The sequence below is a fragment of the Cydia strobilella genome, chromosome 2, assembly GCF_947568885.1.
Source record: "Cydia strobilella chromosome 2, ilCydStro3.1, whole genome shotgun sequence".
Classification (NCBI taxonomy): Eukaryota; Metazoa; Arthropoda; class Insecta; order Lepidoptera; family Tortricidae; genus Cydia; species Cydia strobilella.
Window position 1 is genome coordinate 5,055,366 of NC_086042.1, and position 72,089 is coordinate 5,127,454.

Consider the following 72,089-nt stretch of genomic DNA (forward strand, 5'->3'; position numbering starts at 1 on the left):
TTCATTTTCATCAATTTATCGCTTTATTCGTTCCCATCCATTTTGTGGGGTGTATGATGTATTATTTGACAACTCGGACGTACGAGTTTACATCATTTTCGGCCGCAGCCAGTAGTCATTTGACATTTTAGCGATTTCTTCCCATCATTTTATGGGGTTTATGGCTTTACTAGGACTTTACAACTCGGCCGTACGAGTAACCTACACCATACATCCGGCATCAGCCTAAACCAACTTGTTGGTATTTTCATTATTTGGGTTTATGGCTTTACTAGGACTTTACAACTCGGCCGTACGAGTAACCTACACCATACATCCGGCATCAGCCTAAACCAACATGTTGGTATTTTCGTTATTTACGACATGAATATACATTCATTTACTGCAATCGTTTGTCTATCACAAGACAAGATTGAATTGAATTGTACTTATTTAGTTAAAATTTCGATACCATTTATTGCCGCTGCAATTGTTGGTAAACATGGCGCCTTATTTATTTCTGCACGCTTATTTGTCACATTTCGTGTTTACTTACAGTTTTCTGATTTACCTCGTCGCCACTTGTGGTGTTTAGATTTACATCCGTTAATCTAACCACTCTTGGATTAATTATATTATAAATAAAACAATTTGTTATTGTTCCACACAGTGCGCTCGAAACACCGCTCCGCCATGACAGTCTGACTAGTGTTGCCAACGCATCTGATTGATTTATTTATTTATGAACACCACAGGATGTAAATCTAAACACCACAAGTGGCGACGAGGTAAATCAGAAAACTGTAAGTAAACACGAAATGTGACAAATAAGCGTGCAGAAATAAATAAGGCGCCATGTTTACCAACAATTGCAGCGGCAATAAATGGTATCGAAATTTTAACTAAATAAGTACAATTCAATTCAATCTTGTCTTGTGATAGACAAACGATTGCAGTAAATGAATGTATATTCATGTCGTAAATAACGAAAATACCAACAAGTTGGTTTAGGCTGATGCCGGATGTATGGTGTAGGTTACTCGTACGGCCGAGTTGTAAAGTCCTAGTAAAGCCATAAACCCAAATAACGAAAATACCAACAAGTTGGTTTAGGCTGATGCCGGATGTATGGTGTAGGTTACTCGTACGGCCGAGTTGTAAAGTCCTAGTAAAGCCATAAACCCCATAAAATGATGGGAAGAAATCGCTAAAATGTCAAATGACTACTGGCTGCGGCCGAAAATGATGTAAACTCGTACGTCCGAGTTGTCAAATAATACATCATACACCCCACAAAATGGATGGGAACGAATAAAGCGATAAATTGATGAAAATGAATTTTATTGTACTTGTTAGTTATTCATAAAATATATGTACCATGAGTACTTATCTAATAAAAAATTATGAAAACTGGAATATGACCTGCATGTACAGGGTAATTTAAAGGAAAAAGTGAATGCTTGGTGGTATTTCCACATATAAAGACATAATAAACAAATAAATTATCCCCTAGTTGCTCAGAATTACAAAAGGACTAGTATTTTGTATCTTCATTTTAACAGATCAGATCACAATTTACTATTGTGCTTTTTTCTAATGCCTTAATGGGTGTAACCCGGAGGCGTCTGTGGATTCAAATGGAGTCTAATCTAAATGTTTTATTACAAGGTAAATTGGCAAGATGACATTATGTTGAATCAATAATACACTGTCTAGTGAAGTAGATAAATGAGCAATTTATCACAATGATTTGGATTATCTAATAATGTATGGAAATACAAGAACTCCACAAGGTTATTTTGTTTTCAAATTTCAAAATGAAAAGAAGAGATTGTGTGTTTGATTCCTTATTGTATGCTGCATAATAATAAAATAAAAATAGCTTTTGTTTCAGACAATTACATGGTTTCACTTGTTATCTTTGTATATTACATCTTAATTATTTATTATAATAGGGTTGTCTGTATGCCTTTTGTTGGCAAAGGCCTCCCCCAACTCTTTCCATTTCTCTCTTTCTAGTGCTATGCTGCATAATAGTACATTGCATTTTAAATTTTAAAATGAGATTTATAAGAATTAATATTGTAATCAGTAATATACATACAAGACGTCTGAAACAAAATAAGCTCTCAAAAGTTCATGACTTGTCCATTCAATAAACCCAAATTTTAGCAGTATCTGTTCAAATGATTCCCTGCATTTTATTGAAAAGTAGATGTATATAGTTATTTGTTATACAAACTGTAAATATTTAAATAGCAATTTTCTTGTATCCTGTACATCAAGATGGCTTTTACTGGAATTGGATCTCGCATATAAGTAGTTCCTGTATTGAGAAATTTTGTCAGACCGTGACCAACATTTCTGACTTATGGATTGTTTTAAGTTTTACCAGGACGAGTCTCATACAAACATTTGATTCTCAAGATATACCGGAACAAGTGATATCATTGAAATCAACATTTGTCATCTAGCCTATTCAATTAAATTTTGTCGTATGGTAGACAAGTTATGAGCAACAACAAATGTCAACAAGTTGACTTAGATTATATATCTTATATTAACTTTATTAGTCTTATCAAATTCTACAATGTAGGCACTAAAGAAGTCATTTAAGACACCTGTTATAAAATGATTCTCATTACAGGAGCTTATCCCTGGAAGGGGAAGCCATTTAGTGTTAACAATGTTAACATATACATGTTAGAAAAAATAAAATAAAAGAAAAACTGAAAGAGAGGTCTGACAGACAAGGCCTTAGTAGAGAATACAACAATGTCCCGGAGTAGATTTACTCTAGGAATGTGTACGAACAATTTGTATGAGTTTTCAGGTTTCTTGGGCATCACCAGATTTTACAAAACTACAGAGCAAAATAAATATACTGGGTGTTAATGCAAATGTTAAGTTATATTGATATGTCACAATATGTCCTAATTAACACATTGAGACCAGCAACTTCAGTAAAATTGTTGTTTGCAACGTCTGTGGGTGTTGTTCAACATTGTCAGAGAAAATATCAGTGACCAGGAATGGAGACTGACTTAGCTGCGTGAGGTATAATGATGTCAGCACCTGTGGTATGTTACGAGCCATATATATTTCTAAATGTCAGTGGAATAGGGTAAGTGCAAGTAAAAAGAAAATCTTAATGGAGTTTTGATTTAACCTTACTAGTGATCATGTCGAAATTGTCAACTCTTGAGTGGCAGTGATTTAGACCACCTCATCGAAATTGAAATTAAATTCGACGGGCACATATTGGTATCCATATCTTAAAACCTTCCATTCTTAAACCATATCTTAATCTTGTGCATTGTGCGGCCTGCATTTGTTAGGCAAGCTGGCAATGTCTCTTACTGTGTATTAACCTTTTGGACGCCAATGACCGATATATCGGCACCGCAGGTACAATGCGCAAAGACGGATCATTCATCACAGACCACAGCGCAACAGAGAGCTACGTGCATGTGCATCAAGTTCAATTTCAGTTTGACACTTCGGTGACGTGACGTCCTAGTGACAGCTTTTGTGTTTGACATGGCGTCAAAAGGTTAAATAATAAATACATTAGGTCCAATGATATACAATCACCTTATAGGAGGGATTAGAATAATGTACTTATTAGTGTCAATGTTACCTATGATGTTTCTTAAACAAATTTATGGTAGATTGCTTCCTTAAAAATTTTCAGCAAGAATTTTCAGGAACAAGGTATCCTATGACATTAAAACTCAATATTTCATGAAATGTGTACATTATAAATAGCAATGGAGTATTAAGTTTTTAAGGCAGAGGGTATATATTTTCCACCTGATTTGAACTTTATTTCAAGTTATAGGGTTCATTTTTGCGTTAAATTGTTGACGTTTATGCTTTATTAATGGCCTGAAATGTATACCTGTAAAAGAACAAATAAATACCTAAATACTACTGTATACTGCTTATACTAGTCCATACCACAAGTCCATTATGTATTAACGCAAGAAAGACAACATCAAATTATTACATGTCAATCAACTTGGTTAACGGCTCACAACACAGACAACTGTTTGAATTGTTTATATACCACATATACCTTCCCAAATGGGTATAAAACACACCCATAGCGTAATGACAGATGAATCGTCTGGATTTCTCTTACAGGAAGTTCACAACCAACCAATGCGGCTGAAAACTGACTACATGCTAAACAGTCCATTTGGGGTGCAAATTCCTGGCGATGGTCGGTGGAGTTTTTCTGGTGGTTACAAATATTGCACTGAATCCTCCACCAAGCAAATAACGCAAGTTAGCCACGACGTTTTGTTGACATAATTTGGTTTCTGTTGTTTTGAAATACATATGTATTATGTATTTTATGTAAGTATTTAGATACCAATAGTACCAACACAGAATAAAAATAGTAAAATGTGAAGCGAATTTCAAATACCTTGATTGTTTATGACAATTAAGTGCAGAAGTTGTTAATGAGTTTTACATAGCTGCATTAACCTCTGAGATTTCTTAAGCGTAGGTATTTAGTTTCCAATCTTTTCACCTACAATAGTGGAAGATAATAGTGGTACCTGATCAATAAAATATCATACCAGTTTCATATTAATATTACATCTGTCTATGTAATGTTAATGCCTGAGTAATAGATGACATACACGACTGGTTGAAAGTTTAGATCACATTCACATCTTCATCAGCAAACATGGGATTTGGACCAGTAATTAAGCAATCAATTTCTTATTAAAATTATAAGCTAATCATTGATGTTACATATCTGTAAGTGAAGTCACTGTTCATATGGTAACATCACTAACAGAAATCTATATAATATTTGACTATGCTGATTTATTTAAAGTTTTGACTTTTGAGTAAGTATCTATACCTACTGTTATAAGGATAAGATTTGAGTACAATTATATAAAATTTACACAGATTATACTAGTTCCAACCGGAATAATGAGTGACAGAAGTCTGTAGTTTACGGTTTATGTTTCGGATTTAGCACCTTTTAAAGAAATGTTGTAACGATTACAGCGCCACCTGCGTGGCGTATGTATCCTTATATTTACTTACTTGTAGACAAAATGTGCACATTGGCTCATATAGGTAGTTTCAACTACAAAAAATATTGTAAGTATGAAAGGTTATTAAACATTTATATACTTCATGTATTTATCTATAGAGGGTTAATAGATTTATCTATAGTTGGTCAAACCAAATTGGCAATAAATAGGAACAATACTCTCTTTTGTGTGCTGGTGCTAGTGTAAGGCAAGGATAGTATGATTCTCTGTCTATGTTTAAAATGTGACAGTCCTTGACAAACTTTAACAGATTTTATTATGTATGATATAATTGCAAGTATACACTGAAATGAATAGATGCAGATTGTAACAAAAGTACTTACAATTTCATTTAAAAGAAAGGAGAGGTAATAGATTATAAATGTCATAGGTATCTCTACAAAAGAGGATACACTGCGAACAAGATATTTATGGAACAATCATTGTTATACTGGATGTACAGGTCATAGATGTATCAGTATTGCTACAGTGAATGTTACATGTCATTGATGTATCAGTATGTGGTCTACTTTAACTACCTACATTAAGGACTAATCTAGACTCAAGTAAGAATATATGTTGTGCTACTAACCAGTGGTAGATATTTCTAGTCTAACATCACTCATTGTTGTTAACATATTAAGCATCCAAAGCTGGCTAGGTAATATATAGTCGTGATCATATTGTAAACATAATTATTGTACACTAAAGGGTATTTACAAGAAATAAGGTTTCTAAGACTATGTGGAAAGCTGTAATATTATTGGTAACTGGAGTTCGACTTCTTGATATTATCATTAGGTGTTGTCATTCATAGGTGAACACCGAGTTAATAAAAAGTGTGTGGTGATTTATTAGTTTTGTCATTGTTTCTAAATGCATTATTTTAATTGTTACCACTCATTTGGTTAAAGCTAAGATGCTGATTAGAAATGTGTTGTAGTGCGAGTTTACTTTTTGTTATTTAGTAAATGGTTCATTTTATGAATTGTTCTACAATTTCAAATTTGTTAAAAGGGAAGAGATGTGGTGTTCATAAATAAATAAATCAAGCAGATGCGTTGGCAACACTAGTCAGACTGTCATGGCGGAGCGGTGTTTCGAGCGCACTGTGTGGAACAATAACAAATTGTTTTATTTATAATATAATTAATCCAAGAGTGTTTAGATTAACGGATGTAAATCTAAACACCACATTATCGAATAATTATTAATCATTTACATTGGTTTTCATACAGGAACTTATTAAAATAATATAACGCCAGGATGACGAGGTTAAACAAAAATTCCTTATATTTAATATGGCTTACATACTATTAGATGTTCAGGATATCTCAAACGATCTTTTAGTTTTATTTTTAAAATATCTGCCAAGTGACACATGGTTTGCCGCGGTTTTAGACTAATGACATTGACAGGAGATTAAGTTTAGACAGAGAGAAAAACGCAAGCTGTTGGATAAGAGATTTGTATTGTTTAAATTATTGAAAACTCAAAAATAAATAATCTATTGTAAACTAATTTGGAGTTTTAGTGAGTGTCTTTTAACACCATAACCTTGCTGCATACATAAAAGTTATTAAGTGACTTGTACAAAAATAATTACCAAAATAGTATTGTGCACTCCGTTTATTTATCATTAAAATGCTTAGGCATTAAAAAGACTTATTAAATAAATTTTATTTTCTCGCCATGATAAAACGAATACAATAAATAATAACGGTGAACATTTCTAACGCTAACATTTAATATTTTGTCAAATTTGTATAAAATAAAAACAATTAAAAATTAGTCAACAATAAATTAAGTCACTACATGGACTTTTTACTATGTAAAGCTATTTTCCATGCTACATAATCATTTATTTTCATAACGTAGCAATTAAATGAAACTGAAAAATAAATAATCTGCATACACGAAATAAAATGTTGACAAAAGTATTATTTAAATCACCATCAGCGTTTGACGCCGCAAACATGAGATAACTATAGCTGAGAAGCTCTTTACGGTAGTTTTATTACAAAATAGTCTTTGTGCCACTAAACATAACGTGCTAATCAGAATGCATTCATATTCCACAATAATGTTGCCACATGGAATAAAATTTATTCTTTGGGGAAAATTATGTTGCAAAAGTGCAAAAACAAAGGAAAAAATGTAATACGAAAATTGTTTTGTTTTTTTTTAGGTTGTATTGTTATAGTACTATAGTTGGTCAAGCAAATCTTGTCAGTAGTAAAAGGCGGCAAAGGCGCGAAATTCAAATTTTCTATGGGACGATACCCTTCGCGCCTACATTTTTGTCGCCTTTTTCTACTGACAAGATTTGCTTGACCATCTATATTAGCACTGTGAAAAATGCTTCATGTTACGAGGGGGCAACATTTTAATGTCTAGTTAACTATACATGGTCAAGTGGTTTGAAAGCGCTGAAATTGTACAGTTCAAAACAATTTTTTTATTTTTTCATAGTGAAAAAAAATGATTTATAGTTTGTCAAAGTACCGTGTCATTTCAATCAAACATAGACAGAGACAATCATACTATCTTTGTCTTACACTAGTACTAGCACCCAAAAGAAGAGGATGAGTATAGTTTTTTTTGTTCTTATTTACTTACTGACAATTTGGTTTGACCAACTATATGAATGAAAATTTAAAAAATATACAGGAAAAATATAATCACTTTTTTTAATTATCAAAAAACTTTTCCGAATTGAATTTATAGTTGGTCAAACCAATTTGTCAGTCAGTAACAACCAGGAAAACTACACTCATCCCTTTCTTTTGGGCGATAGTACTAGTGTAAGACAAAGATAGTATGATTTTCTCTGTCTATGTTTGAAATGAGACAGTCCTTTGACAAACTATATAAATGGCGCTGTCTGTACATAATTATGCTTAGCCATCTACATCCGTGTGCTTAGCATACTTCTGGTCAAAAAAGTATTTTTCCCCTCACTAGCTCGGAAATCCGACTTTTATCCTTTAAAGCAAGCGGGGAAAAACGCATTTTATCCACTAGTGGGGAAAGTAATTTGACCTTGGATGGAGCGTGTTTAAGTAGCTTTTGACAGATAACAAACCGTAAAACGCTCATAATAATGGTTCGTTCGATGTTAATTATCATTAAATAAATGGTTTGAGAATTTAATAAAAATACCAAATTTAGATTTGTTTAATAAGTTTAAGGCATAAACCTTAAATTCCATAAGAAACATTTGTTTTGTTAAATGATGTTGAATGTAATTCTGAACGCACAAGTTGAGTCGATGCAATTTCAAAACGCGTCGTCAGAAATGTCAACATTGTCAACAAAAAATTTCTCACCGTCTCCGACACGTAAAAATACACAACTTCCAGAGTTTTCTGTTATAATATCGTATTATCGTTAAAAAATTAGTGATTCCAGTGATGAAGATGATCTAACGCCTGTGGATGTTGCACTTTCCTCGCTATAGTGAGGGGAAAAGTTTTGTGTTACACACGGGTGCAAATGTATTTTACTTCTCGTGTGTTGAAACACTCGCTACGCTAAGGATACTATTTTAGAACCACTCGCTTCGCTCGTGGTTCAACTATAGAATCCTTACGCTTACTCGTGTTTCAATTCCACACTCGCGGGTAAAATACAATTTTGCACCCTTGTATAACAAATAACTATTGTGTTTATAGTTCACATGAGATCATGGAGACTATATAAAGGAGCCAAATCTCTATGTATGAAAAGTGTCCATCAAAAAACAGTAATTAGGCGGCGCCACCATACACCGAAATACTACCAAAAACAACCTACGTAATTTGGTCGGGTTATTTGTTTTTATTTTATTATTTTTTTAAATGTTAAACTGAGTTGGAAGATTCCTTCCGTTACTACTGCTATGACGCCGGGGGGTCCCGGAGGGACACCCCGGGGAAAAAGGGGGTTGCCTGTGGCCAGAGGGGACACAGGTCTTGGTCTTGGAGAAAGTTAATTATGTCGGTAAGGGTTATTTGTTGCCTTATATGGTTCATGTTATACTCATGTCCCAGAGCCTAACTAGCGCCACCGGAGAGATTAGGAACTATTATTTAAAGCTGAAAGCGGTCACTTTTGCAACAATTCTGCCATAAGAGATTGGCATCCTTTCTATACCATCCATACATGAGATAATGGGGTTGCCAACTGTCAAAGGTTTGCAGAGATGGCGCCATCATAGCTTGCCCCTTTTTCTATGAGATTTGGCCATGAAGTTATACCCTAAACAGGAGCGAGCTGTCACTTTTTTTACCATACTAAATTGAACCTTATCACCGAGCCAGAAAGGTGTTCGTACCAGACTAGAGAAAACGGTCCACATGAGATAGCAAAAGTGGGTCGCGGTGTCCCACTCGCACATGTTGCCAATGTTAAAAAAATACCATTTTGGTAGTATTTATATCAATAACTACTAAAATTAAATACCTTCTTATATTATTTAAGTGCTATATTCAGAGTGCGGTTCTGATATCTTTTACGTAATTTGTAAATAGTTATACTGTCAATATTATTAACTGATTTAACCAAGCATATGCACAACAAAAATACATTAATTTTAATATGGTAGACATTGTAGTAACTTTGAATATTAATTGGTATCCCCAACTTGATAAAGAAATTTCAAAATACATGAATGGCGGCGCTCAAGATTTATTTGCGAAATAAAGTATAAAATGGGTAAAAGATATTGTGTGAAAGGTTCCAGAAGTGAAAGTTTTGTTGATTGTGGTATATCTTTTCACAGGTAAGCCTCAACTATTAAAGTTTACGATAAAAATACAAGAAAACATTGTCAAACTCATTAGGGTGACTATGATGTCGGCACGATGTGAATCGGCCTTACAGAGTTCTTATTACCTACGTACTTACTTAATGTAAAAATAAGTTTACCTAAATAAGTATATATTTATTTCGGCATGTTTAATTATTTGGTTGATAGATAGATTTATTTGTGCACGTAATGAGAGCTATATAATTACCAAAATTTAAATCCAAAATCCTTAAATATTACAGACACATTTATACATAATATTCTATATAAGTTGAACACAGTTTTCCGTCAGTACACGAAGGCAGCAAATAAAAAAAAATGGTGCAATTAACTACGATGACGCTTAAAAAATAGCTGAAGTGTGCAAAAGAGAAGCCATTACGTACCATGAGTGCGAAAGAGGCAGACTACAAATGAAAAAAAGTGACCATTTTTAGGGTTCCGTACCCAAAGGGTAAAAACGGGACCCTATCACTAAGACTCCGCTGTCCGTCTGTCAGTCTGTCTGTCATCAGTAACAGCATTTATAACGACTAAATTAAGTAAGGTTTTGAGAAGCGTTTTACAGAGGAGAAAAAAACTATATCCATTCTCTCTGACTTCCTATGCATGAATTAAAAAAGATCTTGGCCAAACTATACATTCCAACTTATCCTAATATCCCACATACATATGACTTATGGTCACCCTAATTAGAAAGAGATGCAACCGCCCACTTTGACTTCTCATGTGGACAAACTTTTTGGCCCGTGTACTCCATCCGGTTTATTAAAATCTAAATCCGTGGATTTGGCTTAAAGGGCTGGCATCCAGGGCATTAAAAAAACAAAAATTTGACACAATTCTAGGGATTGGCAGGGCAAGCTATGCTGGCGCCATCTGCTAATTATTTCGACCGGCCAACCCCATTGAAAGTTTGTACGGAACCCTCGGTGCAAGAATTAAATGAACTCTCACTTGACCGGTTTTTTAGGGTTCCGTAGTCAACTAGGAACCCTTAAATAGTTTCGCCATGTCCGTCTGTCTGTCTGTTCAACCCGGCTTTGCTTCGTAAAGTGTTCGTAAATGTTAGTGCTAGAAAGCTGTAATTTGGCATTTTAGGGTACCTCCCCTACACCATAGAAAAATATAAGTAAAGAAACTCCATACCATACATGCACATGCTCCATACATTAGTTTTCTTACCAAAACCAAAATCAATAAAACGCGTTATTTCTTAGTCGATATTTAGCGTCATAGCGTCAAGCCAAGTAGCGAAATTTATCACTGCTAGTTGACAAAAGATGTCGCGACGAACGAAAACTAATGCTCAACAATGGGGTTGGCCGGTCGAAATGTTAGCAGATGGCGCCAGCATAGCTTGCCCTGTCAATTTTTTGTTTTTTTTAATGCCCTGGATGCCAGCCCTTTAAGCCAAATCTCATAGAAAAAGGGGCAAGCTATGATATGATGGCGCCATCTCTGCAAATCTTTGACAGTTGCCAACCCCATTTTCAGCTGATAGGATTAAAATAAACTCTAATTTCAACTCCTTTTTGCTTGTAATATTAGTTGTAAATTGTTTTAGCAGTACAGTCGAAGGCAAAAATCGATCCAGACAAATGGCTCAAAAATATGTGAACACGACGTTTATCTATTATTGTCTATTTAAGGTGTAGGAGCGTACACATTTTTTCACACCACCAACTCGAAAAAGGGGTTTTTCTTCCCTGCTTGGAGGAATCAAAGTGGCACTTTTCTTCCCTGCTAGGAGGGATCAAAGTAACACTTTTCTGTTCTAGGACAGTAATTTAAATTTTATTTGCACATAATTTTTTTAGCTTAAGAAATATTTTTAAACATTATAATTACCTCATAGGTGATGTGAAAAGCAGTATGTGTCACATGGTATCAAAATTATTTCCATCTTGGGCGTAACACACTTGAATTCCTCACTACGCTCAGGATTCTACTTTAGAATCCTTCGCTTCGTTTAGGATTCAATGTACGCCCTCGCCGTAAATATGTCATTTTGCTCCCTTGTAACACAATCTACTATTTCACATCACCTATTCGGAAACTGGATTTTTCTTCCCTGCTAGGAGGGATCAGTGGCACTTTTCTGTTCAAGGACATTTTGTTGCCAGTATGAAATATTGACACAAAGGCATGTGAAAATAGTATGCATATAATCGATTACGTGCGTACAACTTAAATAATATTTTGTTGTAATTGTAAACAATAATAGTTATTTGTTATACAAGGGTGCAAAGTTGTATTTTACCCGCGAGTGTAGAATTGAAACACGAGCAAGCGAAAGGATTCTATAGGTGAACCACGAGTGAAGCGAGTGGTTCTAAAATAGAATCCTGAGCGTAGCGAGTGTTTCAACACACAAAAACTAAAATACATTTGCGCCTGTGTATAACACAACACTTTTCACCTCACTATAGCGAGGAAAATGCAACATCCACAGGCGTTAGATCATCTTCATCACTGGAATCACTCATTTCTTTACGATATTATAACAGAAAACTGGAAGTTGTGTATTTTTACGGGAGTCGGTGAGAAAAGTTTTTTAGTAAAAAATTTGTTGACAATGTTGACATTTGATCAAGTCATCATTAAGTTAATTGTAAGAACATTGTATTGCTGTTTTTTATGGAATGACATGTTCACCTCGGTGACAAGCTCTTCTTCTTCTTCTTTTAAAATTATGGCTTCAGCCCAGTGGGACTATTTCGCCAGTATCAAGGTATTGAGAGGTTTACAAACGACAAAAATTGTACGGTTGTACAAGACAGTGTACGGTGATTTGTTAGCTCTTGTAAATCGATAGCTAGACTTTACAAGAAGCACGTGGACTACCGGCCGTTGACTCCAAGATGGTGGTTAAACGCGCTTCAAAATTAATTCTCCATTCACTGCATACTACCACATTAGTTTACTGTATAATAAGCTATCGATATTACACTTTAAACAATATTAATAAGCAAAAAACAAAGTAATTAATCACGATGCTAACTATCAAGATGGCGCTCGAACCGGAAGTCTGACAAGCTCTTAAATAAAGAGAAAAAAAAAGTTGACATTTCTGACTTATGAAATGTCAACGATGCGTTTTGAAATTGCATCGACTCAACTTGTGCGTTCAGAATTATATTTAACATCATTATAAAAAACAATCGTTTCTTATGGAATTTTAAGGTTTATGACTTAAAATCATTAAATAAAGCTAAATTTGGTATTTTTCATTAGATTCTCAAACCATTTATTTAATGATAATTAATATCGAACGAATCATTGTCATAAACGATTTACGTTTTGTTATCTGTCAAGCTACTTAAACACGCTCCATCCAAGGTCAAATTACTTTCCCCACTAGTGGATAAAACGCGTTTTTCCCCTCTTGTATTGAAGGATAAAAGACAACTTTCCGAGCTAGTGAGGGGAAAATGTAATTAGCGTATTTTAAATTAATTAATAGCATATTTAAATTAAGTAAATTAATTAATTAGCGTAATCTTTACAAAGAAACGTAAAAAAACATTAGTTTAATAATTTAATTTTAATTTTGACATTTTAGGTCTCCTTAAACGCAGCCATACTTGTCTATGCAATTTAAAAAGCTTATATTTAAAAAAAATTGTACAAATATTTCACAAAGTATAATTATGCGGTTCTGTATTGTGTATAAAGTAAATACTTAGTTTAAATCAATAACTTTATAATAATAAATATAAGTGACTAGCTGTTGCCCGCGACTTCGTACGCGTGGATTTATGTTGGTGGTTGTATATTTTACATGAGCATAGAACATTATGCAGCAAAAGATATCAGTAGGGACGGTTAATCATTTGTTAATAATTATATACAACGCATGAAATTTGTCTTTCACAAAGTAAAAAAATTTCCTACCCCTAACTGAAAAAATTGTTCTCGATATAATCCCTCTCAACAATTAGATTTTCAAGTCCACTATTTAAAAAAATGTTCACTCCCGCTGCAAACTTTATTAATACAAACTTTTCAAACACGGTGCAATCAGTTTTCGTCTATTTTAATATAATGCCCTTTTACCAAGTTTCATGTTCCTAGATAAAACGAAAAGTTGTACTACATATAAATTGACATCCCCTTTTTAACACCCTTAGGGGTAGAATTATAAAGAACGTTGTAATAACTTTTTTGTAATATCATACAATGCCTTTCTAAGAAGTTTCAATAAGCATTTGTAATGGATTCAAACTTTCAACCCCTTTTTAACCCTTTTAGGGGATGAATATTTTAAAACGCTTAAAATACTTTTCTTGGATTCTAATAATATGCCTTTATACAAAGACTGAAGTCCTGTACTCAAAAAAAGGTTTGATCTCCATACAAACTTTCAACCTCTTTTTTACCACCTTGGGGGATGAATTTTCAAAAATGCTGAAATAAGTTTTCTTGCCTTTTAATTAAATACCTTTCTACGAAGTTTCAAATTCCTAGCTTAAAATAAAATTTGAACCCTATACAAACTTTCAAACCCTTTTCAACCCCTTTAAGGGGAGAATTTTTAAAATCGCTGAAATTACTTTGCTTCTATGTTAATAATATACCTTTATAGAAAGATTCCAGTCCCGCACTCAATAAAATGTTTGATCTCCATACACACTTTCAACTTTCAACACACCACCTTAGGGGATGAATTTTCAAAAGCGCTGAAATTAGTTATTTTGCGTGCGAGTAAGTGCCATACATACTTACACTACGCCTGGCAAGTTTAAAGACCCGACCAAATGTTCTGGCTTGTTTTTGTTATGACTATTTAGATACTTAAAAATGCCTGAAAAAAAACAAAATGCCTGTAAAAATTACAGATTGCCTCAAGAACCTTTTTTGGGCCCAAAAAATCTTTAAAAATGTAAGGGTTGATTTAGCCCCGCTACCCTGCAGCCAGACCTGCAGCCTGCAGTGCTAGGGTATGATAGGAGAAGTATCAGACAAATTTTCAGCTTGCCTTAAGGACCTTCTTCAAAATGTCTACATTACATACAAATGTTACAAATGTGTTAGCCTCGCGGTAGTTGCGGATTAGTTATTCTGTGGTCGCGGTATTAGTAAACCGGGGTATATGCAGGTTAGTTAGATTAGATTAGACTAAGTATCAATCATATTCTGTGAATCGGATCCTTTTTTTCCTAGAACAGTTTTTCATTCCTTTGTTTTTAATATGGTCACCGCCTTCGTTGATTGGTCTAGTGCCCGGGAAGAAATATACCTGGCCTAGCTCATGGCTCAGAACACGTCAATACTATCCATAGTACCGACGACGCCGAACGCATGCGCCGTCGCTTCGAAGTACCTATGTGTATTTTCATCTCTGTCGCTCAAATAAATATTGCGAAAATGATAAGATGGACCGAAAGTTGAAATTTCAAAATTTGCGATAGGTCGCCCGGACGGCCGGGCTGACCAGTGTATAGTTGATCTGCAATTGCCATTAGCTGTTGCAAATATCAGGCTCAAGGTTTACTGTTTTATTCTCTAAAGTACAAAAAAAAATATCAAATCATAAAAACCGGTCATTGTCGTGCAGCCGGTGATATGATCTTGGCGTTTTATCTCCTTAGACTAGAAGTTTAGGAAAAATTGAGACCTAAACTCAACATTTATTGGAAAGGTGTCATCATTATTACCAGCCAACTCTAACCTGCGGTGTCAGCATGGTTGCATTTTTATCACCTGTCACTATGCCTGTCACTTTCGCACTTCATACTTGTTAGAACGTGACAGGTGACAGCCGATAAAAATGCTACCGTGCTCAGCCCACAGGCCCCGTAGACAACATGCCAATCGCTAACGCTACGTAGCGAACGAAACGCAACTGTCACTGTCACACTAATATGGAAGAGTGAAAGAGAGACACAAAGCGATTCGATGGCGAAGCGATAGCGATTGTCACCTTGGCTAGGCCGGCTGTAGGCCGAACCAGGGACCGGCCCGCTATCCCTTATCGGGGTTTTATAAGGGTATTGCATAAGGCTTAACTCACCATACCCTTTGCCAGACAAAACCCTTTGTTTTGCTTTTAAAAACCCTTATATAAAGCTACCACATTTGAGTAATCGGTAGCCCAAATACCCTTACAAAACCCTTATCATCCGCTCACCACCACCTTGCATATTGCTTATAAGGGTTAGCCTTATAAAGGGCTTCCCTTTTAGCATATAAGCGTGCTAATTTAAGTCGTCTACCTTGTTCATAAAGCACACATTACTTCGAATCCGAGCGATCGTCGGCGGCGACGGCGGCGTTCTTTGACTAGCACGTATTTTCTTTCCTTTTCATACACTATCGTAGATATATACTAATCCTGTCTCTTTCACGCAAAGGGAAACCTTTATAAAAAGCGCTTAAAGATAAGGGTAACCCTTATTAAGAGCTAGCCTTATTTTTGGTTAGCTTTTCGGTAAGGGTTAGTCAAAGGTAAGGGTATGAATGGGCTTGCAGTTCAAAAGGGAAAGTCTTTCAATGTGTTAGCCGTGTTTAAGTGTCGCCCATTGAAAGGGTTTTATCGCGGAAAGGGTTGTCCGGTCCCTGGGCCGAACACATGATGGCGCGACAGTATCTCGCCGCGAGATAGACTACCCGTCATATCATATCATATTTATTCACAATATTTATAAAATTACATGTCATTTTTATATTAATAGATTGTATAATTATTCTAAAATAAATAATAATATTTAGGTACATTCTTCTTCTTTTTTCTATCTTCATAAACTCTATCACTTCCAATATTTTGTCCTCCTACCACCTTTACGCTGACGACCTTCAAATCTACTCTCAGGGCTCTGTTACCGATCTATCACAGACTATCTGCGCCATGAACACTGACTTGGAGAGTATTTTAAATTGGAGTAAACGTTACGGTCTCAAGGTTAACCCTACTAAAACTCAGGTTATAGTCATAGGTAGCTCAAAGCTCACTGCCCGGATTGATTTAGGTTCTCTACCTGCCATTGTGTTTGACGGTATTCAGATTCCCTACTCTCTCCAGGTAAAGAATCTCGGTGTCATGATGGACCAGAGTCTCTCTTGGGTACCTCAGGTGAATGAGGTTAGCAGGAAAATGTTTGCTGCAACTGCATCACTCCGCAGACTCCGTAATTTCTTGCCTTACGCCACTAAGATTGCGCTAGCTCAATCCCTCTTATTGCCCATATTAGATTATGCCGACATTTGCTATCTGGACCTTACGGAGGACCAGCTGAATAAGCTCGAGCGCCTCCAGAATCTCGGTATAAGGTTTATATTTGGTCTGCGCAAATTTGACCATGTGTCACAGTTCCGTTCTCAGCTCAAGTGGCTTCCTATTCGTCTTCGCCGTGACTCTCATGTTCTCGCCCTTCTCTATGGCATTCTCTTTAACCCCGCTACACCACCTTATCTCAAAGAGCGTTTCAAGTATCTCTCTTCTATCAGATGTTCTCAGACTCATATTCTTGCTTCTCCCTCATCTACTTCTAAATTTTATAATAGCTCTTTTACCTTCCGGGCTGTTCGGCTGTGGAATGCTTTACCAGTAGAATTAAGATTAGCTAAATCTCTCCCCATATTCAAAAATCAGCTAAAACTATACTTTCTATCTCTGCCTTAAGTTGCCATTTTATATATTGTATATATGCTTGTATAAATATATATTATATATATATATATATATATATATATATATATATATATATATTGTATTGTATATTTATTTGTGTGTTAGGTTTCGTTTTAATACTTATATGTATAAGTAGTAATTGTAGTATGTGTGTTTGTGTTTAATAGTCTCCATATTTAAGCTCTTTGCACTACCTGTTGACTTTTGTATGAGTTCTACATTTCCTGCTACCCAAAGGTTGTCTGGAAGAGATCGCTTTTTAGCGATAAGACCGCCTGTTGTTACCTGGTTCTATTTTTTCTTTAAATATTTCTTTGTAGTTTTACATGTATGTAAAATGTATAATTTTGGTGCAATAAAGAATATTTACTTACTTACTTACTTACATTCGTAAAAAAAACTATAACAATAATAATAGTATTAGACGGTCGGTGAAGGAGCGCTTTTTCAGTCGGCTCACAAAAGTCCTTAACAGTCTTTTGTCAGGAGGCAATAAAGTGCGCGCCTTCAACGCCTGGGTAATGCCCATACTCATATACTCCTTTGGCATACTAAGGTGGACTCAGACCGAGCTGGACGCCCTGGATCGGAGGGTCCGTCTACTACTCACCACACACCGTATGCTACACCCACGCTCGTCAGTTATGAGATTGTACATCTCACGGAAGTGTGGAGGTCGAGGCTTCCTTAACGCCAAAGATCTCCACAACCGCGAGGTGTGCAATCTCAGGAATTATTTCCTTAACAACGAGTGTGGGATGCATCGTGATGTGGTGGCAGTGGACAGGCACTTCACGCCGCTCTCCTTGGCAAACGAGAACTGGCACAAACCTGTGGTACAAAGTGCTGCGGGCCGCAAGGCGGTATGGGAGAGTAAGGTGCTACACGGGCGGTTCTACAAGGCCCTCACGGGACCCGATGTAGACCTGCTCGCGTCGGTGAACTGGTTACGATTCGGGGACCTCTTCGGAGAAACCGAGGGTTTTGCCTGTGCAATTGCGGACGAAGTTATGATGACGAACAACTATCGGAAATATATCCTGAAGGACGGTACGGTCGACATTTGTCGGGCATGCCGCCGTCCCGGAGAGTCACTCAGGCATATCATTTCCGGTTGTTCTCATCTTGCTAACGGCGAGTACTTGCACAGACATAATCTCGTAGCCAGGATTATTCACCAGCAGCTTGCTCTTCTATACGGCCTTGTGGACTGCGAAGTACCGTACTACAAGTATTTACCTGTGCCAGTTCTCGAGAATGGTCGTGCCACGCTCTATTGGGATCGATCTATCATCACTGACAGGACTATTGTAGCCAATAAGCCTGACATTGTGATAATAGATCGATCGCAGCGCCGGGCCGTGCTCGTCGACATCACCATCCCCCATGATGAGAATCTCGTGAAAGCCGAGAAGGACAAGTCCAGTAAGTACCTAGACTTGGCTCACGAGATAACCGCCATGTGGGATGTTGATTCGACGATCATTGTCCCGATAGTCGTTTCAGCGAACGGTCTCATAGCGAAGAGTCTCGACCAACACCTTGAGAGACTCTCGCTAGGTGGTTGGATCAAGGGTCAGATGCAGAAGGCGGTTATCTTGGACACGGCGCGGATAGTCCGCCGGTTCCTCTCTCTGCGGCCCTGACCACCGGCAGCTTGGGCCTTGCCCCGCTGCCGGCGGTACCCTAGGTTAGGTTTTTTATAATGTGTTTATATATTTTTTGTAATGTTTTATAAGTGTTTTTGTATTTTACTTTTATATCCATATTATAAAAACCTAGCCTAAGATGAAAGATAAATAAAGAGAATAATAATAATAAGCCCGCAGGGCTGCTTTTGGCGAGCTGTTGGGGAGTAACGACCCCACGGACCCGAGTGCTCCCGAGAGTCGGTCAGGGTCTCCGTCTCCGGCGTGTCTTCGTCGGTCGGACTGGACCCCAAGGGGACCCGCAGGACTCTCAGCTCTGGCTTGCCTTCATTGGCTGTCCAGAGAGGAGTCGCTAGAGCTATATGCTCCAGGGGTGGAAGTGAAAGATGCATAAGACGCGAGTTAGCACAGTGGCTGGTAACAGCCACTGGGTAAAAAGCGGCGCACACCTCTCGACACCCCTGAGCCGCTCACACCGGTGTTGCTCCTGGTCGTCTTCACGACGGCAGTTTCAGGGGCCCATCTAGTCAGCGGCAAGTCACCACCTGCCTCGATAACGTGTACAACATTGTTATGGCAGGTGTCCGGACCTCTCAGCAATAGCCCAATCTTTTGACCAGCCAAACTTCAACACCATAACCGGCACTCTTTTCCACTGTGTTTATAATAGCCCCTACGCCTGTTGGAACCGATTTACGGGTATCTATTTGTACCCGTGAATGAGTTCTAGCAGGTGTATTACATAACAGCAAACTTCTCCAAAGGGCCTCTACGTGTTGGATCTGTATCCCCACGCACGCCTATCAAATGACCGGGATGTATATACCCGTGAGTTTATATGAGATACAAATAATAATAATAAATATTATAATACATTCTTACACAGATTGACTAAGTCCCACGGTAAGCCCAAGGAGGCTTGTGTTATAGGTACTCAGACAACGATATATATAATATATAAATACTTAAATACATAGAAAACACCCATGACTCAGGAACAAATATCTGTGCTCATCACACAAATACATGCCCTTACCGGGATTCGAACCCAGGACCATGGCTTCACAGGCAGGGTCACTACCCACTAGGCCAGACCGGTCGACATGTAGTATACAATTACAATTATGTAATAATACAATTGATACTAAAGCTCAACATTCAAAAATTCGTCATAGCTGTAGAATGTGTGTTCGAGAAGCCAAGCCTTCAGTCTAGCTTTAGAGATTGCAGCGACGGTGACGAGGTGACTGTCTCCGGCAACCTATTATATACAGTAGGACCCATTATGTGGGTCAGCTTATTGGACCTTTTACCGGGAGAAGTTGGTTAGGGTTCCGTAGCGTGCAGGCTGAGTCGGCGCGTTTTTTATATTGAGTCAGGTTAGGTTACACGTAAATAGCGACTTGTTGAAATACTATTGACGGCAGAGTCAATATACCCAGTTCTTTAAAATACGCTTTCGCGGAGGTATCCTGGCTTACCTGCGCCACACACCACACGGCTCTTTTTTGTAGACGGAAAACTCGCAGCTAGTCGGCGGCGCGCCCCCATATCTCCGCGCCATACTGCAGCACCGAATGTATTCTCGCAAAATAGCAGCTTCGTACGACATGCCGTGGTACCCATGCTAGGCGGCGAAGGGCAAAGCATGCACCACCTAATTTACCACACACCTGGTCGATATGGTTCATCCAGGTCAACTTACGGTCTACTTGAAACCCTAAGAAAGTGGTGAACTCAACCTGCTCCACTTTGACGCCGTTAGCTTGAATCTGGAGTGGCCTCGGTGTCCGACCTCCAACGTGAAAGTGCAAAAAGTGCGTTTTGGAGAGGTTAAGCGCCAAACCATTCGACTTAAACCACTTCGACAACTGATCCGCAGCATCGTTGAGGCGTGTCTCCAAGCTGTCTATATTCGGTGCTGATATAATGCCCGCCACATCATCCGTGTACATTAAAATGTCGGCGGCTGTTATCGCTTCGGGAAGATCGTTCAGTAATAATGAAAAAAATATATTAGACACTGACGAGCCCTGGGCCACGCCCATGGATGTAGGCAACGGGTCTGACCTGACTTACCCCCGTCCCCTACCACGACTTGAGATCTGCCTCGGAGAATGTCAGTGAGGAGGCCGTGCGCATTGCCACATATATGACATATACCATAGTGCAGTAGTTTTTCAGCAATGACGCCGTGATCTGCCACGTCAAACGCTTTGGAGAGGTCGTCTTTTACTAACTGTATGAATTAAAGGGGGACGGGTAGTCTATCTCGCGGCGAGATACTCTCGCGCTCATCATGTGCTAGCCCGGCAGTAGGCCGATAGTACAAGAGGGTTATACTGGGATAAGTGCAGAAATGCTGATTTAGCATGGAAGCCATGAGATCTTGAGCTTTCCCCTCCACTTTTTGGGGGTAGCCACGGCACGGGCTACCGTGGCTACCGGGCTAAATTAGCTATGTTTGACTTAAGTAAATAACAATCGTGCCAAGCGGCATATCGCCTGAGACAAAAATCAAGTCTCACTGACTGTACTGTATTTACTTACCCCAGTAGGCTCCACGGTAGCTAAGTGCGTATTGGGATTTGGGACTAGGAACTCCACCTACATAAGTATGGACCTATGGACACCTTTGATTGACTTATTCGCAGACTTTTGCACGTTTCCTCACGATCTTACCGTGGCGCTCGCTAAGGACTCGTGTAGGTAAATGCCGTAACTGTGTAGTGTACCTACCTAACACCTATACGGACGCAGGATTTACCAATTACTTTACTATATAACCTCATGGTCTTCTTAAGCTTTTCATTAGGTTGCTGACATCCCTATGACTGGCAAAAATGATCCTTAGGGCAGTATTGCACAGCAACCAAATTATTAATCACACAAATTAAGCAATATATAACAACCCTTTTTACAGCATAAAACACGGACACATCGCAGATAACTCGGTTCCTGTAATCACAATCACACCCGTTTCCGACACCCAACTCAGTCAGCCATGTCATGTATCTGTCGTTAGTACACTACGACACTACAAGCTTACAAGCTTCGCTCTACACCAACCAAATTAAACATTGGAGTACCCGTTTCTGTAAATCCTGGTTTGGTATTAACTGTGATCTTTCCTGGTGTTGACGCTCGTCTACCATGTACTTTATATTGTGGTGTGCGCTAGGAGCCCTGCTGAGCAGCCCCGTGGTTGTGGAAGCCGTGGTGGGAGGTGCCCCAGCGGCGCCGCCAGAGCCCGATGCTGCGGTGGTATTCGTGCAGAAAAACGGAAGAAGCGCGAGACTTGAAGGGATCAAAAATGATAAACTTGGATATTACAGTTTCATGGGCATCAAGTAAGTTTCATTGACATTATAATACGTAATGTTAAGGATAACTCACGCTAGAACGGGCCGGGCCCGGGCCGAGGCGTCCGACATGTCATTTTCTATGACGGCTGATCGGTGATCACGTGCTTTCCATAGAATACGAAGTGCCGGAAGCTCCGGCTCGGCCCCGGCCCGGTCTAGCGTGAGTTATCCTTTACGCGAAGGTGGCATAGATGATAGTAATCACTAGTTAGATTTATCAGTGAATAAGCAGGTAGATGCGATGCGAGTACCTATGTACAACCTACGGTCGACTTGTGTGAAAATGTTAGGCAACCAAAAACTGCAATTACATGACGCGTACAGTATACTGATGAAGCCATGGTTCATAACCTGAGCTATTGAGACTGGGATAATGTATGGCCATAAGAAAATCTGTATTTTTGTTAACTATTTTTAGTTCGAAATAAACAGACATAATGTGCGTGATTGTGCATCATCCAATGTCAGACGGGACGAGCGGAAGCTGCGATAAGCAGTTCCTGTCAGAATCGCTCTGATATAAAAGCTTAAGTTGCTAAAAACAGAGTGCGAGTCTATAAGCCCCCTTTTTTTAATTTAATTACACCAAAAAATGCATGATCTATCCAAAGCAGGGGCGATTCACGAAGAAAACACATTTTGCCAAGTGAGATAGGTAACTAAATAAAGTACAGCATAGGTTTTCGGTGCATCCTCCGTAAGATATATATACTGGGCCCAAAAAGAAGACCGGGTGGAAGCTGGACAGTCCTTAGGAACTGAGAGATTGTAGACTTAGTGGCTGAACCTAACATCATGGGGGAGACTAAAGCTCACAGACTCCGTTGGTTGGGCCATCTTGAGAGAGTGGATGAAGATCGGAATGTAAAAACAGCGTACCTGGGCCGCCTAGCCGTAGGACATTCTGTCGGACGCCCCAGCGGTGTCAGCATGGTTGCATTTTTATCACCTGTCACTATGCCTGTCACTTTCGCACTTATATACTTGTTAGAACGTGACAGGCATGGTGACTGGCGATAAAAATGCTACCGTGCTAAGCCCGCAGGTATCGCTGGAGCGACATGGTGGAGGCGGACCTGCCTGAGCTTCGAGTCAACAATTGGCAAGAAATCGCACAGGACCGAGAAAAGTTGCGCTGTCTTGTGTCGGAGGCCAAGTCTCATTTTGGGCCGCTGAGCCAACAGAGTGAGTGAGTGAGTGAGTGAGTGAGTAGTTTTTCGGTAGGTTTCATCCCAACATCCCAGCATATGTATAAAATTCTATGCAACTTGTATCTATCAAGATAGCCCAAGAAGCCCAAGGGCTTCGAACGGTTTAATCAATGCAATATTGATTGCAGAAAATAAACTATAATACAGTCTACAGAATAAAACTTGTTCAGATATGCCGAGCCGCCCGTGGGCCCGCGGCGCTTCCAACGTCCGGTGCGTCGCATGCTGACAGGAGACGTAAACGCCACCCGCTACTGCGCGCCTTGTATCCAGCCCGACTCTCGCAACCCTGGCCGAGTCATCGGCCAAGAGGATTGCTTGTGTCTCAATGTGTTCTCCCCGAAGATGCCGGGAGAGGAGGAAGGTTAGTTTGCTAACATGTCTATACAAGTATACAACTCTCGCTACTTCTCACTTCTCACCTTATATCCATCCCGGTCCTCGCAACTCTGGCCTAAGATGCCATCCATTACCCAGAGGAACCATTTACTGGATAGTGGATATATACTCTAGACAGTTAGGTTCCTTAAGTAATCCTGAAAGACAATCAGTTAATAGTTAATTTATTCGATTTTATAATTAATTTACAGGTAGTCCGGTCATCTTTTACATTCACGGCGGTAATTACCGCACAGGGTCAACTTCTGCCTATGGTGTAAGTATAATTATTCTATCTAACATCTAGGTTTTATTTTCCTCCCCTCCTGAACAGCTAGTTAATAGTTTACTTACTTCTCCACAGGGCCAGCATTTAGCTCAGAAGGACACTATCATCGTGTCAGCGCAGTACCGGCTGGGATCCCTTGGATATCTTAGTACGGGTGAGAGAGATGCCTCGGGCAACGCCGGGCTTTTCGACCTTCGATCAGCTATGGCATGGGTAAGAACAAGTGTTAAAGTTTACGGTTTACGTTACCTACTATACCCATCGTGTTTACGAGACCCTCTATTTTTAAATAAAATTCTAAGCTAAGTATAGTTTGAAATGAAAAATATTTAGACTTTCGCCCTTTACTGTGGCTGTAGGTGTAGAATTATGATGATAGACTATAGACTATAATTTCAGCATATTTAATGTTATTTCCTAAAAAAATATCAGGTAGTTTTTTTATATACCTTCTATTACGCATTCCTTCTAGATCAACGACTACATAGAATTCTTCGGCGGCGACAAAAAACGCATAGTCGTAATGGGTCAAGGCTCCGGCGGCAGCGCCGCGTCCCTCATGGCGATGTCCTCCGAAGGCCGAGCAGCCACCGGCGTCATCGCCCTGTCCGGGACTCCGCTGTCCCCCGGCGCCGTGAGGAATGATCCGGCTAGCCATGCTAAAGCTTTGGCGAAGGGGACCAACTGTCCCGAGTCTCCGCCTGAGAGACTGGTTATATGTTTGAGGAGTATACCCGCGGAAAAGATAGTTTTGGTGAGAACGTACCTTTATTTATCTGGTGAAATTAACAGACATATGGATACTCATTACTCAGGTATTGAACATTATAATTAACTCTAATTGGTGATTTCAGGCGGACTCGGAAATAAGTATGAGCATGGTCGATACGGAAAAATTCTTACAGGATATCTCTGGCCGTTCAGGTAGGTGACACAACACAACTATTTTATTGTTTCGAAGATCTTTATTGCTTACCCTCCTAATCGCGTCACGCTAGAGGCCCTACCCTACCGCGAAAAACAAAAATCGAAGTTTCTGCCTCTATCGCTCGAATGTGCAAGAGCGATAGAGGGGCAGACATTTCGATATTCAATCGCGTCGCGCTAGACTCCCAAGAGGCCCTACCCTACCGCGAAAAACAAAAATCGAATTTTCTGCCTCTATCGCTCGAATGTGCAAGAGCGATAGAGGGGCAGGCATATCGATTTTCATGTTTCGCTCGAATGTGGAAGAGCGATAGAGAGGCAGACATTTCGATTTTCATTTTTCGCGGTAGGCCTCCAGGGCCCAGGTGTCCACTCTCACCAGCCTAATAAGAAACCCTATATGTTGTTTCTCTTTTTTGAAAACAAAGAGCAATGAACTCTTTAAGGTACATCTCCTAATCTCTTTGTGTCAGATGAAGGTATCCGGCATGATTAATGAAGGCATAATTTTTCAGGAGCGGGTGCACGCGTAGAAGGCAAGGAAGACCTAAGGGGTCTTCCGCCAATCGTAGAGGAGCAACCTGCCGATGCGCTAAATAAGAAGACTAAACGGGTGCCCATGCTCACTGGCGTAGTCTCTGCTGAGACCGCACGTGCGGTTCAAGGTACTTAAATAAAACCATTTTCATTTCGATCATTTCTCATGCTCTGAAATTGGGTCATAGTTTATCTAGTTGAAAGTGATACGTTTCGTTCGGCCCAAGAGCGTTTTACTTACCGGTTACGTTTTATAATTTTTTAGCTATGAAAATTCGGTATGGATTTATTGTATGATTTCCATTCTGATAATGATAATTAACTCCTGATTCCATACTTACTTACTCCTCTGGCGCAGCGACCCAAAGTGTGTCCTAGCTAGCACTCCTAGCCTCCAACACGACTGTTCGCCACTGATCCCGGTCCTGTGCAGTTTCTCGCCTGGGGCCCATTTCTCGAACGGTATTAGTCTAATATTATTAGTGTGTTGCCATGGTAACCCATACGACTTGACAGTTCGTGGACTAATAATATTAGTCTAATACCGTTCCAGAAATGGGCCCCTTGAGCTCGTGCAGATCAGCGTCCACTCCACATCCGCCCATCGATAGTCGATACCTAGTTCGCCCGACCGGGCGACGTGCTGATTCCATAAATAACGATATTTTTACCTATTGTATTTTATTTATTTATTTTATTTACCTATTGTTAATTGAAAGATTTGAAAGTACCCTCTACTCTAGAAACGCTATTCAAGTATACATGTATAGACCTGTACCAATAACTTCTGAGGTTATAAGAATATTAATGTTGCTTATTTTTTATATATAGTTTCCAGACCATATACTAAACCTAAAAATAATATTTTGTGTCATCCTAGGTATTTGCTTAGGTAGAAATTTAGGTATTTCTTTTTTCAATCAGCATTCTGTAAAAAAAATATTAGAGACGAAATTCTTTGTTTCCCTGTAAAGGCAAAGTGGCTTCCGACGTACACACGCATTTTGTGTCATTTTCATCCACGGCTATAATGGCATTTAATAAATACCTAATAATAATAATAATAATAATAATAATAAAATACTTTATTGTGCACTACAAAGAAAAATACATGTTACAAACAATGACAGGACATAAGTGAGTAGGTAACAACAGGCGGACTTATCGCTAAAAAGCGATCTCTTCCAGACAACCTTCAGATAGCGATTCAGTGGCTAGAAATAAGTAATATTATAATAATTAGTTATTATAGTAATATTGTAATATTGATCCTAAAACGCCTAAAAAAATATTAGAGTCGGTAAGTGAAGTGTTGTACTTTACAGAACATTGTTATATGTTATTTAAACACATCTGTGTCAAATTCATCCACCGCTTTTATTTAAAAAAAATTTTTTTCTAATTAACACCCTGTATCTGCCACAAAAAAAAATTCATATTATTAAGTTTACGTCTACAATATTATAATACCACATTGAGACATCATTCATAATTTGGGTCATTTTGATCCACGGTTTTTTTACTATCTGGCAAAATAAAACTCAATTGAGCAAGAAGGGCGTGCGCGGGGAGGGGTACCTACGCGGGTGGGGTGCTTATTATACTTGCCGCAATATCAGCTGGCGACTGAGATCTTAATACTATCTATCTCCTTTACCCTTGTTAAGACCAACCAAGAGATGGCATTATGAGCTGTCTCGCCACTTAGTTTTGCGATACAGTGTATTTATTTCATTCGGAGGCATAATTACATTGTCTTATCAATCTTACCGTAGTAGGTATATAAATATAATTAAAAATAAACTGTAGGCTGCACTCCTCATACTGACCAACATTTGTGACGTTCCTAATCAAAAGGTACCACTTTCTCTGACAGGTTATTTGTATAAAGATATAATCAAATTTCGTCTTTATGGTAAACGACAAAGTGGTACCTTTTGATTGAGAATGTCACATCAGCGACTTAAAAATTACTTTTGTTTCAATTTTTAGTAGACTTTTTAAGTAAATTTTAAGACGCAATTTATTGTGATTGTTGTTATGTTTAAGCGTGGCAAGCAACATTAATTACATTGATGATGATGTTCATTAAATACAATATTTTTTCATACTATACTGAACTGTCACCCTATACATGAGAATGAACAGCGCCCTCTTGACAATGATCATATATTACTGGTCAGGCTTTAATATGTGTCATAATTTAGTAAAGTCCCCTTTGTGGATTCTATGTTTCCGAGTTACAGCAGTTTAGTAAAAGCGTTTTTTTTTTAAATATAAATTAAGGGTTGAATAAAGAGGAAAGAAAATTTGATTATTTTTGCGCTACGACGCACGGTTTAGGAGATACAGCCCTATAAAGTTTTTTTTTTTCCTTTTTCCTTTTTTACATTGTGTTTTTTGTATATTACTTTTGGGTTTCATAAAGGGGAACGAAAATTTAATTATTTTTGCGCTACGACGCATGGTTTAGGAGATCAAGCCCTATAAAAAAAACTATTTTTTTTGCGTTTTTTTGTATAAATTAATGGTTACATAAAGGGGACCGAAAAGTTGATTATTTTTGCGCTACGACGCACGGTTTAGGTGATACAGCCCTATATAGATTTTTTTCTTTTTCTTTTTTACGTTTTTAAATCTTAATTAAGGGCTTCTTAAGGGGAACGAAAATTTGATTATTTTTCGCTACCATGCACGGTTTAGGAGATACATCCCTAAAGTTTTTTTTGTTGTTTTTTTTTTCTTTTTTTTGTCATTGCGTTTTTTGTTATTACTTTGGGGTTTCATAAAAGGGAACGAAAATTTTACTATTTTTGCGCTACGACGCACGGTTTAGGAGATATAGCTCTATAAAGATTTTTTCCTGTTTTTTTTTGTTTTTTTTTTAAGTATTAATTAAGGGTTTCTTAAAGGGGAACGAAAAATTGATTATTTTTGCGCTACGATGCACGATTTAGGAGATGCAGCCCTATAAAGATTTTTTTTTGTCTTTTTTTTTCATTGTGTTTTTTGTATATTAGTTTGGGGTTCCATAAAGGGGAACGAAAATTTGATTATTTTTGCGCTACGACGGTTTAGGAGATACAGCCCTATAACGTTTATTTTTGTTTTTTTTTATTGCGTTTTTTTTAAATATAAATTAATGGTTACATAAACGGGACCGAAACGTTTATTTTTGCGCTACGACGCACGGTTTAGGAGATACAGCCCTATAAAGATTTTTTCCTCTTTTTTCTTTTTTGCGTTTTTAAATCTTAATTAGGGGCTTCTTAAAGGGGAACGGATATTGATTATTTTTGCGCTACGATGCACGGTTTAGGAGATACAGCCCTATAAAGTTTTTTTGTTATTATTTTTTTCTTTCTTTTTCTTGTGTTTTTGTATATTATTTTGGGGCTTCATAAAGGGGAACGAAAATTTTATTATTTTTGCGCTACGACGCATGGTTTAGGAGATACAGCCCTATAAAGATTTTTTTATTGTTTTTTTCTTTTTTACATTGTGTTTTTTGTATATTACTTTGGGGTTTCATAAAGGGGAACGAAAATTTTATTATTTTTGCGCTACGACGCATGGTTTAGGAGATACAGCCCTATAAAGATTTTTTTTTAAATTTTGCGTTTTTTTAAATATAAATTATGGGTTGCATAAAGGGGAACGTAAATTTTATTGTTTTTGCGGTACCACGCACGGTTTAGGAGATACAGCTCTATAAAGTTTTTTTTCCTGGTTTTTTTTTTGTTTTTTTTTTAAGTATCAATTACGGGTTTCTTAAAGGGGTTTTTTAAATTATTTTTGCGCTACGACGCATGGTTTAAGAGATACAGCCCTATAATGATTTTTTTTTTAATTTTGCGGTTTTTTTTAAATATAAATTATGGGTTGCATAAAGGGGAACGAAAATTTTATTATTTTTGCGCTACGACGCATGGTTTAGGAGATACAGCCCTATAAAGATTTTTTTATTGTTTTTTTTCTTTTTTTCTTTTTTACATTGTGTTTTTTGTATATTACTTTGGGGTTTCATAAAGGGGAACGAAAATTTTATTATTTTTGCGCTACGACGCATGGTTTAGGAGATACAGCCCTATAGATTTTTTTTTTAAATTTTGCGTTTTTTTAAATATAAATTATGGGTTGCATAAAGGGGAACGTAAATTTTATTGTTTTTGCGGTACCACGCACGGTTTAGGAGATACAGCTCTATAAAGTTTTTTTTCCTGGTTTTTTTTTTGTTTTTTTTTTAAGTATTAATTACGGGTTTCTTAAAGGGGTTTTTTAAATTATTTTTGCGCTACGACGCATGGTTTAAGAGATACAGCCCTATAATGATTTTTTTTTTAAATTATGCGTTTTTTTTAAATATAAATTATGGGTTGCATAAAGGGGAACGAAAATTTTATTATTTTTGCGCTACGACGCATGGTTTAGGAGATACAGCCCTATAAAGATTTTTTTATTGTTTTTTTTCTTTTTTTCTTTTTTACATTGTGTTTTTTGTATATTACTTTGGGGTTTCATAAAGGAAGACGAAAATTTTATTATTTTTGCGCTACGACGCATGGTTTAGGAGATACAGCCCTATAAAGATTTTTTTTTTTAAATTTTGCGTTTTTTTTAATATAAATTATGGGTTGCATAAAGGGGAACGTAAATTTTATTGTTTTTGCGGTACCACGCACGGTTTAGGAGATACAGCTCTATAAAGTTTTTTTTCCTGGTTTTTTTTTGTTTTTTTTAAGTATTAATTACGGGTTTCTTAAAGGCGTTTTTTAAATTATTTTTGCGCTACGACGCATGGTTTAAGAGATACAGCCCTATAATGATTTATTTTTAAATTATGCGTTTTTTTTTTAAATATAAATTATGGATTGCATAAAGGGGAACGAAAATTTTATTGTTTTTGCGCCACCACGCACAGTTTAGGAGATACAGCCCTATAGATTTTTTTTTTAATTTTGCGTTTTTTTTAAAATATAAATTATGGATTGCATAAAGGGGAACGAAAATTTTATTGTTTTTGCGCCACCACGCACAGTTTAGGAGATATTATATCTATATATATATATATATATATAGCTATAATAGCTCTATAAAGTTTTTTTTCCTGGTTTTTTTTTAAGTTTTAATTAAGGGTTTCTTAAAGGGGAAAGAAAATTTGATTATTTTTGTGCTACGATGCACGGTTTAGGAGATGCAGCCCTATAAAGATTTTTTTTGTTGTTTTTTTTTTCACAGGGTTGTTTTTGTATATTAGTTTGGGGTTCCACAAAGGGGAACGAAAATTTGATTATTTTTGTGCTACGACGGTTTAGGAGATACAGCCCTATAAAGTTTTTTTTTTTGTTTTTTTTTTATTGCGTTTTTTTTAAATATAAATTAATGGTTACATAAACGGGACCGAAACGTTTATTTTTGCGCTACGACGCACGGTTTAGGAGATACAGCCCTATAAAGATTTTTTCCTCTTTTTTTTCTTTTTTGCGTTTTTAAATCTTAATTAGGGGCTTCTTAAAGGGGAGCGAAAATTTGATTATTTTTGCGCTACGATGCACGATATAGGAGATACAGCTAATACAGCCCTATAAAGATTATGTTTCTTTTTTTCATTGTATTTTTCATGTATTACTTTTGGGTTACATAAAGGGGAACGAAAATTTTATTATTTTTGAGCTACGACGCATGGTTTAGGAGATACAGTCCTATATACTTTTTTACAATGCATGTGCTCGAAAAGTGCGTTTCCTACGGAGCCATATCGTGCGGAAAGTACTGCTTTTCCGCACTAGTGCTTTTTGTTTTCAATTTTTTTTTACAGATCATATGGTGCTACTTTCGCGCACTAGTGCGGAAAAGAGCACTTACCGTGCATATGTCGAAAGTTTAAAGGGCCATATGTACTGTAAAACGTACGATACACGTGCGAATAGGTAATTCGCAACTCGTGTCGATTTAAAACACTCCTTTTAATAATTAAACTTATTTGCCATGATATGTTTTTTTATTTACTCGCACAATGCATAGTAAAACATTGTATGATACACGTGCGTAAAGATGATTTCCGCACTTGTTGCATAAATAGCAATTTTTTTTATCAAAGAATGAAAGAAAGTCACGGTATTAATAACCAAATTTTACTTTAGTGGTATCTTTTCCCTATCACTGTCACAAATGTATGTGGCGTTCACGTAAACGCGATAATGTTGCCAGCTCGCTCGCAAATCAAACATGTACTTACAGTTCTTTTGCATAATGGTGACATTGTACAATATCTATGAGTTTTAAATAGGTAAAAGATAATTCGACGCATTCTTTGCTTGCTTGTTGCTTGTTGTTGTGTTGTTTGCGTAACTTCTTTGAATAAGTTGCGGTAATTTGGCGCACAGGCGAAGTAAACATGCGTTGCGTACGGCAAGGTCACGCCGCGGCCCCACCCTGCACGGCCTCCGTTGCCCATTTAGACCGCCCGCTAGCTTCGTTTGAACGCAAATAATATTTTTGTAATATTTGTTTATGCAGTGGATGCAAGTGACACAAATTTATACATCTTATTTATCCCGCATTTCAAATTTCATATTCTTTTGTAACGGTGACAGCCTGTGACAACAAAATCATCAAATATCTTATGAAGCTATGCCTTAATAAGACACAAAATCATTTAATGGACCTATTTAAACGATTAAATTCGACCTAAGTAATTTTTTTTAACTCTATTTTTTTTTTGTGTCATTTAGAATATTATGACATAGTATCAGATTGCAGTGGACGTAATTGACACAAACTATGTTTTCACACTAAAAACACTATCCTAAATGCAACACAGTTACATGTTTTCTCTCGAATATTTTTTTCTCCAAAATAATTCAAAATAAAAAATAATTACCACAAAATAACAAATGACTAGAAAAGCAAATTATATATATGACACAAAACAAAATGTAAAATTTACATCTTAACAAAGTATTCATAAGCGAAAACAGAATTGACTTTAATATTTTTATAACCTAGGGGTCAAAATATAGCCAGCGGTACAGGTCTAGTATACTTGAATAGTAAATGGTATGTATGGTAAAATTTTATTCACCGGCATAAAAATCACAGCGGCATCACAGCCGGAATGTATGAAACAACCAATTTTTTTTTTGCTATTTCGGCATTGGTCCCATAATAAAAGTTGTTCAGCATGATCTATAAATTTACTACGCAGAATATGGCTGGTGAATAAAATTTCATTCAGTATACTTTGTCATGTTTTGTGAAATACAAGGCATCCACGCAGCCATGGCCATGCTGACTCGAACTGTTGGCGTGGCGTAACATAAAAAAAACCGGCCAAGTGCGAGTCGGACTCGCGCACCGAGGGTTCCGTTTAGTATTTGTTGTTATAGCGGCAACAGAAATACATCATCTGTGAAAATTTCAACTATCTAGCTATCACGGTTCATGAGATACAGCCGGTGACAGACAAACGGACAGACGGACAGACGGAGTCTTAGTAATAGGGTCCCGTTTTTACCCTTTGGGTACGGAACCCTAAAAAATATTATAAACAAAGTATGTAGGTAAATATTATGAGTTATGACGTGATCATAAAATCATGTTAATTATGTCTTTAAAAAAGGATCCACGAAGCGAAATATTTTTACGTCAATTATATTTTAAACATTTTATTTTGTAATGTAACCCAGAATGTTTTAACTAGGTAATACGACGTGCCAATGGAATTAAAGCTGATATGAGTGGTATATGGTGGTATGTAAGGTATAAACACCTGTGGGTATAAACTATAGGTACAATGATTTTATAGCTAATTAAGTACTTATTAAATGCCTGCATAAATCCCAGAGCAACAAACGACAAACTAAAACTGTCACACTTATTCCAGGCAAATACGCAGGCTTCCTAACCAACAAGCTAAACGACCTCAACTTCATCAAGAACGAGTTGATCGGTGGGCTCCGTGGAGTCGTGTCCGATGTGCGAGGATTGATCCCTGATCTGACTAGTCAGTTGCCCGCGGGACTGCCGCAGCTTGACTACTACCATACGCTATTCGACAGCACTTTCAACGTTGTCGATGGCCTGATACAGATTGCTGAGGCTACAGGTAATGTGTAAAGTAAAGAGGAATTATGGCCAGCATTAGATAAAAGTTATTAGTTAGTTATTAGTTAGTCATTAGCTTACAGACAGAACGCTTATAAAAGTAGACTAGGCATTCTAGCGTTATCAATAGTTCGACATCTCTTCAGACGTTGTCGATGGTCTGAATTTAATACAGATTGCCGAAGCTGCAGCTGCTATATACACTTACCTACATTACAATCTCAAGTTCATATGGAGGTACTAGAGTTTATACCTACTAAATATACTAAACGGAGTCCAAGCGGTTGTCCAATTACATCACCCCCTTGTCACACTTTTTCATAGGAAAAAGATAGAAGGTGATCGTACTGTCACACTTGGCATGACCCCCCCGCTGTTGCAGTGACGTAATGTGGAATTGTGGATGAACTCCAAACCTGTTATCGGTCCGACCGCGACATAATGCTAAAAATAAGTAACGCCTGATAAAAAAAAACTAAAAATACCCTATAGCTGACCGAATAGCTAATCTTGTTATTTATAGGTTAGCATTAGGTATATAGGTTGTTTTTCGATAAAAAAGAATCTAATCTTATTTATTCAACATCATACTTACTGGAGGAGAAAAGCTTTTTTTCCCCTCACTAGCTCGGAAAGCCGTCTTTTATCCTTTAAAACTAGCGGGGAAAAACGCATTTTATCCACTAGTGGGGAAAGTAATTTGACCTTGGATGAAGCGTGTTTAAGTAGCTTTTGACAGTTTTGACAGATAACAAAACGTAAAACGCTCATAATAATGGTTCGTTCGATATTAATTATCATAAATAAATGGTTTGAGAATTTAATAAAAAATACCAAATTTAGCTTTATTTAATGATTTTAAGTAATACTTAAACCTTAAATTCCATAAGAAACATTTGATTTTTTAAATGATGTTGAATGTAATTCTGAACGCACAAGTTGAGTCGATGCAATTTCAAAACGCATCGTCAGAAATGTCAACATTGTCAACAAAAATTTTCTCACCGACTCCGATACGTAAAAATTCACAACTTCCAGAGTTTCTGTTATAATATCGTATTATCGTAAAAAAATTAGTGATTCCAGTGATGAAGATGATCTAACGCCTGTGGATGTTGCACTTTCCTCGCTATAGTGAGGGGAAAAGTTTTGTGTTACACACGGGTGCAAATGTATTTTACTTCTCGTGTGTTGAAACACTCGCTACGCTCAGGATTCTATTTTAGACTATAGAATCCTTTCGCTTTCTCGTGTTTCAATTCCACACCACCACGAGCGAAGCGAGTGGTTCTAAAATAGAATCCTGAGCGTAGCGAGTGTTTCAACACACGAGAAGTAAAATACATTTGCACCCGTGTGTAACACAAAACTTTTCCCCTCACTATAGCGAGGAAAGTGCAACATCCACAGGCGTTAGATCATCTTCATCACTGGAATCACTAATTTTTTTACGATATTATAACAGAAAACACTAGAAATTCTGATTTTTACGTGAGTCGGTGAGAAGAACAGTAAAAATTTTGTTGACAATGTTGACATTTCTGTTCTGACGTATCAAATGTCAACGATGCGTTTTGAAATTGCATCGACTCAACTTGTGCGTTCAGAATTATATATTTAACATCATTATAAAAAATCTAACGTTTCTTATGGAATTTTAAGGTTTATGACTTAAAATTATTAAATAAAGCTAAATTTGGTATTTTTTATTACATTCTCAAACCATTTATTTAATGATAATAATTATCGAACGAACCATTATTATGAGCGTTATACGTTTTGTTATCTGTCAAGCTACTTAAACACGCTCCATCCAAGGTCAAATTACTTTCCCCACTAGTGGATAAAATGCGTTTTTCCCCGCTTGTTTTAAAGGATAATAGACGGCTTTCCGAGCTAGTGAGGGGAAAATAACTATATCAAAACCTAAAAGCAAAATTTTATTTTGCAGTTATCTTTTCGCTCTCAAGAACTAGTACGTCTTGTACCTACCAGTAGTTTAACGTTTCTTGAAATACAACTCGATAATATTAATAATGGACAACAGTTGCACGAAAGTAATAATTCTACCCAAAAATCAACCCCAACTTGTATTGGCACGGCAGACGAGGGGTGAGCTCAAAAGGGCTTTTTGAACACACTGGGGTGGATTATTTCGTTATACCCTGCCAGCCCCAGGTAGTAATTTTTTGTTCCCTTTTCAGCCAAAGGGCCCTTTGGAATTTGAACCATTTCAAATTATATCCTCGAGGACGAATAAATTGGAATCGAAATGCAAGCGATGTTTGATATATTATTATTCGGAAATTGGCAATGGCAACCTTTTATAGTGAGTTTCCCGGGATATAAAATCAATATTGTAACTAGGTAGGTAGGTACGTTAGGTTACCTAGGAACAAAATAGGTACGTAGGTATATTGCGCAGACTCGCAGAGTATTGCGCAAAAACACAATATTATATTCAAGCGCAAAATTATTGATTTCTCATATTTTCGCAAGTGCCTGTAAATTTGTGATTGGCCATTTTCTACAAAAGCTCAGTGGGTATATAAACTTTTACCGTCTTTACTATATTACTGCCTGCTAAGTTTCTACATCGTTATCAACTTAACAATGCTATGTTGATACTTACTTTACTTGGCATTTTATATAGGCAGACAGGGCGGGCGACTATGAGCAAACTACAATAACCACAAGTTAAGGATCTCCGGCAAGCTCGGTTCTCCATACAAACGTAGTTCCGCTCTCATTTTAAAACGACTAGCTATATAGATTGCTCTGAAACTTTGTACTTATAGGATAAGGTATATCTATGTCTGTAATTAGTTTATGTAGCTTCAGATACCATAGTTAAAAAAATACGGCGAATTTAAGTTTTTCATACATAACTTGTTTTTGCTCTATTTCGTTTGTTTTATAAACTGAAGCTATATACACTAATTTCAGACCTAGATATACCTCATGTGCAAAGTTTCATTACAATCCGATACGTATTTTTAAAATGAGAGAGGAACTCCGTTTGTATGGGAAGGTGTAATTCGGCCGAGCTTACCGGGGACTCTTATGTGCTTCAATTTTGGAGCGCGTACAAAGTATCTTTCATTTGTCAAGACGCTACTATGTTTTACACTACTGTCTAGAACCTCTAGAAAGTACGACAAGACAAGATCCCAGAAGATTCCCCGTTGTTAAGATTGTATATATGGTTTGTCTATACAGGCGACGCGCTGTTCAACTTCCCCGCATATCAGAGTGTGAAGCAATGGAGCCAAGGCGGCGGGCATGCCTACCTCTACAGCTTCGAGCATGTTGGCAACCTCAGCAAGGGCTCGCACTTCCTGCCCGGCGTGGCGCTCGCGGGTAACGCTTGTCTAGTACTGAGTCCTGTTCCCATAGCGGGATCAATGGAGCCAAGGCGGCGGGCATGCCTACCTCTACAGCTTCGAGCACATGGGCAACCTCAGCAAGGGCTCGCACTTCCTGCCCTGCGTGGCGCTCGCGGGTAACGCTGTCTAGTACTGAGTCCTGTTCCCATAGCGGAATCAATGGAGCCAAGGCGGCGGGCATGCCTACCTCTACAGCTTCGAGCACATGGGTAACCTCAGCAAGGGCTCGCACTTCCTGCCCTGCGTGGCGCTCGCGGGTAACGCTGTCTAGTACTGAGTCCTTTTCCCAGAGCGGGATCAATGGAGCCAAGGCGGGCGCATTACCTCTACAGCTTCGAGCACGTGGGCAACCTCAGCAAGGGCTCGCACATCCTGCCCGGGGTGGCGTTCGCGGATAAGGTAACACTGTCTAGGACCTAGGACTGTTCTAGTCAGAGCGGGAGCAATGGAGTGCCGAGTGCCTTGCCTACCTCTATAGTTTCGACTGTTTTGAGAATGTACGCACTATCTGGTACGCAGTTAGAGCATGAAACTATGGACCCAACCAAGACAGGTTTTGATTCTTATTATCTTTTTTAACCGCTATTAGCTACACTTTTTAACGGTTATGCTAACATTTATTGGTAATTGTACCAATAAATGTTAGCATAACCGTAACGTTTCAAGATATTCTAAGCTTTACATTAAATAAACTGAATTATCTACTTAATTACAGAGGATGATCCTAACACTAGAAACAAAAGGGATACAACTTCGAAAACGAAGCCAGGACCTTCCCATGGAGACGAGCTAGCTTACATATTCGAGCCGCTGGATGAGAACGGCAAATCTATCGCCGGAGAAGTGTCAAGTAGGTAGATATAGACAGGCATTCGATTCATTAAATTTATTACATTTTATTTTTCTAATGGCCGGCACAAGGCACATATTTAAGAGTACCAATACCAACTTCTATTTTATTTAATATGTAACAAATGAAAAACTTATTAAGTGCATTATTTATTAAACATATTTATTTTATTTGTTAATAAAACTTACTTTATTTACCTACTTAAATAATCTTTAATCTTGTCTTTAAGATTCATCGAGTCGATGATTAAAATCGTTAGGTGCTGGTTCAATTTCCATTCCAGCGTCGGACGCGCGCGCTCGGAAGAACTTCGTCAACATCATCTCTAAGTTTGCGCACCAGCTAACCCCAGTCGAGGCTAAAAACGACTCCAGGAGACCCGGGCTGGCCGGCTTCCTGCCCTTCTCGGAGGGCAACGAGCAGTACTTGAAGATCAACGAGGATGTCACCGTGGATAAAGACTTCAGGTTGGTAAAATGTAAAATACCTAGTAATTAAGTATCAAAGGAAATAATAAGTACCTAGCGATAAAAACTGGTAACATAGGTATTATTTTCTGACGTCAACTAAGTTGCAGCCATTATATACCATTTCTTGAAAAAATATTTTTTTATTTTGATTTATATCTATACTCCTTCCTTCCTTTAGATACTGCCAAATGGGCCTCTGGGGCAACATGGCCGGTCGTCTCACAGGCGCGCTCTGCAAGAACCTCATCGGCAACTTGCTTAACTTGCACTCGATCGTGACTCCAGACATCAAACTCCCCATCCAGGTGCCTACCAACGTGCCTAACCCTTTGGGAGGTTTAGGCAAAAACGGGGGCAACCCGTTGGGAGGTTTGACCAACACCGGGGGCAACGCGTTGGGAGGTTTGGGCGGCCTAGTGGGAGGGAACAAGAGACAGAGTCAGCGGCAAACGGCTCAGAAACCGAAATCTACCACGCATAAACCTTCTATGAACTTCCCTAATCTGCCTTTTAGATTTTGAAAATATGTAGACAAAAATAAAATAATGAAATAAAATTTGGTATTAAAACTTGCTTTTTTAACGACTTCAAAAAAAGGAGGAGCACCGACTTCCCGACTTCAAACATATCAGTTGCTAGCGCATATAAAAGACGCATCTAATATTTGCTTTTAACGTTTTGTTTTATTTGTTACCTATTTAATTTTGTTTATTTATGTTCTCATGTACATAGACTTATATTGACCGGGATATAGACCGTGATTACCTTTTGTATTATTTATGAGTTCCCGATATTTCGACGTGAACGTGAACATGATGCATGTAACTGCGTCGAAATATCGGGAACTCATAAATAATACAAAAGGTAATCACGGTCTATATCCCGGTCAATATAAGTCTAGTGAAACTAACCGTGAATCATTCAAAACTCTCATGTACATAGTTGCTTATAGTTTACAGCGATAAGATAAATCATTAATTAAAATAATTGCCGATGGATCGACTGTTTTATATGAGCTGAAAGCAAACGCTGTTTCCTGCGATCTTGAACCAATAGCGGAATATCTTGGAATCGACATCAAAAACAATATTTAGCAATATTTACGATGAAACGTCGAGTGTTGGGGTGTTGCAATTTATATAGAAGATAACAACATATCGATTTGTGTTCACAAGGATACCTAGTACCTACAATCGATTATTTATCATTTAGATGTATATACTACCTTATGTTAAAGTTAGGTATAGGTTGCTCATACAAACCCAACAGACTATTATTCAAGTCACGTCATTACATCAAGACGTCACGACGTAAATTTTAAATCAGTTTCTTAAGGTAAAGTAGCTTTTCCCCAATAATGACGTATAGAGGGCGTATTGTTTATTCAGGACAGCAAAACATGGCGGTACTTTATACTTAACAATTAAACAGAGAAAATGGTGGTGGTGTTTGGTTTCTACTTACCTATATTTATAGGCCTCATAATGCCAAAACCCCGTCCGATCCTGCTCATAGAACTTAAAAAATATATTTATCTTTTCTATAAGCTCAAAAAATTCAAAAACTTCGAAATGCTCGGATGTACCCCTAGCTGACAGGTTTCCCAAGTTCAATTGTAGGAACTTCGCTAGATTACTGCCTATTATTACGTAGGTATTCTCAACCTGTCAACTATTAGTACACTTAAACTTAACGAAAACTACTTTAATGTGCTTGTAAACGGGTATTTGTGGTACCTAGCACTACCTACTATACCTAGTACTACTAGAGCATCTAACAGACAAGGCCTCTTCGACGCCCTACATAGATAAGCTATGTGTAGTACCTATATACCTAGTTTCATTACTACAGTCATACATAGACAGAACAGAAAATTGTAGCTATGGGTAGGCATTGCATTGCATGTAGTGGTTTAGGGGTACTTACCTGTGAGTCATCGTAACTTTGTAATGACAAGTTAAAATAAATCGCCCTGTTAAATCTGTTTACTAGGGTAATACCTTATCTACAACACGTAATGCGGGCACAGCTCCACTGATTGATCTGTGAAACGCCTAACTGCTTAACTCATTGATATAGAGACTATTCTTGCTCGGCTATATTACAGAAATGCAGGGTTTGTACGCATGAGCTCACAAATGTGTCGTCACCTCACCCCGGCCGTATATCAGCCATAAATAAAATAAAAGCGCTGCTGAACGCACCGCAACCTCAGTGTGCTAAACAATCGCAAACATGCATTGCATTTGGAAACTTGCCTTTGTCCTCTCCGTGCTTTTCCTTGTAGAAAATAATGCAAGCTCTATAAGGACAGAAGATGTCTCCACTAAAGATGTTCCTGTGCCCAAAGAGGATAATAATATAGACGTCGGATCGGAGATTCCTGAGGTGCTGGAAGTAGACCCTGTAGCTGATAAGATAGAAGAGACTAACACTCTACAATGTGCTGAAATCGGATCTTTCGTGAGTACCTTTAATTCCTGACAATTACCTATATTATATATTAATGTCTCAGTAATCTCAGTACTGTTGAACCACGAAACTATGCAGTTTTTTAAGTCTCTACTGTTTGTAAAAACCTTGTCCTTTTTCTAAAAAGATTATACCGCAACAACATGCTGAAAATTTCTTAGTGAAAAACGCCTGTTATTAATCTCCAGATCTGCTATTAAGATTTTTGTAATCTACAATCCTGCACTAATTAATCTCTTAACTATGTTGACGTAGGTGAATAATACGATGGCACCTGTTCTTATATTCTTAATTTATTTACAGTGCATCAACCACTCGGAATGCTGCTCCAACGCCTGTCTGGGATACATGAGGCGATGCGTCTCCGGCTCAGGATAGCGTGGCTTCGTCATTCATTTATTAAAAATTTGAGAGAAAACACATTTGCTTGCAGTAATGGCACAATCGCAGACATGGATTCTAAAAGCAATGAAAACAGTAGTGGGACAGAGTCTTTGGGGTTAGACCTAACCCCAAAGAAAGCAGTTATTCTTTTACTTGATTTAAGTACATAAGTCGTCTATAGGAAGGAAGGATTGTACTAATAGCTTTATCTAATACACAAACAGATGGGCTTCTTAGGTTTAACACAAAAGCAGTCGTCGTTCGGCGTGCATTGCAATCGTATGATGCGATGTAAATGTATTTTCCCTCGAATTTCTTATTTTATACAAAATCTATTTCTTAATTTTACGAATGGGGTGGATTGGGTGGTTCATGTGGCTCAAGTCTGGAGGGTTGGCGTTGAAGTGCTGGATCTCCTTCATCGCGTCTTCCGAGATCTTCCATAGCTCTGGATAGTCTTTTTTGAAGTCCTCGTACCACTGGCTGACCTGTAAACATTTTATAAATAAAACGTCAGTTAAGTATTCATTTTTTTTTATCACGGTTGAGAAACAAGCCTATGTCTATATGTTATGTCTCATAATTCTATAATTGGGGCATTTTCTATGAAAAGGGACCTTATTGTCGATGGCGCTTACGACGCACAGCGTCAGGCGGCATTGCATTTATATCGGAGCATCGTTAATAATATCGTAAGCGCCATCGACAATAAGGTCCCTTTTTATAGAAAATAGTGAAAATACCACATTTAGGCTGCAAAACGTACTTACGTATGTAACACAGGTAACACAGTTACCGCCGTGGATTACGGGCGTTTGGCTCTCAAGAGTCTCAAGGGGTGCTTACGTGAAAGTTACTGGCTCTTTTGTAAGTATTGTTTTCTTTATGCAGTGGTTACACTGCTTACTGCTAATAGCCCTACATATGTAATGGGAACAAGCCCGTTTGAAAAGCAAATTTACCATCCTATTTAAATGGTTCAAATTCATGAAACAGCACATTCGGAGATAACACGTTTTGTTATCTGTTATCTCCAAAGAAAATACCACCCTGATTGTTCTCTGAATAAGCTGTCACATAAATTTGAATCTTAATATTATCAGGATATTCAGGATAGTTGCTTTTTAAGCGACATGGTTGCTTTGGCAAGTGCTGAAGACCGCTCTTAAAAGAAGCAAAGGCTTTTTCACCTCAGCAGCTCGAACAAGCCTACTTTCGTCACTCCCTGGAGTGACGAAAGTGCGACTTTTCTCACTCCAGGGAGTGAAACAAAGTAGCTTTTAAATTTAGTGAAGGCCATAAACTGCCACTTCATACTTCGGGGTCTATTACAAATTCGAAATACATTTATTTTAAGCTTTAATATGTTCTCACTACTGAGGTGAAAAATTATGTGCAACACAAGAGCAAAGTTATTTTACATCTCGTGTTTTTGAGTCCCTCGCTACGCTCAAGATTCTAGCTAGGAATCACTCGCTTCGCTCGTGATTCAATTATAGAATCTCGCTTTTTCGGGACTCAAAATCAACACTCGCAAGAAAAACCAACTTTCTTGTTGCACAAATAACCCGAGCCCGAAAAAATCATCTGAGATAATAAAATTCATACTATAACTGTACCCAGTTGATTTTAGACATAGCGTGGAAGTGTCACCATAACCGTACAATTTCTATGAAGATGAGCGTTTTTTAAAATAAATATTGAAAACCTGATTCTCACTGATCCTGGTGTTTTTGGGTTCTATCAACTCAGAATCACTAACATATTCAATCCTGATGATAAAACAAATGAAATTTTTATTTTACACTAAAACGTGACGTAATGGAATGGACATTTTGGGACATCTTTTTTTAATGACAGTATGGAGAAATTGGAGAATGCTGTCGATTCTAAGTAGAATGAGCCCCAGATTGTCAAGATTTGAAAGAATCAGGTTTTCAATATTTATTTTAGAAAACGCCCAGATTATGACGTCGTTTATAGTAGTACGTGGTACTTGATGGACTCTGCTTACCTTTTCATATTTGGAGAAGTCAAATCCAATAGCTTCGAGGGTCATAGTGGAGTTGATGAGCTGGAAGTCGGCGATGGTGAGGTGGTCGGCGGCGGCGTGCGTGGTGCCGGCGCGGGTGAGGTACGTCTCGAACACATCCAGCGCCATGTGCACTCTCTTCAGCCCGAGTGGCGTCCGTTCGTAATCAAAGAATATGGGTGCCATCTAGAAATAGTTAATGTTTTGCCATTTAATATGCCATGGGGTTGGCAACAAGGTTATCAGAGATGGCGCCAGCATAGGTTTTACCTGTCTTTAAATAGTTTTGTTCTAATGAGATTGTGCTTAAAGGGCCATAACATTCCAAAAACTAAAATTAAACGTACACCTAGGATTGACAGGTGAAATCTATGCTGGCGCCATCTAGTGTCGAGTAGCAATACCTACTGATAATACCGCTACTTGACGCTATATGTCGACTACGAAAATAATAGTCGTTTTGGTAACAAAACTGATGTATCGAGTGAGCACTCTATGCTTACTTATTTCTCTATGGTATTGTAGATGAATGGACTCAATTGGACTAACCGTGTAAGCCGATATGTTCGCGTAGTAGGTGGAGAGGTTGAAGCATAGCCGGTGATTTACTACGGCCCTGAAATAAAGACACATATCTGATAAGTTTCACGCATTCACGTCAGTTTTTAAAAAGTCCATACAAAAGACCGGAGCGGTATTATATATGATTCTAAAATCAGTTGTGTTTGATATTGATATGATACGATCGCTTGCACTGATTGGTCGTATTATAATAATATCAAAACATTAATAAGTCGTAAAATCTGAATACCGCTCGAAAAGCCCTCTCACGTCACTCAGATGGAAGCAGGAACCTGTACGGTACGATATCCTAAAGATAGTCTGTATCTGTAATACAATTATTCTTCATACTAAAAAAGGTATAGGTAATTTGCCTAAAAAGCAAAGATAGATATCTCTATCCTCTTTGCTAAAAAGTGACAACTTTGGAATGTTGTCTTTACAATGTCTTTACATAATATCGCCAAATTCGAAAGTGTCGGAGGACACCGGAGAACACGCCGAACATCGTTCGATTTGAAGCTGGCCCCGAACCCTTTCCTGAATCCTTTGTCTATTGTTAAATAAAACCGCACGTGCTAAAAAGGGTTCGTCATTGACGTATAATTCTAATTGGCACCTGAGCGCGGGTTAGTCCTAACTCCTAAGAGTCCTAAGCAGCTACACAATGTACATAACTACGCGAATTGACTGGGACTGGGACTTTTGTTATTTAGTTGTCATCCCAATTCGTTTTACAGCTCGCGGACCAAGTTGAACAGCATACACCGGTAGATGGCGAAAATTGTTCATAAAAAAATCAATGCTATCATATGTACAAAAAAGTGACAGTCCCTATAGATGAGGTCATAACAACTGTCTCAAGCCGGTTCTGCTCTAGAAACCGAGTCACATGATCATGTAACTTGAGCAATACCAATTTTGATGCTGGCGATATCTCACGACTCTACTTTAGCAGTTTATGAGGAAATAATTAGGTACCTATAGACTAATATTGTTGTTGTTGTTATTAAATTGAGAGCTTAGCTTACCTAGGAGGGATCACTGACTCCCGAGACACAGGCTTGGACCTAGTTCGGGAGGCAGAGACTCAACCCCACTACCTAAATTTGTTACAAACCTGTTACACCTGTTTCATATTGTCAAACTTTATAATGTGAAATGTAATATCCAAGGTTTAAAGCAATAAAGATTTTATTATTAAAAAAAAAAAAAAAGGTTCTGCCCGCGACCTCGTCTGCGTAGAATGATAAATTTCGTGATAAAACCATCCTATGTCCTTCCTCGGGACTCAAATTATTTCCATACCAGATTTCATCTAAATCGGTTGCGCGGTTCAAGCGTGGACAGATTGGAGAGGGTGACAGACTGAGTTACATTTAATAAACAAAATAATATTTAATGTAAGTATTTCATTTTCTGTGTATTTTAACTGTATGGTGCACAATAAAGAATATTTACTTACTTAATAAAATAATATATAATTTTAGTAGGAATAAGTACACGAAACGTCTTAAGATTGACAATAGATACAATTTGATACAATCAAGACCATAACTATGTATGCCTAGCACCCTACAGTGGTACAACAGTAGCATACCTATTTTATGTTGTTCTATCCATGGGAAGTAATTAGGTTGATATAGTTAATTTTTTCGTCTTCATCATTGCGTTCATTAATTACGTGTCAGAACGAAGTACAATGTAAGTGATTCGATTCCTAACGAAACAACGCCAACCACACATTACAACCACCTATCTAATTGAGTACCCAAATAGAAACCAATTAGCGGTCAATTATAAAATGACTAGCTTCAGTGACGTAAGTCACGTTATTCAAAAAACCTAAACGACTTGCTAGTTTAAATTCTTGAAAATTGATATTTAATTGGCTGTATTGGATTGATTTAATGTCTAATTGTAAAAGACTAGACTATCAAAATGATGGGTAGTCCATATTATACTACTCACGGTCCTTAATTGAACAAACTGACAAAAAATACAGGTTAAATTCTGTATGGCTGATTCAAGACACTCAAGACATCATAATTAAATATAGAACGTAACTACCGAAACTAAAAAAAAGTACTTTAGAAGAGTCGCAATTAGAAAGTTCTGGCCTCCTGGGTTCCTGAGAGTATAGGCATGCGCCAGGCAGGTGTACTTGTCACAGACACAGAGGTACCTAATTCAGGTTGGCGCTGTGAGATGCACAAATGGGGGTACAATAATGCTTTAAGTACCTTATCTGTGGATCCACGGGGTAAAGAGGTGTGCCCGGCTGGTACTTATCGCAGATGTACTGCAGGATAGCGTTGCTCTCGCTGAGGAAGAAACCGTCGTCGTTCATGACCGGGATCTCCTTTTGTGGGTTCATCTGAAAATTGTCGGAATTTTATGTTTTCAAGGGAACGTGATCTCGCAGTACCTACTTAATCATTTTCTACATGCTTAGTTCCATTCGTTGTATTATATAAGTAAATATTAAGAGTAGAGATATTATCATAAGGCATGTAGACGTATGAGATGAACTTTGAACTCTATTATAATTATTATTAGTTGATCCGCGTATTTCCTTTGAGTGAAATTTGGGGATCTTACGAGTAGTCGAGACTTGAAAATGCCTCTAAAATTACTAGTTACTTAGGTAAAATGCGTGCTGTTGCCTCTCAAGTCTCTCAACTCTCAAGTAAGGATAGGGATGAGCAACAGGTAATTTATTACGAATAGGAACAATATGAATTTTCTCAAATGATTTTTACGCCTAAGACCCTCTTCTGTTAAACAAAAGCCATCGTTTCTTTTGTGCGAGCGGGCAGCTCCCGTTCTGAGCGCGTGGCAAAGCAACAATGTCGTTTAAAAAGCTGCTGTATCGTATTGGTTTTAGGGTTCGAATCTATGTAATAATATGAGCGCTCGCCTAGATTGAGGCGGTCGATCGTCGTACATTACTAAAACATGTTATATGTACATAGACTTGAACCTTAAAACCACCGTGATACAGTTACTTTTTAAAGGACATTGTTTCTTTGTCGCGTGGCTAATGCAGGAGCTAACCGCGCGCAAAAAAGAAACAATGGCTTTTGTTTAGCAGATTAGGGTCTTAGGCGTAAAAATCATTTGAGAAAATTCATACTATGCTGTGCGCCGAGGTTATGTGCTCCACCTTGTCGAAGTCTTTGTCCCCCTGCTGGTATTTTACTACTGGCTTTCCGCTCGGACAATGTTGATTGATGGTTGTCCAAACAGAAAGCTAGTAGTAAAAAATTATCAGCAATGTTGGTTGATGGTAGCAGTATGTATTCCGGCAAATTTTTCGGATAAACTTATTGGCTGACAGATTGTTGCCAAAATTTACGTCAACCTTCCGGAAGAAAATTTTCAACCGAAAATCGTCACGGCTATCCGACGCAACGTTATGGCTCCTCTACACGATGGCCCAACGTAGACCAATCTAAGGGACGCATGCGTTAGAGGCGGCAAGTGATATTGCTATCTCATTCCACCGCATAGCTGTGTCCCAGATTGGCCTACGTTGGGCCATTGTGTAGAGGAGCCATCACAAATTCAGTCATGACGCTTACCAGCGCATACTCCTCGGTCATGTGCTCTCCTTTGCCGAAGTCTACATCAATCTGCTGGAAGGGTATCTCAAGCAGGGCCAGAGCCTGCCGCACTGACAGCGACGGTGGCCCATCCGACACCACGTATAGTTTTAGAACCATCTGTACAAACACACATAAGTATACAATTACTCAATCAGTAAGTAGAATAATCACGTGTTATCTAAAGCCAGTGTGGGATACTTTAATCTTTTAATTTACGCAATATTTTTTCCTTAAAATGGGAAAAAAGACTGGAAGAGAAGACCGACTTCTATATAAAAAATATTATTTACTGATGATGGGTATATCAAAAAGTCACGGATATATTTTTTTACTTAAGTAAATGAAAAGTACAATGAGATTTTATTTACATCCCGTCCTGAGAGAAGGGGTAGGTTTCTATTTCAATGTAATGTAGGCACCTAATTAATGGATTCCACAGGGATCTATTCTTGTACCTATTCTTTTCATTCAGTACAGACAGGTATACATACATATAATAGGTACGGTGACTATGGTACACTTACAGTTAATGACTTGATCGTATAATACACGTAGCACGTAGCCAACAACTATAGGTAGATATAATTTTATCCACCGTTAAAAGTATTTGACCCTGTTCGTAATATCCGTTTGAATCCTTGATTGTACCTATCTTGGAAATGTATATTATGATATAGGTACGGTTTCTTGTCGAATTATCATCACTTTTAACTGACCATATGGACCTTATGTCTTTGCAACAAGATTTTGGAATGGTCAGTTAACAGATGAGGATGGTATGGTATGCGACTTATGCGAGATAGAAATATCTTGCGACTTTCGAAGATTGTTACAAATCCTAGAATACCTACCTAATAAGTACCCATGCATAACAGTTAAGTGATTAATTGTGGGATTTGTAGGTACCTTATAGTCTGTGCGGAAAGAGAAGAGTCGTGGAATATAAGGGAACCAATACATTCTATGACTTATCTTTCCGCATAGACTCTATTTAATGTACGTCAAAGGCAAAAATATGGATCCAGACAAATGACTCAATAATATGTGAACACGACTTTATTGTCTAAAGAGTGTATACATATTTTTGAAACTGGGAACCGTAGAAAGTTACAACTTTGCCTTTTCAACATAGCTTTGCCCAACTTATCGCATTTCAGTAGAAGCGAAATATCAAAACTAGTAACAGATACACCTCCCTTTCAATCTGTGGTTTATAGCTAATCATATTGCTGGCAACACTGACCTATTAGTTGACGTGTGCCTAACTTCAGTCACGCGTGAGCCGGCTTCAAGTGAGGACGTGTTTTATGGCGGGCAAAAAAAGTTAAAAAAACTTCGGTGGGATATCGGTCCAGGAGAGTCCTACAGGGATGTAGTTTTAACTGTAAATAATATGCAGCTTAGAAACGATGTAGACGAAGTTTCAACACGTTATATGCATTACTTTTGTAATTATGATCGTGGGCAATCTCGTGATCGTATTTACGTATCACTTTTCACAACATTGCCCAGCACATTTTTACCGTTAGGGTTGTCACTAGTAGGTGTGTTATTATTGACTTGCGAAGAGGCATTTACCATGCAACGTTGTTTAAAGTTATTTTGCTAACTTTAAGAGGAAATATAAGCAACAACCGCTTTATTTATATTACTTTATACTTCCTTTGCAGTTTAAAAAAGTTTCTTGTTATGTTATCTGTAGTTACCTACTTTTAATGCTTAGTAAAAATGGCAGTGCTTTTGAATAATTAATATTTTTGTTAATTTTTATATTATTGTATACTTCCTTTGCAGTAAAAAAAATTAATGTTGATTTTTGATTGTTTATAATTTGGGTAAAAGTGAAAATTGACAACCCTAGCATATTTAGGATTTTGTATTAAGAATCGCAATTTTTTTTATGACTGCCCACATAAGTTTGGAGGTGAACTACTGAACTTAGTGACTTAATACCTATCCAACAAAACTATGCCATGTTTATTCTGGATTATAGGCTTTGAGTCATGACCATAAAGTTGATAATCGTGGAGTTAAGAGACTGTAAGTAAAAGTGGGCAATCTTGAAATTTTTAATTTTTTTTGGCCCGCCTGTGTAAGACCCATTTTCTACAGTACAGAAACTTATTTCGACTATGGTTAGCTCACTCACACAAAGAAGAGTATGTAAATATGTTAAACTGGTTTAATATGTTATTGCCACAGATAAGTAATGCAATATGGACCAACAAACTTGAAAAAAAAAAGTAAAAGACTGCAAAAAGCGGGCAAAGTTGTACAATTTTACGGGATGTATATATATTTATGCCCTTACACACAGTCGTACATATGTCTAGAAAGCTGGCAACTTGAGACGAAATAATAAACTTAGATAAAATATATGCTCTAATGAAATTCTATTCATTCCATAAACGCATGTAAATGTAACCTGTCAGCAGATTTCCTACGAAATCTTGCTCAGTATGTATCCACATGCTCATCTCAGGTAATGACTCAGTTTACGATATGAATGATCAACACGGGACACGTACTGGTCGTACTGCGATGCGGCATTAACGGATCACCCGACTCAAGGCCCTCGGCTTTTCATAATTCCTCGTAGACTCAAACAACTTCCGCGTTAATACGTGCTTTTCAGATGCAACAGTTTAAAACAACTTTAACCACTTTAAGTTTGAACACAGAGAAAGTAAAAACGACAGATAAAACACTTAAAAATTTTACGAAAAGTTACGAGATGTAAAACACTTGTCACTATGTCATTGTTATGAAAAGCATCATTGTAGTGCACGCAGTGGGCGTTTGTAACCAGAGTGAGCATGGCAATAGCAGACCCGTTTTGTAATTAAAATTCCTCTCATCTACCCAGATCGCAGAAGCAGGAAACAATGAGTTAGCGTAGCGACATATATATCGTTTAGATGTTAGAGGTAATATCCAGGTGATACTAACCCTGATTCACTAATTTCTAATTACAACACCGCTGCGCTACGTCTTTATCAAATGAGATAAAAACCTGAACTACGGCTGAGCGGTGTTGCGGCTCGTATAAGATACCTCTAGCTATAGTCAGCGAGGCAGCCGGCAGGCTCCTTTCACCGCATAATAATATGTTGAGTTCAAAATTATTAATCACGCATCAAGCATGACGCGCGACATCAAATTTTACGTTCGCGTCGAACTTATCCAATTTTTTGGAATTTTCTTCTACGCTTCACTTGTCGAGTTGTGCGGTGACTAATCTGTCGTTTTGTTGCTAGCGCATCCTTGGCATAATTGAAAGTAAGTGGCGTTACAAAGAATCTAAATAGGAACGGGAGGCAAAAATTGCTTTCTTGTTTGCAATTTAGCTTAACCACAGAATCGTTCTGTGATCATAAAACCCTCAACTGCGAAGTAGGCTGGTATGAGCTATCATTCTGAGAACTAAATTATATTTTTGCTTCAGAAAGAACCTAAAGGCACACTTTTGCAACTTTTCATAATAAATCCATACTAATCCATACTAATCCATATCCATATATCCATATCCATATAATATTATAAATGCGAAAGTCTGTCTGTCTGTGTGTTCCCTCTTCACGCTTAAACCGCTGAATCGATTTAGATGAAACTTGGCATAGAGATAGGTTGAGTCCCTGAGAAGGACATAGGATAGTTGTTATCCCGAAAATCATCCATTAAGAAAGTAAAAAGCGCGGTGGAATTGAGATAATCGAGATAATTAATGAAGTGTCTGGTAATTTGTGTGCATAATATGCTCAAATTGAATAATTGCTATAAGATTTTCTCCAGGCGCTATTCTTACTCTAGCTGGGGTTACTAAGTCCACGCAGACGAAGTCGCGGGCAAAAGCTAGTATTATAAATGCGAAAGTCTGTCTGACTGTCTGTCTGTCTTTCTGTCTGTGTGTTCCCTTTTCACGCTTAAACCGCTGAACCGATTTAGATGAAATTTGGCATAGAGATAACCTTGAGTCCCTGAGAAGGACATAGGATAGTTTTTGTCCCGAAAATCATCCCTTAAGAAAGTAAAAAGCGGGGTGGAATTGAGAAAATTAACGAAGTGCCTGCTAATTTATGCGCATAATATGCTTAAATTTAGATTGCTATGAGAATTTTTCCAGGCGCTATTCTTACTCTAGCTGCGGTTACTAAGTCCACGCAGACGAAGTCGCGGGCAAAAGCTAGTATTTAATATTTATCATCAGATTAGTCAGAAAAATGAACAAACTATGAAATTTCGGTTCGGCTGTGACATTGCCACAAACACGTATCACAAACATAGCCATGTCATCTTCTATCAGGTTCTCGAGTGAAATTGGACCACAAAATTTATTGCTGCTTCTGAAGTTTTGAATCTGTTCTTATAAAATTCAAATTAGACTTCATATACTCGTACTCAAAAGATGAGTTACATGAAACACTTAAGTGATCAGCTGATCACTCACCATGAAATGAACATCTCAGCAAGTTTCCTGAACTTAATGGGACTTAAATTGAGCTAGCTTTACGACACCTTAGCGTTTTAGGGTTAACTGCGGCATTTCACAACTCAGATGACGAACACAACTTCCTCTAAATTATTATAAAAGGGGCTACGCAGTCTGCAGATCGTCTTTGTTGCACCAGTATCTATGAGGTCGCATACAGCCACCTGTCCCAGTTTATCCTTACAATGATTGCAAGATCATTGGTTTTAAAAGTTTTACACGCTTCGCTTCTAGTATCGAGTGTCCTTTCCGAAGATGTCCGAGCGAAGCGGCAAGCCGGGTACGTGTATGATAGACCGAGTATATCCTTTGATCTGCCTCCTCGGACAACGGGGGCACCTACACAAGGCACTCAAGCCCCTAATGTTGACAGGACACGAGGTGGAGCGCAACAGATGTTTTACGCGTACCCGGCGCCTGCAGGCGGCTCCGTGGACATAGGGTACTCCACCACGGGTTCCACTGCTGGGACCACAGCGACAACGGCTGGAGGCTACAGCTATGGAGGAGCGCAAGCGGGAGCAGGCGGTGGCTACGCCGGAGGCGGGGGCTATGGAGGGGGCGGGGGCGGTGGTGGCTACGGTGGAGCAGGTGGCGGTGCAGGCGGAGGTTACGGTGGTGGTGACGGCGCAGGGGGAGGCGGTAATGGCGGCGGCGGAGGTGATGCAGGTGCTGGATATTCTTACGACGCACCCAGTACCGCAGCTCCACGGCCAAGCCCAACACCAGGAACACCAGGCACGGTATCTACTAACGCTCCGGAGTACTTGCCACCTGTCGGGGGTGGAAGTGTCTCAATAGGCGGAAGCACGGGGGGTTACACTAGCCCTACTCCAGGATCTAACCCGACTCCCGGCACGAGCCCAACTCCTGGGACGAGCCCGACGCCAGCGCCCACTCCGACCGCCGCGTATCTGCCGCCTAACCCGTCCACTCCAGCCCCACCCCCGCCTCCATCCAGCCCAGCGCCACCGCCGCCACCGCCTCCTCCAAGGCAGGATCCAGGCGCCGGATATTTTCTGCCGGTTCCTTCCCCTCCATTCCCGCCTCCAGCCGGGACCCCACCCCCGCCACCTCCCCCAACAGCTGGATACTTGCCTCCTGTCTCGTCACCCGCTCCAACTCCCGGCACCGTATCCACCCCGGCCGCAACGTACTTACCACCAGTATTTAAGAAATAAATTACCCTACCCTACCTCCTATTGTCTGTACGTGTTTTCAATGTAATAACCTAGTTACCTACTGTATGCATATAATATTTACCTATTTATATTTTTTATTATTATTAAAGTGATAAATTAAGGTTGGATTTTTTTTCTAGCAAACTGCAACGCACTCAGTTTGTCAGTAGAAAAGGCGCGAACTTCAAATTTTCTACGGGAAGTCAGAGGGAAGTCACGCCTTCACGGCATGTTTTTTTAATTTGCCGCCTTTTTATACTGACAAGGTCGCTGTGCCAAAGTGTAATATACAACAATGACATGTCAAAAACACAAGGGCCTAACACTCTTTGATAGAGAAAGATAGTCTTATTGCGATTCCTATAAGAGGAAAGAGAAAATAGTGCCATGCTTTGTCCTTATCACCGACCAGGTGGCATCATTAGGTAGATGGCAAAATACCGAAATTTATAAGAGTAAAAGAGAAAAAATGCTATGCTGCCCAAATTTTATATGAATATTCTAGATCTCGTCGCTCGGTGGCGCGTCTATAACCTATGTCTATGCAAAAACAGAATTTTTTAATAGTTTGACAAGCTATTTCCGTCAGTAGAAAAAGGCGTCAAATATTAAAAAAATTGGTGCCAAGAGTTGACATTCCATAGAAAATTTCGCGCCTTTCTCTACTAACAAAGTGGGTTTGCCAGATAATATTTTCAACACTCATCCACCAAATCGTGAGGATCTTGGCCGCAACTGGCCGCAAGCCGCAACCACCGTAGACAGTAGATGAGTAAAGTATATTTGAGTATGAGTATTAGGCTGGCCGCAGACGTTCGGTGTCCTGATACTCCTGATCAGGAATCCGAATTGGGAATACAGATTCGGAAACCTGAATGCTCTTTTTTTATGCAAAATGGTCACCAGGCGCACACGTTCTGTATTTTTTTGAACGGGAAAAATACCTGACGTTCTTAGAATTACAACGAAAAGTCCATTCCAGGCTACGCGGCGATTTCGCTGATTAGTGAACTAGATTCCACACTCGCGTTCGCGGCTCCGCGCCGTGATTCGCTCACGAGTGTGAAGGGTGCTTTTTGTTTGACTCGCCGCACAGACGGAATTTTTCATTTGGTTTCCGTACGGAATGACAGGTGTAAACGGGACGTCACTACACACATGCATAGTGCTGTCTCGCTTGCACCTGTCATTCCGTACGGAATCCGAACGAAAATTCCGTATATTTGCGCTAAAGGTTAAAATCCTAAAGGGCCCTCCACACTCGTGCGCGAATTGCGGCGCGAAGCCGCGAATGTCAGTGTGGAGTCTAGTTCGCTAATCATCGAAATCGACTCCACACTCGCGTTCGCGGCTTCGCGCCGCGTAGTCTGGAGCGCACTTAACGCAAATAATCGAATGTGTGCGCTATGCTTACGGAATTCGGAATCTGTATTCCTAATTCGGATTCCTGATCCGGTAAACGTCTGTGGCTAACCTTAATTGCAGTCCAGACGAAAATAGTTTTTCGCCAATCTGATTAGAATTTTCAACAACTCTTTGATCTATCTATCTATCAGGTGGTGTGGACGCAAATGCCAATTTGGCTCGCCGATTATGACCGATATTACCGATAAAATGAAGGTGCGGACGTAAGAATACCAATTTGCGGCGCTAGTATTCGCGTTTGGGGGCATTTTTGTTTAAATATCAACATAAATCTAAAATTGGTGATTACGTTGGAGATTGACGCCAATTTCTTTTCTGATCAAATCGGTCGATTTGATCATCCCGCCTGGACTGGCCTTTGAGAACTTAATACCTACCTATTACGTTTAATTTTGTCATTGATTACAAATTTTAGAGCATGAATATTAAGTAGAGCTATAGTTTGTCAAAAGACTGACTCATTTCAAACATAGACAGAGATAATCATACTATCTTTGTCTTACACTAGTACTAGCACCCAAAAAAAAGGATGAGTGTAGTTTTTTTGGTTTTTATATACTGCCAATTTGGTTTGACCAACTATATATACATAATTGTCCGAACGTAGTTTCGAGCAGCACTGCTATTGAACCGTTGACAACTAAACGCTGTCCTGTCCTGTCTCATCTGTCTGTCAATGAACGTAAAACGTCATAAAAAATATGTGAAGATGAAAGTTATTTTTAATTATTAATTTAAATAATATATTTGACTTTTCTTTTGGTAGTAAAATGTCTAGTGTAATCCCACTTGAAGATTGGTTATTCGGGTACTGTTTTGTTACGTTGTGAACTTCGTGTCTATATTTAGAAGCAAAGTTTACATAAATTATGATTTTAATAAAGCAAACAGTACAATTCTCGCGAATAAAAAACAAGCTGATCACAAGGTATGGTTAATGTTAACGATTGTATTAGGTTAGTTCTGGGCAGGTTTGTATGAAACAGTTGTTTACCTTACGGTTGCTGCCACCGTTGGCACCGTTGTTCAAGGTTCACGACCTTTCTGTTACTTGCCCGTGCGTTTTACAGACACACTTGTTAGTTTCAGCAATTTTAACCTGTCTAGCTTTATTAGCAACCATGTTTACATAAAACATCAATATGCAATATTTCGAATAAACAATGTGAATAATAGTAATTAGATTAATGTTATTTGCTAGCTATTTATTAGCCGACAAAATAATTGTAATCATTAATAGATATACACAATTGTACACTCAATATTGTACTTACCTCGACATGTAACAATTGTTATTAATAAATATATTTCATTTCATTTCATTTATGCTTACGAAATTTACCAGTGAGATGACTATGTGGACTAATTGTTTAAATCATGCATAATGCTTTCAGGATTGTAGAAGTGTCGGCTCCGTGTAAGGATGGTGCAGCTGGAGATGACGGGGGGCCAACAATGCTGCAGCACATTAACTATAAATGATCTGCCCAATGAATTGCTTATATACATTTTTTCTAAAATAGATTTTGAATCACTGTTGGCCGTAGCTAAAGTTTGTATGAGATGGCAGCAACTCTGCCTGACCCCATGTGTGTGGGACAACACGCGCCTCATTGTGTGCATGAAAAACTATGTGAGGATAAGTGAAAACATTGTGCCTTTTGTAGCAAAGTATTTAAAAAATGTAAAATTACAGTATTTCAAGTTGTATTCTCAAGTTAGGGCTTCCCTCATCAGCTACTGTCCAAACTTGACTCGTCTAGAAATTAGCATATCTCAAGTTGATAGTTGTATATTTGATGATCTACAATACTGGCCTAATTTAAAATTTTTGAGTTTCCGTAATTCTTTAATAGTACAAAACCCAGAGAATGCAAATGGGAATTTTGTTTACCACTTGCCTTTTGAAAAATTAAAGAATCTTCAAACTCTGGTTCTCTCGAATTTTGCTCTTACACATGGCAGCCTTTACAGCATGCTCGAATGTAGCAGTTTAGTCAGTATTAATATGGAGAAAATGAAGAATATCCCTGCAGATTTCTTAGAATCCTTGCTGAGGACCAAGCAAGCCACTCTTGAAGCATTGTACATTTATGGAGACACATTGAATGATGACATAGTTCGCTACATATCCAACTGCAAGGCGCTACAGGTCCTGCATGTCATGACTTGCAAAACCCTGTTTGATTCCAGTCTGTTGCACTTAAACAGGTTAAAATTCTTGCATTCACTCAAGTTGCGACATGGGTATTTTTCAACCACAGCTTTACTTGGTTATTTTACAAATAATCTGTTCCAACACTTAACCTACCTGAGTCTCTCCCGCTGCCCGCACGTGACCATGCAGGTTGCTCGGGCTATCAAAGCAAGTGCACCCAATCTTGAGGAAATGTCATTCTATTTGTGCCCGTTTATTTGTGCTCCGGGTTTTAACCGAGGAGAGTTAGAAAATATGTTCAATATACAACTACTCCTTGACTAAATGATTCTCATTTTATGATTCTATACAGATTTAGTAGAATTTTAATAAATTCTTTTGTGTTTAATAAATTTAATTACTACAAGAGTAAAAGTTATATTCTAGATGTTTTGTAATAAAACAAATTTGCCATATAATGGATTAGTTGTAGTTAAAATAAGTTTATTACATGATAAAATTTCAGTTAGTTATTAAATGTGTTTGTGTGCATAGTATTATAAAAATATGATCTTGTTATTAGAAGATAGCTATCAAATTGTCAAATTCTTTTATGAATATTGAATTTAAGTTAATCCTGTGAACCAGAGGTTGTGCTTGAGACGGTTTACTTGTTACAATGGTCCGTAATAGTAATAAACTTCAGTATTTTGCTTATTGACAAGTATTAAAGTAGATAAGGTGTCTACTGACTACATGGTAGAATAAAATGTTAAGTAAGCTGCAGAGATGACTTACCCCCTTCATAGGTTATAAGCAGTGAGAGTCAGACATCTCTGCAGCTGATTGTACCTAAAACTCCTACTTCATATACTTTAATATCGTTTATTTCCGCCTTTTTAGTTTTGAAAAGCATAGTCAATTATTAAAAAGTGCCTTAAAGAGTCAAAGTATTTATTCAGATGTTGAGAGGGTGCAGGTTGTATTTACACTGCACCCAACCTCATTTTTAATTAAAAAAAATATAGGTATGAGTTAAATCTTTGTGAAACGAAATATGGTATTTAGATAAACACGATGTGATTTATATATTTTGTCTTCACTTGTTTGTGCTGCTCTATTGTCCATTTACACTCAATAAAAATGTATTTTGAACTTTTCATTTTATTTCTAATGAGTGTAAAAAATAAGTAGTTAAGTAATAATCTTGACTCTTGATTATAATTTTATAGATTCTAGTTCGTTTATGCAGGTCATTATTCTATTAAATTATCTAGTTCAATTTATAAAGTATATACAAAATTAAGCAATCATGACTGAATCACCTAACGAATTTATCAGGAAATCATTATCAATTTAAGCCACGTATTGGCCTGATAATCTGCATACAAATGATATACGAAAATGAAAATTGGGTGATTCATTAGGTAAGCATCAAATCAAAACAAAGACTTATAAATATTGATTTAATGACAACAGTTATAAATATCACTTATAACTTATTAAGACGATGCTAATGACCCTAAGTATTGCTGGAATGCTAGTCCTGACACAAATATATTATTATTACACTTTTGTGTCGTTCTCAAGTAAAATGTACCACATGGTCGCTTACCATAGGGGTGAAATTTGCTTGCGTCTTTATACGAATAACCTGTCAGACCGTCCTTGTGGTAAGAGACAATGTGGTACCTTTTACATGAGAACGACAACAAATCCATACCCATCGCACTAATAAATGCCATTAGCGAAGTTACCGGGATTTGAACCCGGCTGAATGAAGTTAAAGTGAGTGAATGTTAAGAGGCCGTAGTCGATTTTGGAGCAAAAATGTAAAATTGATAGATTTAGTCGTTGAAATTATACACGTTTTGTTACGTAATATCTAAATAACAAGTATTGGTTTCTATTAACACGTCTTCTCATCTTGCCTTTTAATAATGAGGTCGCGAGGGTGCGTCACCGGTAATATATGAAAAGAAGGGGCAGTTTTTAAAAATTCATCACAAATTTATGGTGGTAAATTATACAAATTGATGTATAAGAATAGTTTCAGCAAATGTTGTAGATTGTTTAAGTATAAAAATTACGTTGAAATTAAGTCGATTTTCAGAGAAATTATCACTTGTTTTGAAGTAATTTCTGGAGAAAATTGTTTTCGTCTAACTTTCATTTACACTACTTCAAAGTCATAATAATAAAAATGTAGTCTGATAAACGTCAAGTACAGGATATGTGTAATACAAAATTACCATGTTTAGCCGTCCAAACTTTATGGAATTTACAAATAAGAGCGACAAAATCAGTGCTTTACGCGCGTTTACCTAAACGTCCATCAGAAAAGCAGAGATTACTAATTTAGTGAGTCTGTTTTCAAAAAATTTATCTGATAAAAGAAGACGTGCTGATAGAAACCAGTACTTGTTATTTCAATTAGGTAACAAAAGGTGTACAATTTCACCGACTAAATCTATCAATTTTACATTTTTGCGACTAAAATCGTCACCGGCCTCTTAAGGTACAAGTTGGAATCCGGCGACGTGTCGCGTGTCGTCGCGACGCGTAGCCGCGTCATCTACTGATCTGCGGTCTGGCGACGTGTCGTCTGCCGCTGGCCGACGCGTCGCCGACTTCCGTGTCGCTGACATCGAATGGTATTACATAGAAATACATAAAAACCAGTCGCGACATGTCGCCGGATTACAACTTGTACCTTTAAAAGTTAACTATGCCAGTTCTTGCACTCCAGTAAGACTCCAGAGGTCCTACCGCGACATCCGTATTTCAAAATAAAAAATCATCCTTGCGTACATAAGGCGAACTTCGAGGACCTTATCAGAGCCAGCAAAGCTTCGTTCTATTAGTCTACATATGTAGCCCGTTTCTCAAAAGGTTGTAACTTGTAATACAAGCGGATGTCACTTTTTGACAGCTTGTATTACAAGCTACAAGCTTTTGAGAAACGGGCCTATGGTCTCATTCGCGAGCGATCACTTCTAATACCCCGGCCACATACTCGACGAGTGGTATGGGAAGTAGTGAGGGAAGTGTGCAGGGCAGTATGGCGGCCGATGACGAGCAGCGCGGCCACACTACGTCTCTGCCTAGTGCCTACTCCCCATGCCACTCGTCGAGTATACTCCGCTCGAGCGTCCACTCTGCACACAAGCCCCTACCAACTAGGTCAGCAACGAGGCTTCCCTGAACTTGAAATTTTCCGACAGTGCATATAGTAGCAAAACCAAATTGTATACATTCCTAAGTAAGGACCCGCCTGTTCCTAATTCTACCGCTAGCGCATAATTACAGTCTGGCAAAAAATAGTAGAAATTAAAAAGTGGCAACACTGTATTGTCGTCCCATTTTTCTTAGATTGATTTGAAAGGGACGACACTACAGTGTTGCTACTTTTTAATTTCTACTCTTTTTTGCCAGACTGTATATTGCTGTTACGCCGATGATACCGGCGGTCAATGCCACTTATGCGAGCGAGACAGCAATGTAATTATGCGCGTGCAATAGAGACAAGTAATGGCGGGTCGATGTACGAAATTCTTACTACGTGCTTAGGGTCCTTACTTTACAAATGTATCGGATCGCCGGAAGCTTGGTTACCTAGACGTAGTAGACGCCTTAGGCCCACTTGAATCATTCCACTATCCCGGGGTTAACCGGTTAAATGGTTACCAGTAAAATTTGACACTGGGTTAATGGTTTAACCGGTTAACCCCGGGTTAGTGGGATGGTGCAAGTGGCCCTTAGAGGAAAGGCTCGAGGTTAATTTCTAGTGCGGAGCAAGGGTTGGAGAGGTCGAAGGCGGCCAGCACGGAGGGGTGCAGCACGCCGATGCGGCCGATCGCGGTAGAGTGAAGTACCACTTCGGCGCAGCGCCCGGGGAAGTACGCTGGGTCTGGAAAAAATATACAGTATACAATATTTTTATTTCACTCAAGTGGATATCCTGCTAAGCCTTTTTTTTACCGGTTGCGTAATCGCGTAGTTAGATTTTAGGTATAAGCTTTATAATTACTTTTGTGTTTTATGTTTGAGCTGATGGCCAAGTTGCCAATGCTCGTAATAAAAAAAAAGTATTCCCTCATTACCTTCCGTGGGCCGCAGCCTGTAGCCGTGGCCGTGCGCCACGCGCAGCAGCAGCATGGCGCGGTCGAGCAGGCCGTGTACGAACTGGAACCCGCCGCTTTTTCCACAGTGTACCGCGCACAGTCTTCTCTCGTTACGAGCACCCGTTTCTGAAAAAATAAAAAATATAGTATGAATTTTCTGAAATGATTTTAACGCCTAAGACCCTAATCTGTTAAACAAAAGCCATTGTTTCTTTTGTGAGCGGTTAGCTCCCGCATTAGCCACGCGACAAAGAAACAATGTCCTTTAAAAAGCAGCTGTATCGCGGTGGTTTTAAGGTTCAAGTCTGTATGTCGATCGACCACCTCAATGTAGGCGAGCGCTCATATTATTACATAGATTTGAACCTTAAAACCAATACGTTACAGCAGCTTTTAAAACGTAATTGTTGCTTTGCCACGCGCTCAGAACGGGAGCTGCACAAAATAAACAATGGCTTTTGTTTAACAGATTAGGGTCATGAGGTAAAATTCATTTGAGAAAATTCAAACTATAGTACGGTACCAATAGTTTATTAAGAAAACGAAAAAATTTAATTAAGGTCTCGTCACACTGACACAGTGTATGAGTGGGGCGTGATGAAAAGGGGCCGATGCACGATGCCGATCCAAGGAAACGATGCGAAAATCGTGCAAGCGACGCTTAGCTAGAACGCCATGCTGCAGTGTAACGAATCCTTTACACTCAAAGCGGACACACTGACGAGGTTGACACTATGCATACAAGTAAAACCCCTCATATGTGAACGGCCTATATAGGCATAAGCAGTCCTCTCATACGAACTGTGCAAACACTATTCTTAGGGTTGAAGATGTGGATCTACTATCTAACTTCCACAACCATCAATCAGATGATATACTATGAGGACTAGGGATCTTTTGACTTAACCTACAACGGCCGAATATTCGTATTCGGCAAAGTCCATATTCGGCCCATCTCTATTTAGAACTCTAGAATCTTGGAATTGAAGATGTTGACTTTTGGTAAATACCTACCCTTCTTTTATTATGACTCACCAGCGTCAGCGTCTTGTAACACAACGTCACTGATTTCGAACAGTTTGAGCGGGAGGGGCATCTTCTTGTTGGCGGCGAGAGTCTTCAGCAGACCAGGCAAGAGTTGGGTGCGGACCACCTGGAACTCCAGGGTCTTGGGGTTGGAGATGTGGACGGCTGGGGTCTGTTCGATGGGGACGCCGAGTTTCGTTGAGATGTCTTCTCGGGAACACTGGAAGAAAGGGTTTTAAGTTAAGTAAGTTTTTTGGCTGGTATTTAACTGATCATCAAAGATATATGTAGTAAAGTTTAACATCAAAAAAATCATTTTTACCACCAAAAATGATAAATGATCACCAAAATTAAAACTCCATTTTAATGTGAATTGATTACCAAGTTTTTTACATTTTGCTATCCTATTTAAGCAAATGACACCAAACTAATCATTGTTAACCCAAAATAGTAAATGATCACCAAATTTGAAACTCCATTTTAATGTGAAATGATAACCAAATTTTTTACATCTTGTTATCCTATTGAAGCTAATAACTCCAAACTAATCATTGTTAGTATAGAGTTATTGGTTATGCAGTTTGGGGATCACACTGAGAGACCGTAAAACAAATGAATGGCTGAGACAACAGAGCAAGGTCAATGATGTTATAAAATGCGTAGCCAGTTTGAACTGTTAGCACGAAAGACCGATTCGTGGAGTAAACGACTACTCGAGTGGCGACCATGGGGGAAAGCGTCCTCAAAGTAGACCCCAGATGCGTTGGGACGACAACGAGAGGGCTGCGGGGAAGCAGTGGCTCCAAGTCGCACAGAACCGTGACAAATGGCGCAAAATGAAGGAGGCCTACACCCGAAGGGTAGAAAAGGGCTAAAGAGAGAGAACTCCAAACTAATCATTGTTAACGCAAAAATAGTCAATAACCACCAAAATATAACTACATTTTAATTAAAAATGCCATAGCATTTAACATCTCCTTATCCTATTAAATTAATTAATCCACTTCGTCACCTTTTTCTAGTAGCATTTCGTTTCTGTAAGGGTCGCAGTTCTAACCTAACCCACTTTTTTGATAGGTAGCAGTTCTAAATATTTATCAGTACGGTTTTTACTCACTATTATTTTTAGTCGCTTTTGGCGACATGTTTCGGATTCTTTGGGAATCCATCCTCAGGCACGAGTGTCCGCGGCGGTTGTTCGTCGTGCACTGTGCCTGAGGATGGATTCCCAAAGAATCCGAAACATGTCGCCAAAAGCGACTAAAAATAATAGTGAGTAAAAACCGTACTGATAAATATTTTGAAATATGTCTCACGATAGTTTAAGTGCGATGGTAGCAGTTCTGTTCTGCGAGGATCGCAGTTCTAACCTAACCCACGTTTCTAGTAGCATTTCTTTTCTGTAAGGGTCGCAGTTCTAACCTAAACTAACCCACTTTTCTGAAAGTAGGTCGATTCTGTGACGATCGCAGTTCAAACCTTTTTTTTTTCGTTGGAAAATAGCTTTACGCATACCCACACCCTCGGAGGAGAAAATGCGCGTTATGTGGAACTCGGCAAAAGGCGCCACTACCCACTAAAAAACCAACCTAACCTAACCCACATTTTAGTAGCATTTTGTTTCTGTGAGGATCGCAGTTCTAACCTAACCTAACCCACTTTTCTAGTAGCATTTCTTTTCTATAAGGGTTGCAGTTCTAACCTAACCACTTTTATAGTAGCAGTTCGGTTCTGTGAGGATCGCAGTTCTAACCTAACCCACTTTTCTAATAGCATTTTTTTTCTGGAAGGGTCGCGCGTGACTGAATTGAGGATGGATCGGGCGAGCGCGGCGCATGCGATGCGGTGTACGGGGGATTGAGCGGGAGGGGTTAGAAATTTTTGCATCATTTTACTTTATTTGGTAACCTCGTAAGACCCACCATATAAAGTTTTTCAATTTTTAATTTGAACCTTATTCTATAAGTAAATTGGAACGAATGTCGTTTGTTTTACAACGCCGTGAAACAAAAGAAATGCTACTCTATTTGTTTCATCAAAAGGTTCAATTAGATTGCAATGAAAATGTAAAGTTTAATGTACATTTAGCCTCACGAGGGTAATATGTATATATTCCTTGGTAATCATAGTGGTTTATTTTATTTAGATGAAAATATCGCATTAATTTGCTCTTTAAGATTTGGTGATCATTCATTATATTTGGTGTTTGGCCGTCTTTTTGCGTCCGCTATATCACGGCACCGCTTTCCTAGGAAACCAGAGCTTAACAGACGATTTGTAACCGTCGCAGATTAAAATGAGCAGCCACTTTTTTTACGTATTTGCTCTGTGTATGACGTCACCGTGGCAGATGACTGACGATTGACAAATTATTATAAAGATGTCATCTCATGAATATTCACATTTTTCTTAGGCCGCGAGTTGTAGTCGCTCCTCTCGCAACGTCCGTCGTATCACTTATAGACATGCCAGTATGAGTTGTAGAATGGGATACATACCAGGGTGAAGGTGAGCGCCTCGGTGTAGCCGGCGTGCGCGCACTCGTGGCGCAGCTGCTCCGTGAGCTTGTTGAGCGCGGTCTGGCCGCCCGCCGTGCTCACGTTCATGGGATACATACCAGGGTGAAGGTGAGCGCCTCGGTGTAGCCGGCGTGCGCGCACTCGTGGCGCAGCTGCTCCGTGAGCTTGTTGAGTGCGGTCTGGCCGCCCGCCGTGCTCACGTTCATGGGATACATACCAGGGTGAAGGTGAGCGCCTCGGTGTAGCCGGCGTGCGCGCACTCGGGGCGCAGCTGCTCCGTGAGCTTGTTGAGTGCGGTCTGGCCGCCCGCCGTGCTCACGTTCATGGGATACATACCAGGGTGAAGGTGAGCGCCTCGGTGTAGCCGGCGTGCGCGCACTCGTGGCGCAGCTGCTCCGTGAGCTTGTTGAGTGCGGTCTGGCCGCCCGCCGTGCTCACGTTCATGGGATACATACCAGGGTGAAGGTGAGCGCCTCGGTGTAGCCGGCGTGCGCGCACTCGTGGCGCAGCTGCTCCGTGAGCTTGTTGAGTGCGGTCTGGCCGCCCGCCGTGCTCACGTTCATGGGATACATACCAGGGTGAAGGTGAGCGCCTCGGTGTAGCCGGCGTGCGCGCACTCGTGGCGCAGCTGCTCCGTGAGCTTGTTGAGTGCGGTCTGGCCGCCCGCCGTGCTCACGTTCATGGGATACATACCAGGGTGAAGGTGAGCGCCTCGGTGTAGCCGGCGTGCGCGCACTCGTGGCGCAGCTGCTCCGTGAGCTTGTTGAGTGCGGTCTGGCCGCCCGCCGTGCTCACGTTCATGGGATACATACCAGGGTGAAGGTGAGCGCCTCGGTGTAGCCGGCGTGCGCGCACTCGTGGCGCAGCTGCTCCGTGAGCTTGTTGAGCGCGGTCTGGCCGCCCGCCGTGCTCACGTTCATGGGATACATACCAGGGTGAAGGTGAGCGCCTCGGTGTAGCCGGCGTGCGCGCACTCGTGGCGCAGCTGCTCCGTGAGCTTGTTGAGTGCGGTCTGGCCGCCCGCCGTGCTCACGTTCATGGGATACATACCAGGGTGAAGGTGAGCGCCTCGGTGTAGCCGGCGTGCGCGCACTCGTGGCGCAGCTGCTCCGTGAGCTTGTTGAGTGCGGTCTGGCCGCCCGCCGTGCTCACGTTCATGGGATACATACCAGGGTGAAGGTGAGCGCCTCGGTGTAGCCGGCGTGCGCGCACTCGTGGCGCAGCTGCTCCGTGAGCTTGTTGAGCGCGGTCTGGCCGCCCGCCGTGCTCACGTTGAGCGCCCGTCGCGGGATGTTGTTGTACCTGGGCATATGATCATATTTTCAAGGTCGAGCTATAGGTATGATTTTTTCTCAAACGTGCTAAGAAATGGCCGCATTTTGTTCGTAAATCGAAAACGTAAGGTGCCTAATTTTTATCCCAGCGACGACAACGCATGGTCGAAAATGAATCGTACGAAAATGAAATTCGTATGATTCATACACGCACCTGTTGCTGCTCCGCCGCGAAAGTTGTAAATGTAATGTTATGTAATGTTTTGTTCTGTTTGTTTTGTCCAATTGTGTGTTTTGTCTAATTAATTGTAATACTAACTCTAGATTAAGTTATTGTATGACCTAATAACGCAACTACGCGGAGCGAACGTGTACATAACGTATGCCACATTCGCCAAATATATTATATATTTCAGTATTTCGTTACATATTTGAGAAAAGCACCTCGGTGGAATGGAAACAGTCATTTTCTGACTCGGACCTTTTGCATTTTGCATCATAATAGTACATTATGATACAAGTGTGCTACGTTGGTCATTACACAGGAGGCGATATTGTGCGCGCGAGCTGTAAGCGAGCGAGTAATAATAAGAAAGCCGAACAACTGGCCCTTAGTATACTCTACATTACCCGCAAAGATAGATATAACTCCGTAAAAGATGGATACAGTCTAACAAAAAAACGTGCCTCGAAAATCAAGAAAATTTGATTCTCGTTCAGCGGGCGCTACTATAGCTTTGGCCTACTGTCGTATAGATGGCGTTGACGGTTTCGTTTGTTATTTAACAATTTTAACTCATATCAGTGAAAGAATATGGGTCAAAATCATAAAAATAATTAATGCAAATAAAAAAAAATATTTATCCATATTTAAATACATTTTATCGTATTTTTATAAATTTCATTTTTAGTTTTAAAGTGTGTCGAGTGAATTTACTGGGGTTACAAAATTTATTATGACAGTACCGCTCTAGTATAAGTTACTCTATGATTACCCGTAAGCGATGGCGACGTCTTCATACAAGTCGCAGGCGTGGATGACGTCGTGGCGGAAAGGAGGCACACTGACGTGCAGCAGCCCTCGCGAGGGTTCGTGCTTCGTTTTCAGACACATGCACGATAGAAGCGCCGCTAGCTTGTCGCCGCTCTCACTGAAAATCCATAAGGAAAATATAAACTATAACATACACTAAAGAAAAGGTGGCCGAGGCGGCAATCGAACCCGCGTCTTCAGCCTACGTGGCTAACGTCCTGACCACTAGACCACCCGGCCACGGCGGTATTTTCATGTCTGTATAATCAAGTATAATAGATATAATGTGAGGTAATTTAAATTTTCCCCTGAAAGGAAATCGAACAGACAAAACGCGGTAGGTACTACCCGAGCAGAGAAGCGGGTACAACAAAGTCGTGTTATATAAAATAATAGATTCAAAGACCAACCTGATACCAATATAATTATTTGCCTTATCCACACTAATGATTTCTTCTCTCGTCTCCATCTTTGGGTAGAGGTCGTAGGTGCCATCGGGTGCATACACCTTGCACTGCTGCACTTGGAACTTGCAGTAGGGAGCGAACATGCACACTATGGTGTCCAGTACCACTTTAGCCTAGAATTTAAATTGTATTTGGATTAGATTTAAAGTGAGTAAAGTGACCAAGTAAATATGACAAAAACGTTTTGGTAAAAATGTTTACCCTTTGGGTACGGAACCCTAAAAACGCTAACCCCTTACCGCGTACGAAGTCATATAAAGTTCAAATTTCAATAAAAAAAATTGTATTACATACAGGTTAAAATCGTACTAATAATGGGGGTTATTTTGTGGCACGTAGGGACGATCTTTGACCCGGGCACCAGGGGTTGTAATATAACATGAATTTAACACCTTGCATCAGGTACCCGGAAGTACAAGAAAGATAAAAGTATGTACTCGTAAGTACCTTAGTCAAGTCCGTGGCGGTGCACTCGATGAAGACGTTGTTCGTGTTGAGCGTGATCTTGGAGTGGTCTCCGTTGATGATGGGCGGCATGGACAGGACCACGCCGTTCTTGTCCTTGATGACCGGGTAGACGGGGCTGTCGCGGATGATGGGTAGATACTGCTTCAGCTGCGGGTGGCTCTGGAATTGAACAGATAAAAATTGGTAAAAAACCGGCCAAACCGCGCACGAAGGGTTCCGTACCATTACACAAAAAAATCACGTTTGTTGTATGGGAGCCCCACTTAAATATTAATTTTATTCTGTTTTTAGTATTTTTTGTTATAGCGGCAACAGAAATACATCATCTGTAAAATTTTCAACTCCCTAGGTATCACGGTTCATGAGATACAGGAGTCTTAGTAATAGGGTCCCGTTTTTACCCTTTGGGTACGGAACCCTAAAATATGTTTAGGCAAATGAATGAATGAATAATGTGTGTTTATGTGTCTTCTATTTTCTCCATGTTGCATATTTTTTCTGTATAAGTACATCTATTTAATCTTTAGTTCACCCTATGTAAATTTATTTGTCTAGTATTTTTCTTTTTTGTTGATTTTTTTTGTTACCTGTCGTGATTGTTTTCACCGGATGGTCTCAACGAAAGATCAGCACCTGAAGTCGCCAGCATCATGCGGATATGAGACCATTTCGTGGCACTTTCTGCTTCCTATGTTTTTACTGTTTTGAATAATTTTCTCTTGTTTCTATTCTATTATAAATTAAAGGGTCCATCAGCTACCGCAAATCTTTGTAAATGGCAGTTATAGATTCTCTCATAAAGAGACTTAATGTACAACAACGTACAAGTCCTGTTTAGCTCGCTGGCGGTCATGTCTATCTGCTGAGGTGCTGAGGCAGCGCCTTGCCGTTAATGCACTTGAGGCACGCAACGTATTGTACTTAGGTAAGTATAAATGGCTTGTTACTTGCGAAATGGTTGTAATACTCCTAGAGTAGGTAGAATACTAGTAAACTGTCTTAGGCAGTTTAGGGATTCTCGTCACATTCGACATTTAATTCTCCCCCACAAATCACAAAACCTATAGATTTCATGGTCTATGTTCTCCCCAGTAGCGAGTATTGTCACTTGTTTCTACCTTATATATATTTACCCGCGCCCGTATGTATCGTTGCCTGAAGATAAATTGAAGTAATTATAAATGCGAATGTAATAACTCAGTCTGACTTATCTATCTATTCATGACTTTAGTACTGAATAGATTCTGGTGCAATTCGGCGTGTAGAAAGCTTAAACCTTAGAGATTAATATCATAATTAAATGACACTACACTTACGGAATAGGGTATTTGACTGTATTTAAAATAAATTATTTTACACCATGCATGAAATAAAGCACCAGAAGATTAATGAAGTAACGTAGGCAGCAGTTATTTTTAGACAATTTATATTTTAAAACCCGTATAAAACTATAAAGAGTACGTTATTTGATTGTGACGTCACATGCTATATGCTCATATAATTTTACATAAACTATTGTAGTAGTTTGATATTTAATTACCTATAAGATTGCTGTGCCCTTGTAGGGTCCATATTATGTAAAAATATATATTCGCAATAAATGCTTTTGACTTTTGCTAGTATTTCATATAAATTCCATAGCAGCAAAATCGTTATGACAGTTCGAAAAAGAAAATGATTTGACTAGTAGTCAAATACCCTATATATATATATATATACAAATCCATCAGCTCGCTGGCTCTCAACTCCTGTTGGTTGAGTGGCTTGAACTTGATGTCAGCTGGTGGCAGTGCGTCGTACACGAACGGCCATATGGTGTCCAGGTCGTGGGTTCCGATGGCCACCAGCGTCCACTTGTGTCTGATATTCTGGTTAATTTGTTGATTGTTCTAATATTAGGTACACTTACGGAATACAACTCCATAAGCTCAGTCGCTGTCATCTCCTTCTGTTGGTTGAGTGGCTTGAACTTGATGTCAGCTGGTGGCAGTGCGTCGAACACGAACGGCCCTTGTATGGTGTCCAGGTCGTGGGTGCCGATGGCCACCAGAGTTCGCTTGCGGCAGATGTTCTGGTGCAATTTGTCCTGATAGGTAACAATATGTTTTTAAGGCAAAGTAGATATAGACTCGCGAGTAAGGCAAAATAAGGCTTGTAAGTAAATGTCAAATACATTTCACTAAAATTACAAAAGATTCGATCCTCGATACTAATCTATTAGTACATTCGGATTAAGTCTTACCTCGAAATCCTTCCAAAGATATGAAATTTGGCATGTATGTTAATTAAAGGTCTCTTTTTTATGTCCACACTATTTGACATTTGGGGACCTCGAGGAGTCGCAGCCATCTTGGAGAATGTGTACCATCCTCGAGAAATTTGAGTTTTACTCTAAATATACGTTCTCTATGAAAATATGGTGTAAGGCAACATTAAAGCTTATTAAATTCTACACAAAAAAGTCCTTGATATCATTGCGGAAAAAATACATCTTGTTATAGAAAATAATAGCTGAATCCAGATTTAGCGCTTACACCCTTTCAGGGGATATTCTCTTAATAGGAAACTTGTACGAATATGAATTCCACTTTTGTCTATACATTTGTACACGTTATACCCCAATATCAACATTTTACTCGACTGCGACTTAAACAGAAAGTAGGGTTATGGGTTTAAATACTGATAATCAGTACACCCTGTAGCTCAGGATACTGGACGGATTTTTTTAAATGAAGTAACGCGAATCCGAAATTTCGCTATCTGCCTCTATCTCTCAAATATGCAAGAGTGACAGAGATGTTAGATAGCGAAATTTCGATTTTCTTGTTTCACGATAGACCCTCAGATTGTGGTAGTGGCGCCCCCTACGCAGCCTCGCCTAATATTCCCTATTAACGCCGAATGCTGCGTTCAGCTTCATGTATAGAAATGTTGCCCTTTTCCCATGTACTTAGGTAATAATATGTTGTCCCTAACCTTGCATGCGAGTTCTCACCGTGGTTCTCACACTGTCTAAATGAGGCCTAAGGCCTAACATTGTTACCTGCAAGTCAATGAAGCTGTCGTAGGACTCCTTGGTGAAGTGAATGCCCTTGAGCACGGCGGCCACAGCGTAAGGCCGGATCTGTGCGGTGCTCGGCGTCAGGTGCAGCGAGTGACAGTCCTCGTATTTCGTCAAGTGGTATTGAGGTGATTCTTTTCTGAAATCATTTATAAAAATGTTTACTTAACCTCTCGTGTGCCGGGAATTAATTCCACCTGTCCAATTCCTTTGTCCACTGTCATTAGGTTTGTACCTAACTGACTGCAGAAAAATTGGTGTTGAATAGTCAGCCATTAATGTTTGACACAAAATGTATTGATAACATGATTAACATGTCATATTTCATATTTGATCGGCCCCCTAGCCTAGTCGGTAGTAACCCTGCCTACCAAGCAAGAGGTCCCGGGCTCGAATCCTGGTATAAAGGGCATTTGTTTGTGTGTTTAAGTATCACAAATATTTCCTGCTTTATGGCTGTTTTCTATGTATACATATAAGTATCTATTATATATATCATTGTCTTGTACCATAACACAAGCTAAATATTTTTGACATAAACTTACAATCGTTTTAAGCATGTATATTATTATTGTATATTTAATTTTATAAATTTTGGTAAAATAAAATCAGTTATTGACTTTAGAAATAACTATATATTATATAATACAACTATGAAATTATTAAAAGTTAAATAAGACACTGTCAAATATATTGTACATATATAAATTAATCTTTAGATTTAAGATAATTGCCTTGCCCTACCAGGGCCCATGTGAAACTATTATATATGTAACACCTGTGTACCAGGGATGCAATAAATAAATATGAAAATATGAATATGAATAAGCCTTATTGAGCTTAGAGCTCGTTCACACAGATACATCCGATTCTTTGCAATAACTGTTTATTGTAGGATCCGATTTAGTGGCAACATTATTTCAATGCACGCGTTTAACACAAGCGTACGGTTGCAGAATCTGGCAATAAAACGGATCCTGCAAAATGTGTCATCCGATTTTGCAACTAGAAATCGGTTTGGTCGTTCGGTAAAATGTCGGATCCGATTTAGTGGCAACAGTATTTCAATACTTGCATTCACAAAAGCTCAGATCGAAAATCCTGCAAAAAACCGGATCCAGATTATAGAACCGGGTGGCCATGTGAATACACTATCCGGGTTTAGTACCTACAAAACTTGACGCCATGACTTCTTCTTC

At 39.0% G+C, this 72,089-nt stretch overlaps 6 protein-coding genes across 6 annotated transcripts in view; 4 read left to right on the top strand and 2 right to left on the bottom strand.

Annotated features, from left to right (window-relative positions):
* The first annotated feature begins 22,146 nt into the window (after positions 1-22,146).
* Positions 22,147-39,198, top strand: LOC134750119 (carboxylesterase 4A). The gene is made up of 12 exons (XM_063685230.1): positions 22,147-22,460; positions 23,857-24,050; positions 24,277-24,341; positions 24,429-24,566; positions 24,826-25,107; positions 25,208-25,277; positions 25,796-25,945; positions 33,703-33,924; positions 37,143-37,283; positions 38,025-38,159; positions 38,443-38,626; positions 38,808-39,198. Exons 1-12 carry the CDS (start codon positions 22,264-22,266, stop codon positions 39,148-39,150), a joined length of 2,121 nt encoding a protein of 706 aa, XP_063541300.1. The 5' UTR covers positions 22,147-22,263; the 3' UTR covers positions 39,151-39,198.
* A 1,440-nt stretch (positions 39,199-40,638) lies between these two features.
* Positions 40,639-42,009, top strand: LOC134750136 (uncharacterized). The gene is made up of 2 exons (XM_063685254.1): positions 40,639-41,092; positions 41,405-42,009. The coding sequence occupies exons 1-2, from the start codon at positions 40,865-40,867 to the stop codon at positions 41,477-41,479; spliced, it is 303 nt and encodes a 100-aa protein (XP_063541324.1). The 5' UTR covers positions 40,639-40,864; the 3' UTR covers positions 41,480-42,009.
* Positions 41,377-50,761, bottom strand: LOC134750128 (glutathione S-transferase 1-1). The gene is made up of 6 exons (XM_063685244.1): positions 50,636-50,761; positions 47,663-47,803; positions 46,322-46,455; positions 44,067-44,133; positions 43,500-43,703; positions 41,377-41,973 (listed from the first exon to the last, which is right to left on the bottom strand). Exons 2-6 carry the CDS (start codon positions 47,801-47,803, stop codon positions 41,818-41,820), a joined length of 702 nt encoding a protein of 233 aa, XP_063541314.1. The 5' UTR covers positions 50,636-50,761; the 3' UTR covers positions 41,377-41,817.
* A 1,440-nt stretch (positions 50,762-52,201) lies between these two features.
* LOC134748755 (WAS/WASL-interacting protein family member 1-like) lies at positions 52,202-53,356 on the top strand. The gene has a single exon (XM_063683533.1). It carries the CDS (start codon positions 52,361-52,363, stop codon positions 53,354-53,356), a length of 996 nt encoding a protein of 331 aa, XP_063539603.1. The 5' UTR covers positions 52,202-52,360.
* A 2,097-nt stretch (positions 53,357-55,453) lies between these two features.
* LOC134750144 (F-box/LRR-repeat protein fbxl-1-like) lies at positions 55,454-58,073 on the top strand. The gene is made up of 2 exons (XM_063685265.1): positions 55,454-55,709; positions 56,176-58,073. Exon 2 carries the CDS (start codon positions 56,205-56,207, stop codon positions 57,261-57,263), a length of 1,059 nt encoding a protein of 352 aa, XP_063541335.1. The 5' UTR covers positions 55,454-55,709; positions 56,176-56,204; the 3' UTR covers positions 57,264-58,073.
* A 2,366-nt stretch (positions 58,074-60,439) lies between these two features.
* LOC134755388 (phenylalanine--tRNA ligase beta subunit) overlaps positions 60,440-72,089 on the bottom strand; it is a 13,174-nt gene continuing 1,524 nt past the window's right edge. The window contains exons 4-12 of the mRNA XM_063691943.1: positions 70,873-71,029; positions 69,739-69,915; positions 67,809-67,988; positions 67,305-67,474; positions 66,857-67,012; positions 65,757-65,889; positions 62,078-62,288; positions 61,022-61,168; positions 60,440-60,828 (exon numbers count right to left, since the gene is read on the bottom strand). Of these exons, the coding sequence (XP_063548013.1) occupies positions 60,677-60,828; positions 61,022-61,168; positions 62,078-62,288; positions 65,757-65,889; positions 66,857-67,012; positions 67,305-67,474; positions 67,809-67,988; positions 69,739-69,915; positions 70,873-71,029 (1,483 nt within the window). The 3' untranslated portion in view covers positions 60,440-60,676. The remainder of the gene's footprint in view (positions 60,829-61,021; positions 61,169-62,077; positions 62,289-65,756; positions 65,890-66,856; positions 67,013-67,304; positions 67,475-67,808; positions 67,989-69,738; positions 69,916-70,872; positions 71,030-72,089) is intronic.

Excerpts from the sequence above, each read along its gene's own strand:
- LOC134750119 (XM_063685230.1), top strand. The coding sequence starts at position 22,264 with ATGTACTTTATATTGTGGTGTGCGCTAGGAGCCCTGCTGAGCAGCCCC. Across the intron at positions 25,946-33,702 it reads GACCGCACGTGCGGTTCAAG|GCAAATACGCAGGCTTCCTA; the intron begins GTACTTAAATAA and ends CACTTATTCCAG. Across the intron at positions 38,160-38,442 it reads TATCGCCGGAGAAGTGTCAA|CGTCGGACGCGCGCGCTCGG; the intron begins GTAGGTAGATAT and ends TTTCCATTCCAG.
- LOC134750136 (XM_063685254.1), top strand. The coding sequence starts at position 40,865 with ATGCATTGCATTTGGAAACTTGCCTTTGTCCTCTCCGTGCTTTTCCTT. Across the intron at positions 41,093-41,404 it reads GTGCTGAAATCGGATCTTTC|TGCATCAACCACTCGGAATG; the intron begins GTGAGTACCTTT and ends ATTTATTTACAG.
- LOC134750128 (XM_063685244.1), bottom strand. The coding sequence starts at position 47,803 with ATGGTTCTAAAACTATACGTGGTGTCGGATGGGCCACCGTCGCTGTCA. Across the intron at positions 44,134-46,321 it reads CCCGTGGATCCACAGATAAG|GGCCGTAGTAAATCACCGGC; the intron begins GTACTTAAAGCA and ends TCTTTATTTCAG. Across the intron at positions 43,704-44,066 it reads CGAACATATCGGCTTACACG|ATGGCACCCATATTCTTTGA; the intron begins GTTAGTCCAATT and ends AACTATTTCTAG.
- LOC134748755 (XM_063683533.1), top strand. The coding sequence starts at position 52,361 with ATGATTGCAAGATCATTGGTTTTAAAAGTTTTACACGCTTCGCTTCTA.
- LOC134750144 (XM_063685265.1), top strand. The coding sequence starts at position 56,205 with ATGGTGCAGCTGGAGATGACGGGGGGCCAACAATGCTGCAGCACATTA.